Genomic DNA, 72,089 nt, shown 5'->3' with positions numbered 1-72,089 from the left:
TTAGTGGATATTTTCACAAAAAAGTGAAATTTTCAAAAATCCAAAATATTGGCTGAAAACGACTAAATATCAAGGAATCATTGGGCGAATCGCTCTGCAACTGAAATCGGAACGCTCATTGACATTTGCCCTATCTGAAAGTCTGATAAAAACAGGATAAATGACTAAGTCCAAAAAAAAAAAATTTTCAACTTTTTTCAATTTTACCCCGTGGGATATATATTCTACCCACACACATTTGTAACTCTCCTGGGGTACCCTCACACATATTATTCCCTCATTTAGTGGATATTTTCACAAAAAAGTGAAATTTTCAAAAATCCAGAAAATTGGCTGAAAACGACTAAGTATCAAGGACTCATTGGGCGAATCGCTCTGGAACTGAAATCGGAAAGCTCACTGACATTTCCCCTATCTGAATTTCTGATAAATGCCGGAAAAATGACTAAGTCCAAAAAAAAATTTTTTTCAAATTTACCCCCGTGGGATATATATTCTACCCACACACATTTGGAACTCTCCTTGGGTACCCTCGCACATATTATTCCCTCATTTAGTGGATATTTTCACAAAAAAGTGAAATTTTGAAAAATCCAGAAAATTGGCTGAAAACAACTAAATATCAAGGACTCATTGGGCAAATCGCTCTGGAACTGAAATCGGAAAGCTCACTGACATTTCCCCTATCTGAAAGTCTGATAAATGCCGGAAAAATGACTAAGTCCAAATGAAATTTTTTTTCAACTTTTTTCAATTTTACCCCCGTGGGATATATATTTTACCCACACACATTTGGAACTCTCCTGGGGTACCCTCACACATATTATTCCCTCATTTAGTGGATATTTTCACAAAAAAGTGAAATTTTCAAAAATCCAGAAAATTGGCTGAAAACGACTAAATATCAAGTACTCATTGGGCGAATCGCTCTGGAACTGAAATCGGAACGCTCACTGATATTTGCCCTATCTGAAAGTCTGATAAACGCCGGAAAAATGACTATGTCCTAAACAATTGTTTTCAAATTTACCCTCATGGGATATATATTCTACCCACACACATTTGGAACTCTCCTGGGGTACCCTCACACATATTATTCCCTCATTTAGTGGATATTTTCACAAAAAAGTGACATTTTCAAAAATCCTGAAAATTGGCTGAAAACGACTAAATAACAAGGACTCATTAGGAGAATCACTCTGGAACTGAAATCGGAACGCTCACTGACATTTCCCCTATCTGAAAGTCTGATAAACGCCGGAAAAATGACTAAGTCCCAAAAAAATTTTTTTTAAACTTTTTTCAATTTTATCCCCGTGGGATATATATTCTACCCACACACATTTGGAACTCTCCTGGGGTACCCTCACACATATTATTCCCTCATTTAGTGGATATTTTCACAAAAAAGTGAAATTTTCAAAAATCCTGAAAATTGGCTGAAAACGACTAAATATCAAGGACTCATGGGGCGAATCGCTCTGGAAATGAAATCGGAACGCTCACTCACAATTGACCTATCTTAAAGTCTGATGAACGCCAGAAAAGTGATTAAGTCCAAAAAAAAATTTTTTTAAACTTTTTTCAAATTTACCCCCGTGGGATATATATTCTACCCACACACATTTGGAACTCTCCTGGGGTACCCTCACACATATTATTCCCTCATTTAGTGGATATTTTCACAAAAAAGTGAAATTTTCAAAAATCCAAAATATTGGCTGAAAACCACTAAATATTAAGGACTCATTGGGCGATTCGCTCTGGAACTGAAATCGAAAAGCTCACTGACATTTGCCCTATCTGAAAGTCTGATAAAAGCAGGATAAATGACTAAGTCCAAAAAAAAAATTTTTTCAACTTTTTTCAATTTTACCCCGTGGGATATATATTCTACCCACACACATTTGGAACTCTCCTGGGGTACCCTCAGACATATTATTTCCTCATTTAGTGGATATTTTCACAAAAAAGTGAAATTTTGAAAAATCCAGAAAATTGGTTGTAAACGACTAAATATCAAGGACTCATTGGGCGAATCGCACTGCAACTGAAATCGGAAAGCTTACTCACATTTCCCCTATCTGAAAGTCTGATAAATGCCGGAAAATGACTAAATCCAAAAAAAAAATTTTTCAACTTTTTTCAATTTTACCCCGTGGGATATATATTCTACCCACAGACATTTGGAACTTTCCTGGGGTACCCTCAGACATATTATTTCCTCATTTAGTGGATATTTTCACAAGAAAGTGAAATTTTCAAAAATCCAGAAAATTGGTTGTAAACGACTAAATATCAAGGACTCATTGGGCGAATCGCACTGCAACTGAAATCGGAACGCTTACTCACATTTCCCCTATCTGAAAGTCTGATAAATGCCGGAAAATGACTAAGTCCAAAAAAAAAATTTTTCAACTTTTTTCAATTTTACCCCTGTGGGATATATATTCTACCCACACACATTTGTAACTCTCCTGGGGTACCCTCACACATATTATTCCCTCATTTAGTGGATATTTTCACAAAAAAGTGAAATTTTCAAAAATCCAAAATATTGGCTGAAAACGACTAAATATCAAGGAATCATTGGGCGAATCGCTCTGCAACTGAAATCGGAACGCTCATTGACATTTGCCCTATCTGAAAGTCTGATAAAAACAGGATAAATGACTAAGTCCAAAAAAAAAAAATTTTCAACTTTTTTCAATTTTACCCCGTGGGATATATATTCTACCCACACACATTTGTAACTCTCCTGGGGTACCCTCACACATATTATTCCCTCATTTAGTGGATATTTTCACAAAAAAGTGAAATTTTCAAAATTCCAGAAAATTGGCTGAAAACGACTAAGTATCAAGGACTCATTGGGCGAATCGCTCTGGAACTGAAATCGGAAAGCTCACTGACATTTCCCCTATCTGAATTTCTGATAAATGCCGGAAAAATGACTAAGTCCAAAAAAAAATTTTTTTCAAATTTACCCCCGTGGGATATATATTCTACCCACACACATTTGGAACTCTCCTTGGGTACCCTCGCACATATTATTCCCTCATTTAGTGGATATTTTCACAAAAAAGTGAAATTTTGAAAAATCCAGAAAATTGGCTGAAAACAACTAAATATCAAGGACTCATTGGGCGAATCGCTCTGGAACTGAAATCGGAAAGCTCACTGACATTTCCCCTATCTGAAAGTCTGATAAATGCCGGAAAAATGACTAAGTCCAAATGAAATTTTTTTTCAACTTTTTTCAATTTTACCCCCGTGGGATATATATTTTACCCACACACATTTGGAACTCTCCTGGGGTACCCTCACACATATTATTCCCTCATTTAGTGGATATTTTCACAAAAAAGTGAAATTTTCAAAAATCCAGAAAATTGGCTGAAAACGACTAAATATCAAGTACTCATTGGGCGAATCGCTCTGGAACTGAAATCGGAACGCTCACTGATATTTGCCCTATCTGAAAGTCTGATAAACGCCGGAAAAATGACTATGTCCTAAACAATTGTTTTCAAATTTACCCTCATGGGATATATATTCTACCCACACACATTTGGAACTCTCCTGGGGTACCCTCACACATATTATTCCCTCATTTAGTGGATATTTTCACAAAGAAGTGACATTTTCAAAAATCCAAAATATTGGCTGAAAACGACTAAATATCAAGGACTCATTGGGCGAATCGCTATGGAACTGAAATCGGAACGCTCACTGACATTTGCCCTATCTGAAAGTCTGATAAACGCCGGAAAAATGACTAAGTCCAAAAAAAAAAATTTTTTAAACTTTTTTCAAATTTACCCCCGTGGGATATATATTCTACCCACACACATTTGGAACTCTACTGGGGTACCCTCACACATATTATTCCCTCATTTAGTGGATATTTTCACAAAAAAGTGACATTTTCAAAAATCCAAAATATTGTCAGAAAACGACTAAATATCAAGGACTCATTGGGCGAATCGCTCTGGAACTGAAATCGGAACGCTCACTGACATTTGCCCTATCTGAAAGTCTGATAAACGCCGGAAAAATGACTATGTCCTAAACAATTGTTTTCAAATTTACCCTCATGGGATATATATTCTACCCACACACATTTGGAACTCTCCTGGGGTACCCTCAGACATATTATTTCCTCATTTAGTGGATATTTTCACAAAAAAGTGAAATTTTCAAAAATCCAGAAAAAAGGCTGAAAATTACTAAATATAAAGGACTCATTGGGCGAATCGCTTTGGTACTGAAATCGGAATGCTCACTGACATTTCCCCTATTTGAAAGTCTGATAAACGCGGGAAAAATGAGTAAGTCCAAAAAAAAAATGTTTTCAACTTTTTTCAATTTTACCCCCGTGGGATATATATTCTACCCACACACATTTGGAACTCTCCTGTGGAACCCTCACACATTATTCCCTAATTTAGCGGATATTTTCACAAAAAAGTGACATTTTCAAAAATCCAAAATATTGACTGAAAACGACTAAATATCAAGGACTCATTGGGCGAATCGCTCTGGAACTGAAATCGGAACGCTCACTGACATTTGCCCTATCTGAAAGTCTGATGAACGCCGGAAAAATGACTAAGTCCAAAAAAAAAATTTTTTCAACTTTTTTCAATTTTACCCTGTGGGATATATATTCTATCCACACACATTTGGAACTCTCCTGGGGTACCCTTAAACATATTATTTAGTCATTTAGTGGATATTTTCACAAAATAGTTACATTTTCAAAAATCCAGAAAATTGGCTAAAACGATGAAATATCAAGGACTCTTTCGGCGAATCGCTCTGGAACTGAAATCAGAATGCTCACTGACATTTCCCCTATTTGAAAGACTGATAAACGCCAGAAAAATGACTAAGTCAAAAAAAATTTTTTTCAAATTTACCCCCGTGGGATATATATTCTACCCACACACATTTGGAACTCTCCTTGGGTACCCTCACACATATTATTCCCTCATTTAGTGGATATTTTCACAAAAAAGTGAAATTTTCAAAAATCCAAAATATTGGCTGAAAACGACTAAATATCAAGGAATCATTGGGCGAATCGCTCTGCAACTGAAATCGGAACGCTCATTGACATTTGCCCTATCTGAAAGTCTGATAAAAACAGGATAAATGACTAAGTCCAAAAAAAAAAAATTTTCAACTTTTTTCAATTTTACCCCGTGGGATATATATTCTACCCACACACATTTGTAACTCTCCTGGGGTACCCTCACACATATTATTTCCTCATTTAGTGGATATTTTCACAAAAAAGTGAAATTTTCAAAAATCCAGAAAATTGGCTGAAAACGACTAAATATCAAGGACTCATTGGGCGAATCGCTCTGGAACTGAAATCGGAAAGCTCACTGACATTTCCCCTATCTGAATTTCTGATAAATGCCGGAAAAATGACTAAGTCCAAAAAAAAATTTTTTTCAAATTTACCCCCGTGGGATATATATTCTACCCACACACATTTGGAACTCTCCTTGGGTACCCTCGCAGATATTATTCCCTCATTTAGTGGATATTTTCACAAAAAAGTGAAATTTTGAAAAATCCAGAAAATTGGCTGAAAACAACTAAATATCAAGGACTCATTGGGCGAATCGCTCTGGAACTGAAATCGGAAAGCTCACTGACATTTCCCCTATCTGAAAGTCTGATAAATGCCGGAAAAATGACTAAGTCCAAATGAAATTTTTTTTCAACTTTTTTCAATTTTACCCCCGTGGGATATATATTTTACCCACACACATTTGGAACTCTCCTGGGGTACCCTCACACATATTATTCCCTCATTTAGTGGATATTTTCACAAAAAAGTGAAATTTTCAAAAATCCAGAAAATTGGCTGAAAACGACTAAATATCAAGTACTCATTGGGCGAATCGCTCTGGAACTGAAATCGGAACGCTCACTGATATTTGCCCTATCTGAAAGTCTGATAAACGCCGGAAAAATGACTATGTCCTAAACAATTGTTTTCAAATTTACCCTCATGGGATATATATTCTACCCACACACATTTGGAACTCTCCTGGGGTACCCTCACACATATTATTCCCTCATTTAGTGGATATTTTCACAAAGAAGTGACATTTTCAAAAATCCAAAATATTGGCTGAAAACGACTAAATATCAAGGACTCATTGGGCGAATCGCTATGGAACTGAAATCGGAACGCTCACTGACATTTGCCCTATCTGAAAGTCTGATAAACGCCGGAAAAATGACTAAGTCCAAAAAAAAAAATTTTTTAAACTTTTTTCAAATTTACCCCCGTGGGATATATATTCTACCCACACACATTTGGAACTCTACTGGGGTACCCTCACACATATTATTCCCTCATTTAGTGGATATTTTCACAAAAAAGTGACATTTTCAAAAATCCAAAATATTGTCAGATAACGACTAAATATCAAGGACTCATTGGGCGAATCGCTCTGGAACTGAAATCGGAACGCTCACTGACATTTGCCCTATCTGAAAGTCTGATAAACGCCGGAAAAATGACTAAGTCCAAAAAAAAAAATTTTTTAAACTTTTTTCAAATTTACCCCCGTGGGATATATATTCTACCCACACACATTTGGAACTCTCCTGTGGAACCCTCACACATTATTCCCTAATTTAGAGATATTTTCACAAAAAAGTGACATTTTCAAAAATCCAAAATATTGACTGAAAACGACTAAATATCAAGGACTCATTGGGCGAATCGCTCTGGAACTGAAATCGGAACGCTCACTGACATTTGCCCTATTTGAAAGACTGATAAACGCCAGAAAAATGACTAAGTCAAAAAAAATTTTTTTTTTAACTTTTTTCAATTTTACCCCCGTGGGATATATATTCTACCCACACACATTTGGAACTCTCCTGGGGTACCCTCAGACATATTATTTCCTCATTTAGTGGATATTTTCACAAAAAACTGAAATTTTCAAAAATCCAGAAAAAAGGCTGAAAATTACTAAATATCAAGGACACATTGGGCGAATCGCTTTGGAACTGAAATCGGAATGCTCACTGACATTTCCCCTATCTGAAAGACTGATAAACGCCGGAAAAATGACTAAGTCCAAAAAAAAAATTTTTTCAACTTTTTTCAATTTTACCCCCGTGGGATATATATTCTACCCACACACATTTGGAACTCTCCTGGGGTACCCTCACACATATTATTCCCTCATTTAGTGGATATTTTCACAAAAAAGTGACATTTTCAAAAATCCAAAATATTGACTGAAAACGACTAAATATCAAGGACTCATTGGGCGAATCGCTCTGGAACTGAAATCGGAACGCTCACTGACATTTCCCCTATGTGAAAGTCTGATAAACGCCGGAAAAATGACTAAGTCCAAAAAAAAATTTTTAAACTTTTTTCAAATTTACCCCGTGTGATATATATTCTACCCACACACATTTGGAACTCTCCTGGGGTACCCTCACACATATTATTCCCTCATTTAGTGGATATTTTCACAAAAAAGTGAAATTTTCAAAAATCCAGAAAATTGGCTGAAAACGACTAAATATCAAGGACTCATTGGGCGAATCGCTCTGGAACTGAAATCGGAACGCTCATTGACATTTGCCCTATCTGAAAGTCTGATAAAAACAGGATAAATGACTAAGTCCAAAAAAAAAAATTTTTCAACTTTTTTCAATTTTACCCCGTGGGATATATATTCTACCCACACACATTTGGAACTCTGCTGGGGTACCCTCAGACATATTATTTCCTCATTTAGTGGATATTTTCACAAAAAAAGTGAAATTTTCAAAAATCCTAAATATTGGCTGAAAACTACTAAATATCAACCACTCATTGGGCGAATCGCTCTGGAACTGAAATCGGAACGCTCACTGACATTTCCCCTATCTGAAAGTCTGATAAACGCCGGAAAAATGACTAAGTCCAAAAAAAAAATTTTTCAACTTTTTTAAATTTTACACCCGTGGGATATATATTCTACCCACACACATTTGGAACTCTCCTGGGGTACCCTCACACATATTATTCACTCATTTATTGGATATTTTCACAAAAAAGTGAAATTTTCAAAAATCCAAAATATTGTCTGAAAACGACTAAATATCAAGGACTCATTTAGTGAATCGCTCTGGAACTGGAATTGGAACACTCACTGACATTTGCCGTCTCTGAAAGTCTGATAAACGCCGGAAAAATGACTAAGTCCAAAAAAAAAATTTTTAAACTTTTTTCAAATTTACCCCGTGGGATATATATTCTACCCACACACATTTGGAACTCTCCTGGGGTACCCTCACACATATTATTCCCTCATTTAGTGGATATTTTCACAAAAAAGTGAAATTTTCAAAAATCCAAAATATTGGCTGAAAACGACTAAATATCAAGGACTCAATGGGCGAATCGCTCTGGAACTGAAATCGGAATGCTCACTGACATTTCCCCTATCTGAAAGTCTGATAAACACCGGAAAAATGAAGAAGTCAAAAAAAAAATTTTTTTTTAACTTTTTTCAATTTTACCCCCGTGGGATATATATTCTACCCACACACATTTGGAACTGTCCAGGGGTACCCTCACACATATTATTCCCTCATTTAGTGGATATTTTCACAAAAAAGTGACATTTTCAAAAATCCAAAATATTGGCTGAAAATGACAAAATATCAAGGACTCAATGGGCGAATCGCTCTGGAACTGAAATCGGAACGCTCACTGACATTTGCCCTATCTGAAAGTCTGATAAACGCCGGAAAAATGACTAAGTCCAAAAAAAAAATTGTTTAAACTTTTTTCAATTTTACCCTGTGGGATATATATTCTACCCACACACATTTGGAACTCTCCTGGGGTACCCTCAGACATATTATTTCCTCATTTAGTGGATATTTTCACAAAAAAGTGAAATTTTCAAAAATCCAGAAAAAAGGCTGAAAATTACTAAATATCAAGGACTCATTGGGCGAATCGCTTTGGAACTGAAATCGGAATGCTCTCTGACATTTCCCCTATTTGAAAGACTGATAAACGCCGGAAAAATGACTAAGTCCAAAAAAAAATTTTTAAACTTTTTTCAAATTTACCCCGTGGGATATATATTCTACCCACACACATTTGGAACTCTCCTGGGGTACCCTCACACATATTATTCCCTCATTTAGTGGATATTTTCACAAAAAAGTGACATTTTCAAAAATCCAAAATATTGGCTGAAAACGACTAAATATCAAGGACTCATTGGGCGAATCGCTCTGGAAATGAAATCGGAACGCTCACTGACATTTGCCCTATCTGAAAGTCTGATAAACGCCGGAAAAATGACTAAGTCCAAAAAAAAATGTTTTCAACTTTTTTCAATTTTACCCTGTGGGATATATATTCTACCCACACACATTTGGAACTCTCCTGGGATACCCTCAGACATATTATTTCCTCATTTAGTGGATATTTTCACAAAAAAGTGAAATTTTCAAAAATCCAGAAAAAAGGCTGCAAATTACTAAATATCAAGGACTCATTGGGCGAATCGCTTTGGAACTGAAATCGGAATGCTCACTGACATTTCCCCTATCTGAAAGACTGATAAACGCCGAAAAAATGACTAAGTCCAAAAAAAAAATTTTTTCAACTTTTTTCAAATTTACCCCCGTGGGATATATATTCTACCCACACACATTTGGAACTCTCCTGGGGTACCCTTAGACAAATTATTTCCTCATTTAGTGGATATTTTCACAAAAAAGTGAAATTTTCAAAAATCCAGAAAAAAGGCAGAAAATGACTAAATATCAAGGACTCATTGGGCGAATCGCTTTGGAACTGAAATCGGAATGCTCCCCTATCTAAAAGACTGCTAAATGCCGGAAAAATGACTAAGTCAAAAAAAATTTTTTTTTTAACTTTTTCAATTTTACCCCCGTGGGATACATATTACCCCCTATCTAAAAGACTGCTAAATGCCGGAAAAATGACTAAGTCAAAAAAAATTTTTTTTTTAACTTTTTCAATTTTACCCCCGTGGGATACATATTCTACCCACACACATTTGGAACTCTCCTGGGGTACCCTCAGACATATTATTTCCTCATTTAGTGGATACTTTCACAAAAAAGTGAAATTTTCAAAAATCCAGAAAAAAGGCTGAAAATGATTAAATATCAAGGACGCATTGGGCGAATCGCTTTGGAACTGAAATCGGAACGCTCACTGACATTTCCCCTATCTGAAAGTCTGATAAACGCCGGAAAAATGACTAAGTTCAAAAAAACATTTTTTCAACTTTTTTCAATTTTACCCTGTGGGATATATATTCTACCCACACACATTTGGAACTCTCCTGTGGTACCCTCACACATATTATTCCCTAATTTAGTGGATATTTTAACAAAAAAGTGAAATTTTCAAAAATCCAAAATATTGTCTGAAAACGACGAAATATCAAGGACTCATTGGGTGAATCGCTCTGGAACTGAAATTGGAACACTCACTGACATTTGGCCTATCTGAAAGGCTGATAAACGCCCGAAAAATGACTAAGTCCAAAAAAAAATTTTTTTCAACTTTTTTCAATTTTCACCCCGTCAGATATATATTCTACCCACATACATTTGGAACTCTCCTGGGGTACCCTAAAACATATTATTCCCTCATTTAGTGGATATTTTCCCACAAAAAGTGAAATATTTAAAAATAAAGAAAATTGGCTGAAAACGCCTAAATATCAAGTACTCATTTGGCGAATTGCTCTGGAACTGAAATCGGAATGCTCACTGACATTTCCCCTATCTGAAAGTATGATAAATGCCAGAAAAATGACTAAGTCCAAAAAAAACATTTTTTCAACTTTTTTCAATTTTACCCTGTGGGATATATATTCTACACACACACAATTGGAACTCTCCTGGGGTACCCTCACACATATTATTTCCTCATTTAGTGGATATTTTCACAAAAAAGTGAAATTTTCAAAAATCCAGAAAATTGGCTGAAAATGACTAAATATCAAGGACTCATTGGGCGAATCGCTCTGGAACTGAAATCGCAACGCTCACTGACATTTCCCCTATCTGAAAGTCTGATAAACGCCGGAAAAATGACTAAGTTCAAAAAAACATTTTTTCAACTTTTTTCAATTTTACCCCCGTGGGATATATATTCTACACACACACAATTGGAACTCTCCTGGGGTACCCTCACACATATTATTCCTTCATTTAGTGGATATTTTCACAAAAAAGTGACATTTTCAAAAATCCAGAAAATTGGCTGAAAACGACTAAATATCAAGGACTCTTTCGGCGAATCGCTCTGGAACTGAAATCGGAATACTCACTGACATTTCCCCTATCTGAAAGTCTGATAAACGCCGGAAAAATGACTAAGTGCAAAAAAAAATTTTTTTCAACTTTTTTCAATTTTACCCCCGTGGGATATATATTCTACACACACACATTTGGAACTCTCCTGGGGTACCCTCACACATATTATTTCCTCATTTAGTGGATATTTTCACAAAAAAGTGAAAGTTTCAAAAATCCAGAAAAAAGTCTGAAAATGACTAAATATCAAGGACTCATTGGGCGAATCGCTTTGGAACTGAAATCGGAATGCTCATTGACATTTCCCCTATCTGAAAGACTGATAAACGCCAGAAAAATGACTAAGTCGAAAAAAAATAATTTTTTTTTAACTTTTTTCAATTTTACCCCCGTGGGATATATATTCTACCCACACACATTTGGAACTCTCCTGTGGTACCCTCACACATATTATTCCCTCATTTAGTGGATATTTTCACAAAAAAGTGAAATTTTCAAAAATCCAGAAAAAAGGCTGAAAATGATTAAATATCAAGGACTCATTGGGCGAATCGCTTTGGAACTGAAATCGGAACGCTCACTGACATTTCCCCTATCTGAAAGTCTGATAAACGCCGGAAAAATGACTAAGTTCAAAAAAACATTTTTTCAACTTTTTTCAATTTTACCCTGTGGGATATATATTCTACCCACACACATTTGGAACTCTCCTGTGGTACCCTCACACATATTATTCCCTAATTTAGTGGATATTTTAACAAAAAAGTGAAATTTTCAAAAATCCAAAATATAGTCTGAAAACGACTAAATATCAAGGACTCATTTAGTGAATCGCTCTGGAACTGGAATTGGAACACTCACTGACATTTGCCGTCTCTGAAAGTCTGATAAACGCCGGAAAAATGACTAAGTCCAAAAAAAAAATTTTTAAACTTTTTTCAAATTTACCCCGTGGGATATATATTCTACCCACACACATTTGGAACTCTCCTGGGGTACCCTCACACATATTATTCCCTCATTTAGTGGATATTTTCACAAAAAAGTGAAATTTTCAAAAATCCAAAATATTGGCTGAAAACGACTAAATATCAAGGACTCAATGGGCGAATCGCTCTGGAACTGAAATCGGAATGCTCACTGACATTTCCCCTATCTGAAAGTCTGATAAACACCGGAAAAATGAAGAAGTCAAAAAAAAAATTTTTTTTTAACTTTTTTCAATTTTACCCCCGTGGGATATATATTCTACCCACACACATTTGGAACTGTCCAGGGGTACCCTCACACATATTATTCCCTCATTTAGTGGATATTTTCACAAAAAAGTGACATTTTCAAAAATCCAAAATATTGGCTGAAAATGACAAAATATCAAGGACTCAATGGGCGAATCGCTCTGGAACTGAAATCGGAACGCTCACTGACATTTGCCCTATCTGAAAGTCTGATAAACGCCGGAAAAATGACTAAGTCCAAAAAAAAAATTGTTTAAACTTTTTTCAATTTTACCCTGTGGGATATATATTCTACCCACACACATTTGGAACTCTCCTGGGGTACCCTCAGACATATTATTTCCTCATTTAGTGGATATTTTCACAAAAAAGTGAAATTTTCAAAAATCCAGAAAAAAGGCTGAAAATTACTAAATATCAAGGACTCATTGGGCGAATCGCTTTGGAACTGAAATCGGAATGCTCTCTGACATTTCCCCTATTTGAAAGACTGATAAACGCCGGAAAAATGACTAAGTCCAAAAAAAATTTTTTAAACTTTTTTCAAATTTACCCCGTGGGATATATATTCTACCCACACACATTTGGAACTCTCCTGGGGTACCCTCACACATATTATTCCCTCATTTAGTGGATATTTTCACAAAAAAGTGACATTTTCAAAAATCCAAAATATTGGCTGAAAACGACTAAATATCAAGGACTCATTGGGCGAATCGCTCTGGAAATGAAATCGGAACGCTCACTGACATTTGCCCTATCTGAAAGTCTGATAAACGCCGGAAAAATGACTAAGTCCAAAAAAAAATGTTTTCAACTTTTTTCAATTTTACCCTGTGGGATATATATTCTACCCACACACATTTGGAACTCTCCTGGGATACACTCAGACATATTATTTCCTCATTTAGTGGATATTTTCACAAAAAAGTGAAATTTTCAAAAATCCAGAAAAAAGGCTGCAAATTACTAAATATCAAGGACTCATTGGGCGAATCGCTTTGGAACTGAAATCGGAATGCTCACTGACATTTCCCCTATCTGAAAGACTGATAAACGCCGAAAAAATGACTAAGTCCAAAAAAAAAATTTTTTCAACTTTTTTCAAATTTACCCCCGTGGGATATATATTCTACCCACACACATTTGGAACTCTCCTGGGGTACCCTTAGACAAATTATTTCCTCATTTAGTGGATATTTTCACAAAAAAGTGAAATTTTCAAAAATCCAGAAAAAAGGCAGAAAATGACTAAATATCAAGGACTCATTGGGCGAATCGCTTTGGAACTGAAATCGGAATGCTCCCCTATCTAAAAGACTGCTAAATGCCGGAAAAATGACTAAGTCAAAAAAAATTTTTTTTTTAACTTTTTCAATTTTACCCCCGTGGGATACATATTACCCCCTATCTAAAAGACTGCTAAATGCCGGAAAAATGACTAAGTCAAAAAAAATTTTTTTTTTAACTTTTTCAATTTTACCCCCGTGGGATACATATTCTACCCACACACATTTGGAACTCTCCTGGGGTACCCTCAGACATATTATTTCCTCATTTAGTGGATACTTTCACAAAAAAGTGAAATTTTCAAAAATCCAGAAAAAAGGCTGAAAATGATTAAATATCAAGGACGCATTGGGCGAATCGCTTTGGAACTGAAATCGGAACGCTCACTGACATTTCCCCTATCTGAAAGTCTGATAAACGCCGGAAAAATGACTAAGTTCAAAAAAACATTTTTTCAACTTTTTTCAATTTTACCCTGTGGGATATATATTCTACCCACACACATTTGGAACTCTCCTGTGGTACCCTCACACATATTATTCCCTAATTTAGTGGATATTTTAACAAAAAAGTGAAATTTTCAAAAATCCAAAATATTGTCTGAAAACGACGAAATATCAAGGACTCATTGGGTGAATCGCTCTGGAACTGAAATTGGAACACTCACTGACATTTGGCCTATCTGAAAGGCTGATAAACGCCCGAAAAATGACTAAGTCCAAAAAAAAATTTTTTTCAACTTTTTTCAATTTTCACCCCGTCAGATATATATTCTACCCACATACATTTGGAACTCTCCTGGGGTACCCTAAAACATATTATTCCCTCATTTAGTGGATATTTTCCCACAAAAAGTGAAATATTTCAAAATAAAGAAAATTGGCTGAAAACGCCTAAATATCAAGTACTCATTTGGCGAATTGCTCTGGAACTGAAATCGGAATGCTCACTGACATTTCCCCTATCTGAAAGTATGATAAATGCCAGAAAAATGACTAAGTCCAAAAAAAACATTTTTTCAACTTTTTTCAATTTTACCCTGTGGGATATATATTCTACACACACACAATTGGAACTCTCCTGGGGTACCCTCACACATATTATTTCCTCATTTAGTGGATATTTTCACAAAAAAGTGAAATTTTCAAAAATCCAGAAAATTGGCTGAAAATGACTAAATATCAAGGACTCATTGGGCGAATCGCTCTGGAACTGAAATCGCAACGCTCACTGACATTTCCCCTATCTGAAAGTCTGATAAACGCCGGAAAAATGACTAAGTTCAAAAAAACATTTTTTCAACTTTTTTCAATTTTACCCCCGTGGGATATATATTCTACACACACACATTTGGAACTCTCCTGGGGTACCCTCACACATATTATTTCCTCATTTAGTGGATATTTTCACAAAAAAGTGAAAGTTTCAAAAATCCAGAAAAAAGTCTGAAAATGACTAAATATCAAGGACTCATTGGGCGAATCGCTTTGGAACTGAAATCGGAATGCTCATTGACATTTCCCCTATCTGAAAGACTGATAAACGCCAGAAAAATGACTAAGTCGAAAAAAAATAATTTTTTTTTAACTTTTTTCAATTTTACCCCCGTGGGATATATATTCTACCCACACACATTTGGAACTCTCCTGTGGTACCCTCACACATATTATTCCCTCATTTAGTGGATATTTTCACAAAAAAGTGAAATTTTCAAAAATCCAGAAAAAAGGCTGAAAATGATTAAATATCAAGGACTCATTGGGCGAATCGCTTTGGAACTGAAATCGGAACGCTCACTGACATTTCCCCTATCTGAAAGTCTGATAAACGCCGGAAAAATGACTAAGTTCAAAAAAACATTTTTTCAACTTTTTTCAATTTTACCCTGTGGGATATATATTCTACCCACACACATTTGGAACTCTCCTGTGGTACCCTCACACATATTATTCCCTAATTTAGTGGATATTTTAACAAAAAAGTGAAATTTTCAAAAATCCAAAATATAGTCTGAAAACGACTAAATATCAAGGACTCATTGGGTGAATCGCTCTGGAACTGAAATTGGAACACTCACTGACATTTGGCCTATCTGAAAGGCTGATAAACGCCCGAAAAATGACTAAGTCCAAAAAAAAATTTTTTTCAACTTTTTTCAATTTTAACCCCGTCAGATATATATTCTACCCACATACATTTGGAACTCTCCTGGGGTACCCTAAAACATATTATTCCCTCATTTAGTGGATATTTTCCCACAAAAAGTGAAATATTCAAAAATCCAGAAAATTGGCTGAAAACGCCTAAATATCAAGTACTCATTTGGCGAATTGCTCTGGTACTGAAATCGGAATGCTCACTGACATTTCCCCTATCTGAAAGTATGATAAGTGCCAGAAAAATGACTAAGTCCAGAAAAAACATTTTTTCAACTTTTTTCAATTTTACCCTGTGTGATATATATTCTACACACACACAATTGGAACTATCCTGGGGTACTCTCACACATATTATTTCCTCATTTAGTGGATATTTTCACAAAAAAGTGAAATTTTCAAAAATCCAGATAAAAGGCTGAAAATGACCAAATATCAAGGAGTCATTGGGCGAATCGCTCTGGAACTGAAATCGGAACACTCACTGACATTTGGCCTATCTGAAAGTCTGATAAACGCCCGAAAAATGACTAAGTCCAAAAAAAAAATTTTTTCAACTTTTTTCAATTTTACCTCCGTGGGATATATATTCTACCCACACACATTTGGAACTCTCATGGGGTACCCTCAGACATATTATTTCCTCATTTAGTGGATATTTTCACAAAAAAAGTGAAATTTTCAAAAATCCAAAATATTGGCTGAAAACGACTAAATATCAAGGGCTCATTGGGCGAATTGCTCTGGAACTGAAATCAGAACGCTCACTGACATTTCCCCTATCTGAAAGTCTGATAAACGCCGGAAAAATGACTAAGTCAAAAAAAATTTTTTTTAAATTTTTTCAGTTTTACCCCCGTCAGATATATATTACACCCACACACATTTGGAACTCTCCTAGTGTACCCTCACACATATTATTCCCTCATTTAGTGGATATTTTCACAAAAAAGTGAAATTTTCAAAAATCCAGAAAATTGGCTGAAAACGACTAAATATCAAGGACTCATTGGGCAAATCGCTCTGGAACTGAAATCGAAACGCTCACTGACATTTCCCCTATCTGAAAGTCTGATAAACGCTGGAAAAATGACTAAGTCCAAAAAAAAATTTTTTCAACTTTTTTCAAATTTACCCTCGTGGGATATATATTCTCGCCACACACATTTGGAACTCTCCTGGGGTACCCTCACACATATTATTCCCTCATTTAGTGGATATTTTTACAAAAGAGTGAAATTTTGAAAAATCCAAAATATTGTCTGAAAACGACTAAATATCAAGGACTCATTGGGCGAATTGCTCTGAAACTGAAATCAGAACGCTCACTGACATTTCCCCTATCTGAAAGTCTGATAAACGCCGGAAAAATGACTAAATCAAAAAAATTTTTTTTTAAACTTTTTTCAGTTTTACCCCCGTCAGATATATATTACACCCACACACATTTGGAACTCTCCTAGTGTACCCTCACACATATTATTCCCTCATTTAGTGGATATTTTCACAAAAAAGTGAAATTTTCAAAAATCCAGAAAATTGGCTGAAAACGACTAAATATCAAGGACTCATTGGGCAAATCGCTCTGGAACTGAAATCGAAACGCTCACTGACATTTCCCCTATCTGAAAGTCTGATAAACGCTGGAAAAATGACTAAGTCCAAAAAAAAATTTTTTAAACTTTTTTCAAATTTACCCTCGTGGGATATATATTCTAGCCACACACATTTGGAACTCTCCTGGGGTACCCTCACACATATTATTCCCTCATTTAGTGGATATTTTCACAAAAAAGTGAAATTTTGAAAAATCCAGAAAATTGGCTGAAAATGACTAAATTTCAAGGACTCATTGGGCGAATCGCTCTAGAACTTAAATCGGAACGCTCACTGACATTTCCCCTATCTGAAAGTCTGATAAACGCCGGAAAAATAACTAAGTTCAAATAAACATTTTTTCAACTTTTTTCAATTTTAACCCCGTCAAATATATATTCTACCCACATACATTTGGAACTCTCCTGGGGTACCCTAAAACATATTATTCCCTCATTTAGTGGATATTTTCCCCAAAAAAGTGAAATATTCAAAAATCCAGAAATTTGGCTGAAAACGACTAAATATCAAGTACTCATTTGGCGAATTGCTTTGGAACTGAAATCGGAATGCTCACTGACATTTCCCCTATCTGAAAGTCTGATAAACGCCCAAAAAATGACTAAGTCCAAAAAAAACATTTTTTCAACTTTTTTCAATTTTACCCTGTGGGATATATATTCTACCCACACACATTTGGAACTCTCCTGTGGTACCCTCACACATATTATTCCCTAATTTAGTGGATATTTTAACAAAAAAGTGAAATTTTCAAAAATCCAAAATATTGTCTGAAAACGACGAAATATCAAGGACTCATTGGGTGAATCGCTCTGGAACTGAAATTGGAACACTCACTGACATTTGGCCTATCTGAAAGGCTGATAAACGCCCGAAAAATGACTAAGTCCAAAAAAAAATTTTTTTCAACTTTTTTCAATTTTCACCCCGTCAGATATATATTCTACCCACATACATTTGGAACTCTCCTGGGGTACCCTAAAACATATTATTCCCTCATTTAGTGGATATTTTCCCACAAAAAGTGAAATATTTAAAAATAAAGAAAATTGGCTGAAAACGCCTAAATATCAAGTACTCATTTGGCGAATTGCTCTGGAACTGAAATCGGAATGCTCACTGACATTTCCCCTATCTGAAAGTATGATAAATGCCAGAAAAATGACTAAGTCCAAAAAAAACATTTTTTCAACTTTTTTCAATTTTACCCTGTGGGATATATATTCTACACACACACAATTGGAACTCTCCTGGGGTACCCTCACACATATTATTTCCTCATTTAGTGGATATTTTCACAAAAAAGTGAAATTTTCAAAAATCCAGAAAATTGGCTGAAAATGACTAAATATCAAGGACTCATTGGGCGAATCGCTCTGGAACTGAAATCGCAACGCTCACTGACATTTCCCCTATCTGAAAGTCTGATAAACGCCGGAAAAATGACTAAGTTCAAAAAAACATTTTTTCAACTTTTTTCAATTTTACCCCCGTGGGATATATATTCTACACACACACAATTGGAACTCTCCTGGGGTACCCTCACACATATTATTCCTTCATTTAGTGGATATTTTCACAAAAAAGTGACATTTTCAAAAATCCAGAAAATTGGCTGAAAACGACTAAATATCAAGGACTCTTTCGGCGAATCGCTCTGGAACTGAAATCGGAATACTCACTGACATTTCCCCTATCTGAAAGTCTGATAAACGCCGGAAAAATGACTAAGTCAAAAAAAATTTTTTTTAAATTTTTTCAGTTTTACCCCCGTCAGATATATATTACACCCACACACATTTGGAACTCTCCTAGTGTACCCTCACACATATTATTCCCTCATTTAGTGGATATTTTCACAAAAAAGTGAAATTTTCAAAAATCCAGAAAATTGGCTGAAAACGACTAAATATCAAGGACTCATTGGGCAAATCGCTCTGGAACTGAAATCGAAACGCTCACTGACATTTCCCCTATCTGAAAGTCTGATAAACGCTGGAAAAATGACTAAGTCGAAAAAAAATAATTTTTTTTTAACTTTTTTCAATTTTACCCCCGTGGGATATATATTCTACCCACACACATTTGGAACTCTCCTGTGGTACCCTCACACATATTATTCCCTCATTTAGTGGATATTTTCACAAAAAAGTGAAATTTTCAAAAATCCAGAAAAAAGGCTGAAAATGATTAAATATCAAGGACTCATTGGGCGAATCGCTTTGGAACTGAAATCGGAACGCTCACTGACATTTCCCCTATCTGAAAGTCTGATAAACGCCGGAAAAATGACTAAGTTCAAAAAAACATTTTTTCAACTTTTTTCAATTTTACCCTGTGGGATATATATTCTACCCACACACATTTGGAACTCTCCTGTGGTACCCTCACACATATTATTCCCTAATTTAGTGGATATTTTAACAAAAAAGTGAAATTTTCAAAAATCCAAAATATAGTCTGAAAACGACTAAATATCAAGGACTCATTGGGTGAATCGCTCTGGAACTGAAATTGGAACACTCACTGACATTTGGCCTATCTGAAAGGCTGATAAACGCCCGAAAAATGACTAAGTCCAAAAAAAAATTTTTTTCAACTTTTTTCAATTTTAACCCCGTCAGATATATATTCTACCCACATACATTTGGAACTCTCCTGGGGTACCCTAAAACATATTATTCCCTCATTTAGTGGATATTTTCCCACAAAAAGTGAAATATTCAAAAATCCAGAAAATTGGCTGAAAACGCCTAAATATCAAGTACTCATTTGGCGAATTGCTCTGGTACTGAAATCGGAATGCTCACTGACATTTCCCCTATCTGAAAGTATGATAAGTGCCAGAAAAATGACTAAGTCCAGAAAAAACATTTTTTCAACTTTTTTCAATTTTACCCTGTGTGATATATATTCTACACACACACAATTGGAACTATCCTGGGGTACTCTCACACATATTATTTCCTCATTTAGTGGATATTTTCACAAAAAAGTGAAATTTTCAAAAATCCAGATAAAAGGCTGAAAATGACCAAATATCAAGGAGTCATTGGGCGAATCGCTCTGGAACTGAAATCGGAACACTCACTGACATTTGGCCTATCTGAAAGTCTGATAAACGCCCGAAAAATGACTAAGTCCAAAAAAAAAATTTTTTCAACTTTTTTCAATTTTACCTCCGTGGGATATATATTCTACCCACACACATTTGGAACTCTCATGGGGTACCCTCAGACATATTATTTCCTCATTTAGTGGATATTTTCACAAAAAAAGTGAAATTTTCAAAAATCCAAAATATTGGCTGAAAACGACTAAATATCAAGGGCTCATTGGGCGAATTGCTCTGGAACTGAAATCAGAACGCTCACTGACATTTCCCCTATCTGAAAGTCTGATAAACGCCGGAAAAATGACTAAGTCAAAAAAAATTTTTTTTAAATTTTTTCAGTTTTACCCCCGTCAGATATATATTACACCCACACACATTTGGAACTCTCCTAGTGTACCCTCACACATATTATTCCCTCATTTAGTGGATATTTTCACAAAAAAGTGAAATTTTCAAAAATCCAGAAAATTGGCTGAAAACGACTAAATATCAAGGACTCATTGGGCAAATCGCTCTGGAACTGAAATCGAAACGCTCACTGACATTTCCCCTATCTGAAAGTCTGATAAACGCTGGAAAAATGACTAAGTCCAAAAAAAAATTTTTTCAACTTTTTTCAAATTTACCCTCGTGGGATATATATTCTCGCCACACACATTTGGAACTCTCCTGGGGTACCCTCACACATATTATTCCCTCATTTAGTGGATATTTTTACAAAAGAGTGAAATTTTGAAAAATCCAAAATATTGTCTGAAAACGACTAAATATCAAGGACTCATTGGGCGAATTGCTCTGAAACTGAAATCAGAACGCTCACTGACATTTCCCCTATCTGAAAGTCTGATAAACGCCGGAAAAATGACTAAATCAAAAAAATTTTTTTTTAAACTTTTTTCAGTTTTACCCCCGTCAGATATATATTACACCCACACACATTTGGAACTCTCCTAGTGTACCCTCACACATATTATTCCCTCATTTAGTGGATATTTTCACAAAAAAGTGAAATTTTCAAAAATCCAGAAAATTGGCTGAAAACGACTAAATATCAAGGACTCATTGGGCAAATCGCTCTGGAACTGAAATCGAAACGCTCACTGACATTTCCCCTATCTGAAAGTCTGATAAACGCTGGAAAAATGACTAAGTCCAAAAAAAAATTTTTTAAACTTTTTTCAAATTTACCCTCGTGGGATATATATTCTAGCCACACACATTTGGAACTCTCCTGGGGTACCCTCACACATATTATTCCCTCATTTAGTGGATATTTTCACAAAAAAGTGAAATTTTGAAAAATCCAGAAAATTGGCTGAAAATGACTAAATATCAAGGACTCATTGGGCGAATCGCTCTAGAACTTAAATCGGAACGCTCACTGACATTTCCCCTATCTGAAAGTCTGATAAACGCCGGAAAAATAACTAAGTTCAAATAAACATTTTTTCAACTTTTTTCAATTTTAACCCCGTCAAATATATATTCTACCCACATACATTTGGAACTCTCCTGGGGTACCCTAAAACATATTATTCCCTCATTTAGTGGATATTTTCCCCAAAAAAGTGAAATATTCAAAAATCCAGAAATTTGGCTGAAAACGACTAAATATCAAGTACTCATTTGGCGAATTGCTTTGGAACTGAAATCGGAATGCTCACTGACATTTCCCCTATCTGAAAGTCTGATAAACGCCCAAAAAATGACTAAGTCCAAAAAAAACATTTTTTCAACTTTTTTCAATTTTACCCTGTGGGATATATATTCTACCCACACACATTTGGAACTCTCCTGTGGTACCCTCACACATATTATTCCCTAATTTAGTGGATATTTTAACAAAAAAGTGAAATTTTCAAAAATCCAAAATATTGTCTGAAAACGACGAAATATCAAGGACTCATTGGGTGAATCGCTCTGGAACTGAAATTGGAACACTCACTGACATTTGGCCTATCTGAAAGGCTGATAAACGCCCGAAAAATGACTAAGTCCAAAAAAAAATTTTTTTCAACTTTTTTCAATTTTCACCCCGTCAGATATATATTCTACCCACATACATTTGGAACTCTCCTGGGGTACCCTAAAACATATTATTCCCTCATTTAGTGGATATTTTCCCACAAAAAGTGAAATATTTAAAAATAAAGAAAATTGGCTGAAAACGCCTAAATATCAAGTACTCATTTGGCGAATTGCTCTGGAACTGAAATCGGAATGCTCACTGACATTTCCCCTATCTGAAAGTATGATAAATGCCAGAAAAATGACTAAGTCCAAAAAAAACATTTTTTCAACTTTTTTCAATTTTACCCTGTGGGATATATATTCTACACACACACAATTGGAACTCTCCTGGGGTACCCTCACACATATTATTTCCTCATTTAGTGGATATTTTCACAAAAAAGTGAAATTTTCAAAAATCCAGAAAATTGGCTGAAAATGACTAAATATCAAGGACTCATTGGGCGAATCGCTCTGGAACTGAAATCGCAACGCTCACTGACATTTCCCCTATCTGAAAGTCTGATAAACGCCGGAAAAATGACTAAGTTCAAAAAAACATTTTTTCAACTTTTTTCAATTTTACCCCCGTGGGATATATATTCTACACACACACAATTGGAACTCTCCTGGGGTACCCTCACACATATTATTCCTTCATTTAGTGGATATTTTCACAAAAAAGTGACATTTTCAAAAATCCAGAAAATTGGCTGAAAACGACTAAATATCAAGGACTCTTTCGGCGAATCGCTCTGGAACTGAAATCGGAATACTCACTGACATTTCCCCTATCTGAAAGTCTGATAAACGCCGGAAAAATGACTAAGTCAAAAAAAATTTTTTTTAAATTTTTTCAGTTTTACCCCCGTCAGATATATATTACACCCAAACACATTTGGAACTCTCCTAGTGTACCCTCACACATATTATTCCCTCATTTAGTGGATATTTTCACAAAAAAGTGAAATTTTCAAAAATCCAGAAAATTGGCTGAAAACGACTAAATATCAAGGACTCATTGGGCAAATCGCTCTGGAACTGAAATCGAAACGCTCACTGACATTTCCCCTATCTGAAAGTCTGATAAACGCTGGAAAAATGACTAAGTCCAAAAAAAAATTTTTTCAACTTTTTTCAAATTTACCCTCGTGGGATATATATTCTCGCCACACACATTTGGAACTCTCCTGGGGTACCCTCACACATATTATTCCCTCATTTAGTGGATATTTTTACAAAAGAGTGAAATTTTGAAAAGTCCAAAATATTGTCTGAAAACGACTAAATATCAAGGACTCATTGGGCGAATTGCTCTGAAACTGAAATCAGAACGCTCACTGACATTTCCCCTATCTGAAAGTCTGATAAACGCCGGAAAAATGACTAAATCAAAAAAATTTTTTTTTAAACTTTTTTCAGTTTTACCCCCGTCAGATATATATTACACCCACACACATTTGGAACTCTCCTAGTGTACCCTCACACATATTATTCCCTCATTTAGTGGATATTTTCACAAAAAAGTGAAATTTTCAAAAATCCAGAAAATTGGCTGAAAACGACTAAATATCAAGGACTCATTGGGCAAATCGCTCTGGAACTGAAATCGAAACGCTCACTGACATTTCCCCTATCTGAAAGTCTGATAAACGCTGGAAAAATGACTAAGTCCAAAAAAAAATTTTTTAAACTTTTTTCAAATTTACCCTCGTGGGATATATATTCTAGCCACACACATTTGGAACTCTCCTGGGGTACCCTCACACATATTATTCCCTCATTTAGTGGATATTTTCACAAAAAAGTGAAATTTTGAAAAATCCAGAAAATTGGCTGAAAATGACTAAATATCAAGGACTCATTGGGCGAATCGCTCTAGAACTTAAATCGGAACGCTCACTGACATTTCCCCTATCTGAAAGTCTGATAAACGCCGGAAAAATAACTAAGTTCAAATAAACATTTTTTCAACTTTTTTCAATTTTAACCCCGTCAAATATATATTCTACCCACATACATTTGGAACTCTCCTGGGGTACCCTAAAACATATTATTCCCTCATTTAGTGGATATTTTCCCCAAAAAAGTGAAATATTCAAAAATCCAGAAATTTGGCTGAAAACGACTAAATATCAAGTACTCATTTGGCGAATTGCTTTGGAACTGAAATCGGAATGCTCACTGACATTTCCCCTATCTGAAAGTCTGATAAACGCCCAAAAAATGACTAAGTCCAAAAAAAACATTTTTTCAACTTTTTTCAATTTTACCCTGTGGGATATATATTCTACCCACACACATTTGGAACTCTCCTTGGGTACCCTCAGACATATTATTTCCTCATTTAGTGGATATTTTCACAAAAAAGTGAAATTTTCAAAAATCCAGAAAAAAGGATGAAAACGACTAAATATCAAGGACTCATTGGGCGAATCGCTCTGGATCTGAAATCGGAACGCTCACTGACATTTGCCCTATCTGAAAGTCTGATAAACGCCCAAAAAATGACTAAGTCCAAAAAATTTTTTTTTCAACTTTTTTCAGTTTTACCCCCGTCAGATATATATTACACCCACACACATTTGGAACTCTCCTAGGGTACCCTCACACATATTATTCCCTCATTTAGTGGATATTTTCACAAAAAAGTGAAATTTTCAAAAATCCAGAAAATTGGCTGAAAACGACTAAATATCAAGGACTCATTGGGCGAATCGCTCTGTAACTGAAATCGGATCGCTCACTGACATTTCCCCTATCTGAAAGTCTGATAAACGCTGGAAAAATGACTAAGTCCAAAAAAAAATATTTTTCAACTATTTTCATTTTTACCCGCGTGGGATATATATTCTACACACACACACAATTGGAACTCTCCTGGTGTACCCTCACACATATTATTCCCTCATTTAGTTGATATTTTCACAAAAAAGTGACATTTTCAAAAATCCAGAAAATTGACTGAAAACGACTAACTATCAAGGACTCATTGGGCAAATCGCTCTGGAACTGAAATCGCAACGCTCACTGACATTTCCCCTATCTGAAAGTCTGATAAACGTCGGAAAAATGACTAAGTCCAAAAAAAAAAATTTTTAAACTTTTTTCAATTTTACCCCCGTGGGATATATATTCTACCCACAGACAATTGGAACTCTCCTGGGGTACCCTCACACATATTATTCCCTCATTTAGTGGATATTTTCTCAAAAAAGTGAAATTTTCAAAAATCCTAAATATTGTCTGAAAACGACTAAATATCAAGGACTCATTGGGTGAATCGCTCTGGAACTGAAATCGGAATGCTCACTGACATTTGCCCTCTCTGAAAGTCTGATAAACGCCGGAAAAATTACTAAGTCCCAAAAAAAAATTTTTGAACTTTTTTCAAATTTACCCCCGTGGGATATATATTCTATCCACACACATTTGGAACTCTCCTGTGGTACCCTCACACATATTATTCCCTCATTTAGTGGATATTTTCACAAAAATGTGAAATTTTCAAAAATCCAGAAAATTGGCTGAAAACGACTAAATATCAAGAACTCATTGGGCGAATCGCTCTGGAACTGAAATCGGAATGCTCACTGACATTTCCCCTATCTGAAAGTTTGATAAACGCCGGAAAAATGACTAAGTCCAAAAAAAAAATCTTTTCAACTTTTTTCAAATTTACCCCCATGGGATATATATTCTACCCACACACATTTGGAACTCTCCTGGGGTACCCTCACACATATTATTCCCTCATTTAGTGGATATTTTCACAAAAAAAGTGAAATTTTCAAAAATCCAGAAAATTTACAGAAAACGACAAAATATCAAGTACTCATTTGGCGAATCGATCTGCAACTGAAATCGGAATGTTCACTGACATTTCCCCTATCTGAAAGTCTGATAAACGCTGGAAAAATGACTAATTTAAAAAAAAAAAATTTTTCAACTTTTTCCAAATTTACCCCCGTGGGATATATATTCTACCCACAGACAATTGGAAGTCTCCAGGGGTACCATCACACATATTATTCCCTCATTTAGTGGATATTTTCACAAAAAAGTGAAATTTTCAAAAATCCAAAATATTGTCTGAAAACGACTAAATATCAAGGACTCATTGGGCGAATCTCTCTGGAACTGAAATCGGAATGCTCACTGATATTTCCCCTATCTGAAAGTCTGATAAACGCCGGAAAAATGACAAAAGTCCAAAAAAAAAATGTTTTCAACATTTTTCAATTTTACCCCGGTCAGATATATATTCTACCCACACACATTTGGAACTCTCCTGTGGTACCCTCACACATATTATTCCCTCATTTAGTGGATATTTTCAGAAAACAGTGAAATTTTCAAAAATCCAAAATATTGGCTGAAAACGACTAAATATCAAGGACTCATTGGGCGAATCGCTCTGGAACTGAAATCGGAACGCTCACTGACATTTGCCCTATCTGAAAGTCTGATAAACGCCGGAAAAATGACTAAGTCCAAAAAAAAAATTTTTTAAACTTTTTTCAATTTTACCCCCGTCAGACATATATTCTACCCACACACATTTGGAACTCTCCTGGGGTACCCTCACACATATTATTCCCTCATTTAGTGGATATTTTCACAAAAAAGTGAAATTTTCAAAAATCCAAAATATTGGCTGAAAACGACTAAATATCAAGGACTCATTGGGCGAATCGCTCTGGAACTGAAATCAGAATGCTCACTGACATTTGCCCTATCTGAAAGTTTGATAAACGCCGGAAAAATGACTAAGTCCAAAAAAAAAAATTTTTCAACTTTTTTCAATTTTACCCCCGTCAGATATATATTCTACCCACACACATTTGGAACTCTCCTGGGGTACCCTCACACATATTATTCCCTCATTTAGTGGATATTTTCACAAAAAAGTGAAATTTTGAAAAATCCACAAAATTGGCTGAAAACGACAAGTTATCAAGGACTCATTGGGCGAATCGCTCTGGAAATGAAATCGGAACGCTCACTGACATTTCCCCTATCTGAAAGTCTGATAAACGTACGAAAAATGACTAAGTCCAAAAAAAAAAAATTTTTCAACTTTTTCCAAATTTACCCCCGTGGGATATATATTCTACCCACAGACAATTGGAACTCTCCTGGGGTACCCTCACACATATTAATCCCTCATTTAGTAGATATTTTCACAAAAAAGTGAAATTTTCAAAAATCCTAAATATTGTCTGAAAACGACTAAATATCAAGGACTCATTTGGCGAATCGATCTGGAACTGAAATCGGAATGTTCATTGACATTTCCCCTATCTGAAAGTCTGATAAACGCTGGAAAAATGAATAATTTCAAAAAAAAAATTTTTTTCAACTTTTTTCAATTTTACCCCCGTAGGATATGTATTCTACCCACACACATTTGGAACTCTCCTGGGGTACCCTCACACATATTATTCCCTCATTTAGTGGATATTTTCACAAAAAAGTGAAATTTTCAAAAATCCAAAATATTGGCTGAAAACGACAAAATATCAAGGACTCAATGGGCGAATCGCTCTGGAACTGAAATCGGAACGCTCACTGACATTTCCACTATCTGAAAGTCTGATAAACGCCCGAAAAATGACTAAGTCCAAAAAAAAAAAATTTTTCAACTTTTTCCAAATTTACCCCCGTGGGATATATATTCTACCCACAGACAATTGGAACTCTCCTGGGGTACCCTCAGACATATTATTCCCTCATTTAGTGGATATTTTCACAAAAAAGTGAAATTTTCAAAAATCCAAAATATTGTTTGAAAACGTCTAAATATCAAGGACTCATTGGGCGAATCGCTCTGGAACTGAAATCGGAACGCTCACTGACATTTCCCCTATCTGAAAGTTTGATAAACGCCGGAAAAATGACTAAGTCCAAGAAAAATATTTTTTAAACTTTTTTCAATTTTACCCCCGTCAGATATATATTCTACCCACACACATTTGGAACTCTCCTGGGGTACCCTCACACATATTATTCCCTCATTTAGTGGATATTTTCACAAAAAAGTGAAATTTTCAAAAATCCAAAATATTGGCTGAAAACGACTAAATATCAAGGACTCATTGGGTGAATCGCTCTGGAACTGAAATCGGAACGCTCACTGACATTTGCCCTATCTGAAAGTCTGATAAACGCCGGAAAAATGACTAAGTCCAAAAAAAAAATTTTTTAAACTTTTTTCAATTTTACATCCGTCAGACATATATTCTACCCACACACATTTGGAACTCTCCTGGGGTACCCTCACACATATTATTCCCTCATTTAGTGGATATTTTCACAAAAAAGTGAAATTTTCAAAAATCCAAAATATTGGCTGAAAACGACTAAATATCAAGGACTCATTGGGCGAATCGCTCTGGAACTGAAATCAGAATGCTCACTGACATTTGCCCTATCTGAAAGTTTGATAAACGCCGGAAAAATGACTAAGTCCAAAAAAAAAAATTTTTCAACTTTTTTCAATTTTACCCCCGTCAGATATATATTCTACACACACACATTTGGAACTCTCCTGGGGTACCCTCACACATATTATTCCCTCATTTAGTGGATATTTTCACAAAAAAGTGAAATTTTGAAAAATCCACAAAATTGGCTGAAAACGACAAGTTATCAAGGACTCATTGGGCGAATCGCTCTGGAAATGAAATCGGAACGCTCATTGACATTTCCCCTTTCTGAAAGTCTGATAAACGCACGAAAAATGACTAAGTCCAAAAAAAAAAAATTTTTCAACTTTTTTCAATTTTACCCCCGTGGGATATATATTCTACCCACAGACAATTGGAAGTCTCCAGGGGTACCCTCACACATATTATTCCCTCATTTAGTGGATATTTTCACAAAAAAGTGAAATTTTCAAAAATCCAAAATATTGTCTGAAAACGACTAAATATCAAGGACTTTTTGGGCGAATCGCTCTGGAACTGAAATCGGAATGCTCACTGACATTTCCCCTATCTGAAAGTCTGATAAACGCCGGAAAAATGACAAAGTCCAAAAAAAAAATGTTTTCAACTTTTTTCAATTTTACCCCGGTCAGATATATATTCTACCCACACACATTTGGAACTCTCCTGGGGTACCCTCACACATATTATTCCCTCATTTAGTGGATATTTTCACAAAAAAGTGACATTTTCAAAAATCCAAAAAATTGGCTGAAAACGACTAAATATCAAGGACTCATTGGGCGAATCGCTCTGGAACTGAAATCGGAACGCTCACTGACATTTGCCCTATCTGAAAGTCTGATAAACGCCAGAAAAAGGACTAAGTCCAAAAAAAAATTTTTTTCAACTTTTTTCAATTTTACCCCCGTGGGATATATGTTCTACCCACACACATTTGGAACTCTCCTGGGGTACCCTCACACATATTATTCCCTCATTTAGTGGATATTTTCACAAAAAAGTGACATTTTCAAAAATCCAAAAAATTGGCTGAAAACGACTAAATATCAAGGACTCATTGGGCGAATCGCTCTGGAACTGAAATCGGAACACTCACTGACATTTGCCCTATCTGAAAGTCTGATAAACGCCAGAAAAATCACTAAGTCTAAAAAAATTTTTTTTTTTTCCTTTTTTCAATTTTACCCCCGTGGGATATATATTCTATGCACACACATTTGGAACTCTCCTGGCGTACCCTCACACATATTATTCCCTCATTTAGTGGATATTTTCACAAAAAAGTGAAATTTTCAAAAATCCAGAAAATTGGCTGAAAACGACTAAATATCAAGGATTCATTGGGCGAATCGCTCTGGAACTGAAATCGGAATGCTCACTGACATTTCCCCTATCTGAAAGTCTGATAAACGCCAGAAAAATGACTAAGTCCAAAAAAAATTTTTTTTAAACTTTTTTCAATTTTACCCCCGTGGGATATATATTCTACCCACACACATTTGGAACTCTCCTGGGGTACCCTCACACATATTATTCCCTCATTTAGTGGATATTTTCACAAAAAAGTGACATTTTCAAAAATCCAAAAAATTGGCTGAAAACGACTAAATATCAAGGACTCATTGGGCGAATCGCTCTGGAACTGAAATCGGAACGCTCACTGACATTTGCCCTATCTGAAAGTCTGATAAACGCCAGAAAAAGGACTAAGTCCAAAAAAAATTTTTTTCAACTTTTTTCAATTTTACCCCCGTGGGATATATATTCTACCCACACACATTTGGAACTCTCCTGTGGTACCCTCACACATATTATTCCCTCATTTAGTGGATATTTTGACAAAAAAGTGAAATTTTCAAAAATCCAAAAAATTGGCTGAAAACGACTAAATATCAAGGACTCATTGCGTGAATCAGTTTGGAACTGAAATCGGAATGCTCACTGACATTTCCCCTATCTGAAAGTCTGATAAACGCCAGAAAAATGACTAAGTCCAAAAAAAATTTTTTTCAACTTTTTTCAATTTTTCCCCCGTGGGATATATATTCTACCCACACACATTTGGAACTCTCCTGGGGTACCCTCACACATATTATTCCCTCATTTAGTGGATATTTTCACAAAAAAGTGAAATTTTAAAAAATCCAGAAAATTGGCTGAAAACGACTAAATATCAAGGACTCATTGGGCGAATCGCTCTGGAACCGAAATCGGAATGCTCACTGACATTTCCCCTATCTGAAAGTCTGATAAACGCCAGAAAAATGACTAAGTCCAAAAAAAATTTTTTTTCAACTTTTTTCAATTTTACCCCCGTGGGATATATATTCTACCCACACACATTTGGAACTCTCCTGGGGTACCCTCACACATATTATTCCCTCATTTAGTGGATATTTTCACAAAAAAGTGACATTTTCAAAAATCCAAAAAATTGGCTGAAAACGACTAAATATCAAGGACTCATTGGGAGAATCACTCTGGAACTGAAATCGGAACGCTCACTGACATTTGCCCTATCTGAAAGTCTGATAAACACCAGAAAAATGACTAAGTTCAAAAAAAAATTTTTTTCAACTTTTTTCAATTTTACCCCAATGGGATATATATTCTACCCACACACATTTGGAACTCTGCTGGGGTACCCTCACACATATTATTCCCTCATTTAGTGGATATTTTCACAAAAAAGTGACATTTTCAAAAATCCAGAAAATTGGCTGAAAACGACTAAATAACAAGGACTCATTGGGAGAATCACTCTGGAACTGAAATCGGAACACTCACTGACATTTGCCCTATCTGAAAGTCTGATAAACGCCAGAAAAATGACTAAGTTCAAAAAAAAATTTTTTCAACTTTTTTCAATTTTACCCCAATGGGATATATATTCTACCCACACACATTTGGAACTCTCCTGGGGTACCCTCACACATATTATTCCCTCATTTAGTGGATATTTTCACAAAAAAGTGAAATTTTAAAAAATCCAGAAAATTGGCTGAAAACGACTAAATATCAAGGACTCATTGGGCGAATCGCTCTGGAACTGAAATTGGAATGCTCACTGACATTTCCCCTATCTGAAAGTCTGATAAACGGCAGAAAAAAGACTAAGTCCAAAAAAAAATTTTTTTCAACTTTTTTCAATTTTACCCCCGTGGGATATATATTTTACCCACACACATTTGGAACTCTCCTGGGGTACCCTCACACATATTATTCCCTCATTTAGTGGATATTTTGACAAAAAAGTGAAATTTTCAAAAATCCAAAAAATTGGCTGAAAACGACTAAATATCAAGGACTCATTGGGAGAATCACTCTGGAACTGAAATCGGAACGCTCACTGACATTTGCCCTATCTGAAAGTCTGATAAACGCCAGAAAAATGACTAAGTTCAAAAAAAATTTTTTTCAACTTTTTTCAATTTTACCCCAATGGGATATATATTTTACCCACACACATTTGGAACTCTCCTGGGGTACCCTCACACATATTATTCCCTCATTTAGTGGATATTTTGACAAAAAAGTGAAATTTTCAAAAATCCAAAAAATTGGCTGAAAACGACTAAATATCAAGGACTCATTGGGTGAATCAGTCTGGAACTGAAATCGGAATGCTCACTGACATTTGCCCTATCTGAAAGTCTGATAAACGGCAGAATAATGACTAAGTCCAAAAAAGAATTTTTTTCAACTTTTTTCAATTTTACCCCAATGGAATATATATTCTACCCACACACATTTGGAACTCTCCTGGGGGTACCCTCACACATATTATTCCCTCATTTAGTGGATATTTTCACAAAAAAGTGAAATTTTCAAAAATCCAAAAAATTGGCTGAAAACGACTAAATATCAAGGACTCATTGCGTGAATCAGTTTGGAACTGAAATCGGAATGCTCACTGACATTTCCACTATCTGAAAGTCTGATAAACGCCAGAAAAATGACTAAGTCCAAAAAAACTTTTTTTCAACTTTTTTCAATTTTTCCCCCGTGGGATATATATTCTACCCACACACATTTGGAACTCTCCTGGGGTACCCTCACACATATTATTCCCTCATTTAGTGGATATTTTCACAAAAAAGTGACATTTTCAAAAATCCAGAAAATTGGCTGAAAACGACTAAATAACAAGGACTCATTGGGAGAATCACTCTGGAACTGAAATCGGAACGCTCACTGACATTTGCCCTATTTCAAAGTCTGATAAACGCCAGAAAAATGACTAAGTTCAAAAAAATTTTTTTTCAACTTTTTTCAATTTTACCCCAATGGGATATATATTCTACCCACACACATTTGGAACTCTCCTGGGGTACCCTCACACATATTATTCCCTCATTTAGCGGATATTTTCACAAAAAAGTGAAATTTTCAAAAATCCAAAAAATTGGCTGAAAACGACTAAATATCAAGGACTCATTGCGTGAATCAGTTTGGAACTGAAATCGGAATGCTCACTGACATTTCCCCTATCTGAAAGTCTGATAAACGCCAGAAAAATGACTAAGTCCAAAAAAACTTTTTTTCAACTTTTTTCAATTTTTCCCCCGTGGGATATATATTCTACCCACACACATTTGGAACTCTCCTGGGGTACCCTCACACATATTATTCCCTCATTTAGTGGATATTTTCACAAAAAAGTGACATTTTCAAAAATCCAGAAAATTGGCTGAAAACGACTAAATAACAAGGACTCATTGGGAGAATCACTCTGGAACTGAAATCGGAACGCTCACTGACATTTGCCCTATCTGAAAGTCTGATAAACGCCAGAAAAATGACTAAGTTAAAAAAAAAATTTTTTCAACTTTTTTCAATTTTACCCCAATGGGATATATATTCTACCCACACACATTTGGAACTCTCCTGGGGTACCCTCACACATATTATTCCCTCATTTAGTGGATATTTTCACAAAAAAGTGAAATTTTAAAAAATCCAGAAAATTGGCTGAAAACGACTAAATATCAAGGACTCATTGGGCGAATCGCTCTGGAACCGAAATCGGAATGCTCACTGACATTTCCCCTATCTGAAAGTCTGATAAACGCCAGAAAAATGACTAAGTTCAAAAAAAAATTTTTTTCAACTTTTTTCAATTTTACCCCAATGGGATATATATTTTACCCACACACATTTGGAACTCTCCTGGGGTACCCTCACACATATTATTCCCTCATTTAGTGGATATTTTGACAAAAAAGTGAAATTTTCAAAAATCCAAAAAATTGGCTGAAAACGACTAAATATCAAGGACTCATTGGGTGAATCAGTCTGGAACTGAAATCGGAATGCTCACTGACATTTGCCCTATCTGAAAGTCTGATAAACGGCAGAATAATGACTAAGTCCAAAAAAGAATTTTTTTCAACTTTTTTCAATTTTACCCCAATGGGATATATATTCTACCCACACACATTTGGAACTCTCCTGGGGGTACCCTCACACATATTATTCCCTCATTTAGTGGATATTTTCACAAAAAAGTGAAATTTTCAAAAATCCAAAAAATTGGCTGAAAACGACTAAATATCAAGGATTCATTGCGTGAATCAGTTTGGAACTGAAATCGGAATGCTCACTGACATTTCCCCTATCTGAAAGTCTGATAAACGCCAGAAAAATGACTAAGTCCAAAAAAACTTTTTTTCAACTTTTTTCAATTTTTCCCCCGTGGGATATATATTCTACCCACACACATTTGGAACTCTCCTGGGGTACCCTCACACATATTATTCCCTCATTTTGTGGATATTTTCACAAAAAAGTGAAATTTTCAAAAATCCAGAAAATTGGCTGAAAACGACTAAATATCAAGGACTCATTGGGAGAATCACTCTGGAACTGAAATCGGAACGCTCACTGACATTTGCCCTATCTGAAAGTCTGATAAACACCAGAAAAATGACTAAGTTCAAAAAAAATTTTTTTTCAACTTTTTTCAATTTTACCCCAATGGGATATATATTCTACCCACACACATTTGGAACTCTGCTGGGGTACCCTCACACATATTATTCCCTCATTTAGTGGATATTTTCACAAAAAAGTGACATTTTCAAAAATCCAGAAAATTGGCTGAAAACGACTAAATAACAAGGACTCATTGGGAGAATCACTCTGGAACTGAAATCGGAACGCTCACTGACATTTGCCCTATCTGAAAGTCTGATAAACGCCAGAAAAATGACTAAGTTCAAAAAAAAATTTTTTCAACTTTTTTCAATTTTACCCCAATGGGATATATATTCTACCCACACACAGTTGGAACTCTCCTGGGGTACCCTCACACATATTATTCCCTCATTTAGTGGATATTTTCACAAAAAAGTGAAATTTTAAAAAATCCAGAAAATTGGCTGAAAACGACTAAATATTAAGGACTCATTGGGCGAATCGCTCTGGAACTGAAATTGGAATGCTCACTGACATTTCCCCTATCTGAAAGTCTAATAAACGGCAGAAAAATGACTAAGTCCAAAAAAAAATTTTTTTCAACTTTTTTCAATTTTACCCCCGTGGGATATATATTCTACCCACACACATTTGGAACTCTCCTGGGGTACCCTCACACATATTATTCCCTCATTTAGTGGATATTTTCACAAAAAAGTGACATTTTCAAAAATCCAAAAAATTGGCTGAAAACAACTAAATATCAAGGACTCATTGGGCGAATCGCTCTGGAACTGAAATCGGAACGCTCACTGACATTTCCCCTATCTGAAAGTCTGATAAACGGCAGAATAATGACTAAGTCCAAAAAAGAATTTTTTTCAACTTTTTTCAATTTTACCCCAATGGGATATATATTCTACCCACACACATTTGGAACTCTCCTGGGGGTACCCTCACACATATTATTCCCTCATTTAGTGGATATTTTCACAAAAAAGTGACATTTTCAAAAATCCAGAAAATTGGCTGAAAACGACTAAATAACAAGGACTCATTGGGAGAATCACTCTGGAACTGAAATCGGAACGCTCACTGACATTTGCCCTATCTGAAAGTCTGATAAACGCCCGAAAAATGACTAAGTTCAAAAAAAAATTTTTTCAACTTTTTTCAATTTTACCCCAATGGGATATATATTCTACCCACACACATTTGGAACTCTCCTGGGGTACCCTCACACATATTATTCCCTCATTTAGTGGATATTTTCACAAAAAAGTGAAATTTTCAAAAATCCAAAAAATTGGCTGAAAACGACTAAATATCAAGGATTCATTGCGTGAATCAGTTTGGAACTGAAATCGGAATGCTCACTGACATTTCCCCTATCTGAAAGTCTGATAAACGCCAGAAAAATGACTAAGTCCAAAAAAATTTTTTTCAACTTTTTTCAATTTTTCCCCCGTGGGATATATATTCTACCCACACACATTTGGAACTCTCCTGGGGTACCCTCACACATATTATTCCCTCATTTAGTGGATATTTTCACAAAAAAGTGACATTTTCAAAAATCCAAAAAATTGGCTGAAAACAACTAAATATCAAGGACTCATTGGGCGAATCGCTCTGGAACTGAAATCGGAACGCTCACTGACATTTCCCCTATCTGAAAGTCTGATAAACGGCAGAATAATGACTAAGTCCAAAAAAGAATTTTTTTCAACTTTTTTCAATTTTACCCCAATGGGATATATATTCTACCCACACACATTTGGAACTCTCCTGGGGGTACCCTCACACATAATATTCCCTCATTTAGTGGATATTTTCACAAAAAAGTGACATTTTCAAAAATCCAGAAAATTGGCTGAAAACGACTAAATAACAAGGACTCATTGGGAGAATCACTCTGGAACTGAAATCGGAACGCTCACTGACATTTGCCCTATCTGAAAGTCTGATAAACGCCAGAAAAATGACTAAGTTCAAAAAAAAATTTTTTCAACTTTTTTCAATTTTACCCCAATGGGATATATATTCTACCCACACACATTTGGAACTCTCCTGGGGTACCCTCACACATATTATTCCCTCATTTAGTGGATATTTTCACAAAAAAGTGAAATTTTCAAAAATCCAAAAAATTGGCTGAAAACGACTAAATATCAAGGATTCATTGCGTGAATCAGTTTGGAACTGAAATCGGAATGCTCACTGACATTTCCCCTATCTGAAAGTCTGATAAACGCCAGAAAAATGACTAAGTCCAAAAAAACTTTTTTTCAACTTTTTTCAATTTTACCCCAATGGGATATATATTCTACCCACACACATTTGGAACTCTGCTGGGGTACCCTCACACATATTATTCTCTCATTTAGTGGATATTTTCATAAAAAAGTGACATTTTCAAAAATCCAGAAAATTGGCTGAAAACGACTAAATAACAAGGACTCATTGGGAGAATCACTCTGGAACTGAAATCGGAACGCTCACTGACATTTGCCCTATCTGAAAGTCTGATAAACGCCAGAAAAATGACTAAGTTCAAAAAAAAATTTTTTCAACTTTTTTCAATTTTACCCCAATGGGATATATATTCTACCCACACACAGTTGGAACTCTCCTGGGGTACCCTCACACATATTATTCCCTCATTTAGTGGATATTTTCACAAAAAAGTGAAATTTTAAAAAATCCAGAAAATTGGCTGAAAACGACTAAATATTAAGGACTCATTGGGCGAATCGCTCTGGAACTGAAATTGGAATGCTCACTGACATTTCCCCTATCTGAAAGTCTAATAAACGGCAGAAAAATGACTAAGTCCAAAAAAAAATTTTTTTCAACTTTTTTCAATTTTACCCCCGTGGGATATATATTCTACCCAAACACATTTGGAACTCTCCTGGGGTACCCTCACACATATTATTCCCTCATTTAGTGGATATTTTCACAAAAAAGTGACATTTTCAAAAATCCAAAAAATTGGCTGAAAACAACTAAATATAAAGGACTCATTGGGCGAATCGCTCTGGAACTGAAATCGGAACGCTCACTGACATTTCCCCTATCTGAAAGTCTGATAAACGGCAGAATAATGACTAAGTCCAAAAAAGAATTTTTTTCAACTTTTTTCAATTTTACCCCAATGGGATATATATTCTACCCACACACATTTGGAACTCTCCTGGGGGTACCCTCACACATATTATTCCCTCATTTAGTGGATATTTTCACAAGAAAGTGACATTTTCAAAAATCCAGAAAATTGGCTGAAAACGACTAAATAACAAGGACTCATTGGGAGAATCACTCTGGAACTGAAATCGGAACGCTCACTGACATTTGCCCTATCTGAAAGTCTGATAAACGCCAGAAAAATGACTAAGTTCAAAAAAAAATTTTTTCAACTTTTTTCAATTTTACCCCAATGGGATATATATTCTACCCACACACATTTGGAACTCTCCTGGGGTACCCTCACACATATTATTCCCTCATTTAGTGGATATTTTCACAAAAAAGTGAAATTTTAAAAAATCCAGAAAATTGGCTGAAAACGACTAAATATCAAGGACTCATTGGGCGAATCGCTCTGGAACCGAAATCGGAATGCTCACTGACATTTCCCCTATCTGAAAGTCTGATAAACGGCAGAATAATGACTAAGTCCAAAAAAGAATTTTTTTCAACTTTTTTCAATTTTACCCCAATGGGATATATATTCTACCCACACACATTTGGAACTCTCCTGGGGGTACCCTCACACATATTATTCCCTCATTTAGTGGATATTTTCACAAGAAAGTGACATTTTCAAAAATCCAGAAAATTGGCTGAAAACGACTAAATAACAAGGACTCATTGGGAGAATCACTCTGGAAATGAAATCGGAACGCTCACTGACATTTGCCCTATCTGAAAGTCTGATAAACGCCAGAAAAATGACTAAGTTCAAAAAAAAATTTTTTCAACTTTTTTCAATTTTACCCCAATGGGATATATATTCTACCCACACACATTTGGAACTCTCCTGGGGTACCCTCACACATATTATTCCCTCATTTAGTGGATATTTTCACAAAAAAGTGAAATTTTAAAAAATCCAGAAAATTGGCTGAAAACGACTAAATATCAAGGACTCATTGGGCGAATCGCTCTGGAACCGAAATCGGAATGCTCACTGACATTTCCCCTATCTGAAAGTCTGATAAACGCCAGAAAAATGACTAAGTCCAAAAAAAATTTTTTTTCAACTTTTTTCAATTTTACCCCCGTGGGATATATATTCTACCCACACACATTTGGAACTCTCCTGGGGTACCCTCACACATATTATTCCCTCATTTAGTGGATATTTTCACAAAAAAGTGAAATTTTCAAAAATCCAGAAAACTGGCTGAAAACGACTAAATATCAAGGACTCATTGGGAGAATCACTCTGGAACTGAAATCGGAACGCTCACTGACATTTGCCCTATCTGAAAGTCTGATAAACACCAGAAAAATGACTAAGTTCAAAAAAAAATTTTTTTCAACTTTTTTCAATTTTACCCCAATGGGATATATATTTTACCCACACACATTTGGAACTCTCCTGGGGTACCCTCACACATATTATTCCCTCATTTAGTGGATATTTTGACAAAAAAGTGAAATTTTCAAAAATCCAAAAAATTGGCTGAAAACGACTAAATATCAAGGACTCATTGGGTGAATCAGTCTGGAACTGAAATCGGAATGCTCACTGACATTTGCCCTATCTGAAAGTCTGATAAACGGCAGAATAATGACTAAGTCCAAAAAAGAATTTTTTTCAACTTTTTTCAATTTTACCCCAATGGGATATATATTCTACCCACACACAGTTGGAACTCTCCTGGGGTACCCTCACACATATTATTCCCTCATTTAGTGGATATTTTCACAAAAAAGTGAAATTTTAAAAAATCCAGAAAATTGGCTGAAAACGACTAAATATTAAGGACTCATTGGGCGAATCGCTCTGGAACTGAAATTGGAATGCTCACTGACATTTCCCCTATCTGAAAGTCTAATAAACGGCAGAAAAATGACTAAGTCCAAAAAAAAATTTTTTTCAACTTTTTTCAATTTTACCCCCGTGGGATATATATTCTACCCACACACATTTGGAACTCTCCTGGGGTACCCTCACACATATTATTCCCTCATTTAGTGGATATTTTCACAAAAAAGTGACATTTTCAAAAATCCAAAAAATTGGCTGAAAACAACTAAATATAAAGGACTCATTGGGCGAATCGCTCTGGAACTGAAATCGGAACGCTCACTGACATTTCCCCTATCTGAAAGTCTGATAAACGGCAGAATAATGACTAAGTCCAAAAAAGAATTTTTTTCAACTTTTTTCAATTTTACCCCAATGGGATATATATTCTACCCACACACATTTGGAACTCTCCTGGGGGTACCCTCACACATATTATTCCCTCATTTAGTGGATATTTTCACAAGAAAGTGACATTTTCAAAAATCCAGAAAATTGGCTGAAAACGACTAAATAACAAGGACTCATTGGGAGAATCACTCTGGAACTGAAATCGGAACGCTCACTGACATTTGCCCTATCTGAAAGTCTGATAAACGCCAGAAAAATGACTAAGTTGAAAAAAAAATTTTTTCAACTTTTTTCAATTTTACCCCAATGGGATATATATTCTACCCACACACATTTGGAACTCTCCTGGGGTACCCTCACACATATTATTCCCTCATTTAGTGGATATTTTCACAAAAAAGTGAAATTTTAAAAAATCCAGAAAATTGGCTGAAAACGACTAAATATCAAGGACTCATTGGGCGAATCGCTCTGGAACCGAAATCGGAATGCTCACTGACATTTCCCCTATCTGAAAGTCTGATAAACGGCAGAATAATGACTAAGTCCAAAAAAGAATTTTTTTCAACTTTTTTCAATTTTACCCCAATGGGATATATATTCTACCCACACACATTTGGAACTCTCCTGGGGGTACCCTCACACATATTATTCCCTCATTTAGTGGATATTTTCACAAGAAAGTGACATTTTCAAAAATCCAGAAAATTGGCTGAAAACGACTAAATAACAAGGACTCATTGGGAGAATCACTCTGGAACTGAAATCGGAACGCTCACTGACATTTGCCCTATCTGAAAGTCTGATAAACGCCAGAAAAATGACTAAGTTCAAAAAAAAATTTTTTCAACTTTTTTCAATTTTACCCCAATGGGATATATATTCTACCCACACACATTTGGAACTCTCCTGGGGTACCCTCACACATATTATTCCCTCATTTAGTGGATATTTTCACAAAAAAGTGAAATTTTAAAAAATCCAGAAAATTGGCTGAAAACGACTAAATATCAAGGACTCATTGGGCGAATCGCTCTGGAACCGAAATCGGAATGCTCACTGACATTTCCCCTATCTGAAAGTCTGATAAACGCCAGAAAAATGACTAAGTCCAAAAAAAATTTTTTTTCAACTTTTTTCAATTTTACCCCCGTGGGATATATATTCTACCCACACACATTTGGAACTCTCCTGGGGTACCCTCACACATATTATTCCCTCATTTAGTGGATATTTTCACAAAAAAGTGAAATTTTCAAAAATCCAGAAAATTGGCTGAAAACGACTACATATCAAGGACTCATTGGGAGAATCACTCTGGAACTGAAATCGGAACGCTCACTGACATTTGCCCTATCTGAAAGTCTGATAAACACCAGAAAAATGACTAAGTTCAAAAAAAAATTTTTTTCAACTTTTTTCAATTTTACCCCAATGGGATATATATTCTACCCACACACATTTGGAACTCTCCTGGGGTACCCTCACACATATTATTCCCTCATTTAGTGGATATTTTCACAAAAAAGTGAAATTTTCAAAAATCCAGAAAACTGGCTGAAAACGACTAAATATCAAGGACTCATTGGGAGAATCACTCTGGAACTGAAATCGGAACGCTCACTGACATTTGCCCTATCTGAAAGTCTGATAAACACCAGAAAAATGACTAAGTTCAAAAAAAAATTTTTTTCAACTTTTTTCAATTTTACCCCAATGGGATATATATTTTACCCACACACATTTGGAACTCTCCTGGGGTACCCTCACACATATTATTCCCTCATTTAGTGGATATTTTGACAAAAAAGTGAAATTTTCAAAAATCCAAAAAATTGGCTGAAAACGACTAAATATCAAGGACTCATTGGGTGAATCAGTCTGGAACTGAAATCGGAATGCTCACTGACATTTGCCCTATCTGAAAGTCTGATAAACGGCAGAATAATGACTAAGTCCAAAAAAGAATTTTTTTCAACTTTTTTCAATTTTACCCCAATGGGATATATATTCTACCCACACACATTTGGAACTCTCCTGGGGGTACCCTCACACATATTATTCTCTCATTTAGTGGATATTTTCACAAAAAAGTGACATTTTCAAAAATCCAGAAAATTGGCTGAAAACGACTAAATAACAAGGACTCATTGGGAGAATCACTCTGGAACTGAAATCGGAACGCTCACTGACATTTGCCCTATCTGAAAGTCTGATAAACGCCAGAAAAATGACTAAGTTCAAAAAAAAATTTTTTCAACTTTTTTCAATTTTACCCCAATGGGATATATATTCTACCCACACACAGTTGGAACTCTCCTGGGGTACCCTCACACATATTATTCCCTCATTTAGTGGATATTTTCACAAAAAAGTGAAATTTTAAAAAATCCAGAAAATTGGCTGAAAACGACTAAATATTAAGGACTCATTGGGCGAATCGCTCTGGAACTGAAATTGGAATGCTCACTGACATTTCCCCTATCTGAAAGTCTAATAAACGGCAGAAAAATGACTAAGTCCAAAAAAAAATTTTTTTCAACTTTTTTCAATTTTACCCCCGTGGGATATATATTCTACCCACACACATTTGGAACTCTCCTGGGGTACCCTCACACATATTATTCCCTCATTTAGTGGATATTTTCACAAAAAAGTGAAATTTTAAAAAATCCAGAAAATTGGCTGAAAACGACTAAATATCAAGGACTCATTGGGCGAATCGCTCTGGAACCGAAATCGGAATGCTCACTGACATTTCCCCTATCTGAAAGTCTGATAAACGGCAGAATAATGACTAAGTCCAAAAAAGAATTTTTTTCAACTTTTTTCAATTTTACCCCAATGGGATATATATTCTACCCACACACATTTGGAACTCTCCTGGGGGTACCCTCACACATATTATTCCCTCATTTAGTGGATATTTTCACAAGAAAGTGACATTTTCAAAAATCCAGAAAATTGGCTGAAAACGACTAAATAACAAGGACTCATTGGGAGAATCACTCTGGAACTGAAATCGGAACGCTCACTGACATTTGCCCTATCTGAAAGTCTGATAAACGCCAGAAAAATGACTAAGTTCAAAAAAAAATTTTTTCAACTTTTTTCAATTTTACCCCAATGGGATATATATTCTACCCACACACATTTGGAACTCTCCTGGGGTACCCTCACACATATTATTCCCTCATTTAGTGGATATTTTCACAAAAAAGTGAAATTTTAAAAAATCCAGAAAATTGGCTGAAAACGACTAAATATCAAGGACTCATTGGGCGAATCGCTCTGGAACCGAAATCGGAATGCTCACTGACATTTCCCCTATCTGAAAGTCTGATAAACGGCAGAATAATGACTAAGTCCAAAAAAGAATTTTTTTCAACTTTTTTCAATTTTACCCCAATGGGATATATATTCTACCCACACACATTTGGAACTCTCCTGGGGGTACCCTCACACATATTATTCCCTCATTTAGTGGATATTTTCACAAGAAAGTGACATTTTCAAAAATCCAGAAAATTGGCTGAAAACGACTAAATAACAAGGACTCATTGGGAGAATCACTCTGGAACTGAAATCGGAACGCTCACTGACATTTGCCCTATCTGAAAGTCTGATAAACGCCAGAAAAATGACTAAGTTCAAAAAAAAATTTTTTCAACTTTTTTCAATTTTACCCCAATGGGATATATATTCTACCCACACACATTTGGAACTCTCCTGGGGTACCCTCACACATATTATTCCCTCATTTAGTGGATATTTTCACAAAAAAGTGAAATTTTAAAAAATCCAGAAAATTGGCTGAAAACGACTAAATATCAAGGACTCATTGGGCGAATCGCTCTGGAACCGAAATCGGAATGCTCACTGACATTTCCCCTATCTGAAAGTCTGATAAACGCCAGAAAAATGACTAAGTCCAAAAAAAATTTTTTTTCAACTTTTTTCAATTTTACCCCCGTGGGATATATATTCTACCCACACACATTTGGAACTCTCCTGGGGTACCCTCACACATATTATTCCCTCATTTAGTGGATATTTTCACAAAAAAGTGAAATTTTCAAAAATCCAGAAAATTGGCTGAAAACGACTACATATCAAGGACTCATTGGGAGAATCACTCTGGAACTGAAATCGGAACGCTCACTGACATTTGCCCTATCTGAAAGTCTGATAAACACCAGAAAAATGACTAAGTTCAAAAAAAAATTTTTTTCAACTTTTTTCAATTTTACCCCAATGGGATATATATTCTACCCACACACATTTGGAACTCTCCTGGGGTACCCTCACACATATTATTCCCTCATTTAGTGGATATTTTCACAAAAAAGTGAAATTTTAAAAAATCCAGAAAATTGGCTGAAAACGACTAAATATCAAGGACTCATTGGGCGAATCGCTCTGGAACCGAAATCGGAATGCTCACTGACATTTCCCCTATCTGAAAGTCTGATAAACGCCAGAAAAATGACTAAGTCCAAAAAAAATTTTTTTTCAACTTTTTTCAATTTTACCCCCGTGGGATATATATTCTACCCAAACACATTTGGAACTCTCCTGGGGTACCCTCACACATATTATTCCCTCATTTAGTGGATATTTTGACAAAAAAGTGAAATTTTAAAAAATCCAGAAAATTGGCTGAAAACGACTAAATATCAAGGACTCATTGGGCGAATCGCTCTGGAACTGAAATCGGAATGCTCACTGACATTTGCCCTATCTGAAAGTCTGATAAACGGCAGAATAATGACTAAGTCCAAAAAAGAATTTTTTTCAACTTTTTTCAATTTTACCCCAATGGGATATATATTCTACCCACACACATTTGGAACTCTCCTGGGGGTACCCTCACACATATTATTCCCTCATTTAGTGGATATTTTCACAAAAAAGTGAAATTTTCAAAAATCCAGAAAATTGGCTGAAAACGACTAAATATCAAGGACTCATTGGGCGAATCGCTCTGGAACCGAAATTGGAATGCTCACTGACATTTCCCCTATCTGAAAGTCTGATAAACGCCAGAAAAATGACTAAGTCCAAAAAAAATTTTTTTTCAACTTTTTTCAATTTTACCCCCGTGGGATATATATTCTACCCACACACATTTGGAACTCTCCTGGGGTACCCTCACACATATTATTCCCTCATTTAGTGGATATTTTCACAAAAAAGTGAAATTTTCAAAAATCCAGAAAATTGGCTGAAAACGACTACATATCAAGGACTCATTGGGAGAATCACTCTGGAACTGAAATCGGAACGCTCACTGACATTTGCCCTATCTGAAAGTCTGATAAACACCAGAAAAATGACTAAGTTCAAAAAAAAATTTTTTTCAACTTTTTTCAATTTTACCCCAATGGGATATATATTCTACCCACACACATTTGGAACTCTCCTGGGGTACCCTCACACATATTATTCCCTCATTTAGTGGATATTTTCACAAAAAAGTGAAATTTTTAAAAATCCAGAAAATTGGCTGAAAACGACTAAATATCAAGGACTCATTGGGCGAATCGCTCTGGAACTGAAATTGGAATGCTCACTGACATTTCCCCTATCTGAAAGTCTGATAAACGGCAGAAAAATGACTAAGTCCAAAAAAAAATTTTTTTCAACTTTTTTCAATTTTACCCCCGTGGGATATATATTCTACCCACACACATTTGGAACTCTCCTGGGGTACCCTCACACATATTATTCCCTCATTTAGTGGATATTTTCACAAAAAAGTGAAATTTTCAAAAATCCAGAAAATTGGCTGAAAACGACTACATATCAAGGACTCATTGGGAGAATCACTCTGGAACTGAAATCGGAACGCTCACTGACATTTGCCCTATCTGAAAGTCTGATAAACACCAGAAAAATGACTAAGTTCAAAAAAAAATTTTTTTCAACTTTTTTCAATTTTACCCCAATGGGATATATATTCTACCCACACACATTTGGAACTCTCCTGGGGTACCCTCACACATATTATTCCCTCATTTAGTGGATATTTTCACAAAAAAGTGAAATTTTAAAAAATCCAGAAAATTGGCTGAAAACGACTAAATATCAAGGACTCATTGGGCGAATCGCTCTGGAACTGAAATTGGAATGCTCACTGACATTTCCCCTATCTGAAAGTCTGATAAACGGCAGAAAAATGACTAAGTCCAAAAAAAAATTTTTTTCAACTTTTTTCAATTTTACCCCCGTGGGATATATATTCTACCCACACACATTTGGAACTCTCCTGGGGTACCCTCACACATATTATTCCCTCATTTAGTGGATATTTTCACAAAAAAGTGACATTTTCAAAAATCCAAAAAATTGGCTGAAAACGACTAAATATCAAGGACTCATTGGGCGAATCGCTCTGGAACTGAAATCGGAACGCTCACTGACATTTGCCCTATCTGAAAGTCTGATAAACGCCAGAAAAATGACTAAGTCCAAAAAAAAATTTTTTTCAACTTTTTTCAATTTTACCCCCGTGGGATATATATTTTACCCACACACATTTGGAACTCTCCTGGGGGTTCCCTCACACATATTATTCCCTCATTTAGTGGATATTTTGACAAAAAAGTGAAATTTTCAAAAATCCAAAAAATTGGCTGAAAACGACTAAATATCAAGGACTCATTGGGTGAATCAGTCTGGAACTGAAATCGGAATGCTCACTGACATTTCCCCTATCTGAAAGTCTGATAAACGCCAGAAAAATGACTAAGTCCAAAAAAACTTTTTTTCAACTTTTTTCAATTTTTCCCCCGTGGGATATATATTCTACCCACACACATTTGGAACTCTCCTGGGGTACCCTCACACATATTATTCCCTCATTTAGTGGATATTTTCACAAAAAAGTGACATTTTCAAAAATCCAAAAAATTGGCTGAAAACGACTAAATATCAAGGACTCATTGGGCGAATCGCTCTGGAACTGAAATCGGAACGCTCACTGACATTTGCCCTATCTGAAAGTCTGATAAACACCAGAAAAATGACTAAGTTCAAAAAAAAATGTTTTTCAACTTTTTTCAATTTTACCCCAATGGGATATATATTTTACCCACACACATTTGGAACTCTCCTGGGGTACCCTCACACATATTATTCCCTCATTTAGTGGATATTTTGACAAAAAAGTGAAATTTTCAAAAATCCAAAAAATTGGCTGAAAACGACTAAATATCAAGAACTCATTGGGTGAATCAGTCTGGAACTGAAATTGGAATGCTCACTGACATTTCCCCTATCTGAAAGTCTGATAAACGCCAAAAAAATGACTAAGTCCAAAAAAAATTTTTTTTCAACTTTTTTCAATTTTACCCCCGTGGGATATATATTCTACCCACACACATTTGGAACTCTCCTGGGGTACCCTCACACATATTATTCCCTCATTTAGTGGATATTTTCACAAAAAAGTGAAATTTTCAAAAATCCAGAAAATTGGCTGAAAACGACTACATATCAAGGACTCATTGGGAGAATCACTCTGGAACTGAAATCGGAACGCTCACTGACATTTGCCCTATCTGAAAGTCTGATAAACACCAGAAAAATGACTAAGTTCAAAAAAAAATTTTTTTCAACTTTTTTCAATTTTACCCCAATGGGATATATATTCTACCCACACACATTTGGAACTCTCCTGGGGTACCCTCACACATATTATTCCCTCATTTAGTGGATATTTTCACAAAAAAGTGAAATTTTAAAAAATCCAGAAAATTGGCTGAAAACGACTAAATATCAAGGACTCATTGGGCGAATCGCTCTGGAACCGAAATTGGAATGCTCACTGACATTTCCCCTATCTGAAAGTCTGATAAACGCCAGAAAAATGACTAAGTCCAAAAAAAATTTTTTTTCAACTTTTTTCAATTTTACCCCCGTGGGATATATATTCTACCCACACACATTTGGAACTCTCCTGGGGTACCCTCACACATATTATTCCCTCATTTAGTGGATATTTTCACAAAAAAGTGAAATTTTCAAAAATCCAGAAAATTGGCTGAAAACGACTAAATATCAAGGACTCATTGGGAGAATCACTCTGGAACTGAAATCGGAACGCTCACTGACATTTGCCCTATCTGAAAGTCTGATAAACACCAGAAAAATGACTAAGTTCAAAAAAAATTTTTTTTCAACTTTTTTCAATTTTACCCCAATGGGATATATATTCTACCCACACACATTTGGAACTCTGCTGGGGTACCCTCACACATATTATTCCCTCATTTAGTGGATATTTTCACAAAAAAGTGACATTTTCAAAAATCCAGAAAATTGGCTGAAAACGACTAAATAACAAGGACTCATTGGGAGAATCACTCTGGAACTGAAATCGGAACGCTCACTGACATTTGCCCTATCTGAAAGTCTGATAAACGCCAGAAAAATGACTAAGTTCAAAAAAAAATTTTTTTAACTTTTTTCAATTTTACCCCAATGGGATATATATTCTACCCACACACATTTGGAACTCTCCTGGGGTACCCTCACACATATTATTCCCTCATTTAGTGGATATTTTCACAAAAAAGTGAAATTTTCAAAAATCCAAAAAATTGGCTGAAAACGACTAAATATCAAGGACTCATTGGGTGAATCAGTCTGGAACTGAAATCGGAATGCTCACTGACAATTCCCCTATCTGAAAGTCTGATAAACGGCAGAATAATGACTAAGTCCAAAAAAGAATTTTTTTCAACTTTTTTCAATTTTACCCCAATGGGATATATATTCTACCCACACACATTTGGAACTCTCCTGGGGGTACCCTCACACATAATATTCCCTCATTTAGTGGATATTTTCACAAAAAAGTGACATTTTCAAAAATCCAAAAAATTGGCTGAAAACGACTAAATATCAAGGACTCATTGGGCGAATCGCTCTGGAACTGAAATCAGAACGCTCACTGACATTTGCCCTATCTGAAAGTCTGATAAACGCCAGAAAAATGACTAAGTCCAAAAAAGAATTTTTTTCAACTTTTTTCAATTTTACCCCAATGGGATATATATTCTACCCACACACATTTGGAACTCTCCTGGGGGTACCCTCACACATAATATTCCCTCATTTAGTGGATATTTTCACAAAAAAGTGACATTTTCAAAAATCCAAAAAATTGGCTGAAAACGACTAAATATCAAGGACTCATTGGGCGAATCGCTCTGGAACTGAAATCAGAACGCTCACTGACATTTGCCCTATCTGAAAGTCTGATAAACGCCAGAAAAATGACTAAGTCCAAAAAAGAATTTTTTTCAACTTTTTTCAATTTTACCCCAATGGGATATATATTCTACCCACACACATTTGGAACTCTCCTGGGGTACCCTCACACATATTATTCCCTCATTTAGTGGATATTTTCACAAAAAAGTGAAATTTTCAAAAATCCAGAAAATTGGCTGAAAACGACTAAATAACAATGTCTCATTGGGCGAATCGCTCTGGAACTGAAATCGGATCACTCACTGACATTTCCCCTATCTGAAAGTCTGATAAATGCCGGAAAAATGACTAAGTCCAAAAAAGAATTTTTTTCAACTTTTTTCAATTTTACCCCAATGGGATATATATTCTACCCACACACATTTGGAACTTTCTCCTGGGGGTACCCTCACACATATTATTCCCTCATATAGTGGATATTTTCACAAAAAAGTAAAATTTTCAAAAATCCAAAAAATTAGCTGAAAACGACTAAATATCAAGGACTGAATCAAGGGTGAATCAGTCTGGAACTGAAATTGGAATGCTCACTGACTTTTCCCCTATCTGAAAGTCTGATAAACGCCAGAAAAAGGACTAAGTCCAAAAAAAAAATTTTTTCAACTTTTTTCAATTTTACCCCCGTGGGATATATATTCTACCCACACACATTTGGAACTCTACTGGGGTACCCTCACACATATTATTCCCTCATTTAATGGATATTTTGACAAAAAAGTGAAATTTTCAAAAATCCAAAAAATTGGCTGAAAACGACTAAATATCAAGGACTCATTGGGTGAATCAGTCTGGAACTGAAATCGGAATGCTCACTGACATTTCCCCTATCTGAAAGTCTGATAAACGCCAGAAAAATGACTAAGTCCAAAAAAACTTTTTTTCAACTTTTTTCAATTTTTCCCCCGTGGGATATATATTCTACCCACACACATTTGGAACTCTCCTGGGGTACCCTCACACATATTATTCCCTCATTTAGTGGATATTTTGACAAAAAAGTGAAATTTTCAAAAATCCAAAAAATTGGCTGAAAATGACTAAATATCAAGGACTCATTGGGTGAATCACTCTGGAACTGAAATAGGAATGCTCACTGACATTTGCCTATCTGAAAGTCTGATAAACACCAGAAAAATGACTAAGTTCAAAAAAAAATTTTTTTCAACTTTTTTCAATTTTACCCCAATGGGATATATATTCTTCCCACACACATTTGGAACTCTCCTGGGGTACCCTCACACATATTATTCCCTCATTTAGTGGATATTTTCACAAAAAAGTGAAATTTTCAAAAATCCAGAAAATTGGCTGAAAACGACTAAATAACAAGGACTCATTGGGAGAATCACTCTGGAACTGAAATCGGAACTCTCACTGACATTTGCCCTATCTGAAAGTCTGATAAACAAAAGAAAAATGACTAAGTTCAAAAAAATATTTTTTTCAACTTTTTTCAATTTTACCCCAATGGGATATATATTCTACCCACACACATTTGGAACTCTCCTGGGGTACCCTCACACATATTATTCCCTCATTTAGTGGATATTTTCACAAAAAAGTGACATTTTAAAAAATCCAGAAAATTGGCTGAAAACGACTAAATATCAAGGACTCATTGGTTGAATCGCTCTGGAACTGAAATCGGAATGCTCACTGACATTTCCCCTATCTGAAAGTCTGATAAACGCCAGAAAAATGACTAAGTCCAAAAAAAAAATTTTTTTAACTTTTTTCAATTTTACCCCCGTGGGATATATATTCTACCCACACACATTTGGAACTCTCCCGGGGTACCCTCACACATAATATTCCCTCATTTAGTGGATATTTTCACAAAAAAGTGACATTTTCAAAAATCCAAAAAATTGGCTGAAAACGACTAAATATCAAGGACTCATTGGGTGAATCAGTCTGGAACTGAAATCGGAATGCTCACTGACATTTCCCCTATCTGAAAGTCTGATAAACGGCAGAATAATGACTAAGTCCAAAAAAGAATTTTTTTCAACTTTTTTCAATTTAACCCCAATGGGATATATATTCTACCCACACACATTTGGAACTCTCCTGGGGTACCCTCACACATATTATTCCCTCATTTAATGGATATTTTGACAAAAAAGTGAAATTTTCAAAAATCCAAAAAATTGGCTGAAAACGACTAAATATCAAGGACTCATTGGGTGAATCAGTCTGGAACTGAAATCGGAATGCTCTCTGACATTTCCCCTATCTGAAAGTCTGATAAACGCCAGAAAAAGGACTAAGTCCAAAAAAAAAATTTTTTCAACTTTTTTCAATTTTACCCCCGTGGGATATATATTCTACCCACACACATTTGGAACTCTCCTGGGGTACCCTCACACATATTATTCCCTCATTTAATGGATATTTTGACAAAAAAGTGAAATTTTCAAAAATCCAAAAAATTGGCTGAAAACGACTAAATATCAAGGACTCATTGGGTGAATCAGTCTGGAACTGAAATCGGAATGCTCACTGACATTTCCCCTATCTGAAAGTCTGATAAACGCCAGAAAAATGACTAAGTCCAAAAAAACTTTTTTTCAACTTTTTTCAATTTTTCCCCCGTGGGATATATATTCTACCCACACACATTTGGAACTCTCCTGGGGTACCCTCACACATATTATTCCCTCATTTAGTGGATATTTTCACAAAAAAGTGAAATTTTCAAAAATCCAGAAAATTGGCTGAAAGCGACTAAATAACAAGGACTCATTGGGAGAATCACTCTGGAACTGAAATCGGAACTCTCACTGACATTTGCCCTATCTGAAAGTCTGATAAACGCCAGAAAAAGGACTAAGTCCAAAAAAAAATTTTTTTCAACTTTTTTCAATTTTACCCCCGTGGGATATATATTTTACCCACACACATTTGGAACTCTCCTGGGGTACCCTCACACATATTATTCCCTCATTTAGTGGATATTTTGCCAAAAAAGTGAAATTTTCAAAAATCCAAAAAATTGGCTGAAAACGACTAAATATCAAGGACTCATTGGGTGAATCAGTCTGGAACTGAAATCGGAATGCTCACTGACATTTCCCCTATCTGAAAGTCTGATAAACGGCAGAATAATGACTAAGTTCAAAAAAAAATTTTTTCAACTTTTTTCAATTTTACCCCAATGGGATATATATTCTACCCACACACATTTGGAACTCTCCTGGGGTACCCTCACACATATTATTCCCTCATTTAGTGGATATTTTCACAAAAAAGTGAAATTTTAAAAAATCCAGAAAATTGGCTGAAAAAAACTAAATTTCAAGGACTCATTGGGCGAATCGCTCTGGAACCGAAATTGGAATGCTCACTGACATTTCCCCTATCTGAAAGTCTGATAAACGCCAGAAAAATGACTAAGTCCAAAAAAAATTTTTTTTCAACTTTTTTCAATTTTACCCCCGTGGGATATATATTCTACCCACACACATTTGGAACTCTCCTGGGGTACCCTCACACATATTATTCCCTCATTTAGTGGATATTTTCACAAAAAAGTGAAATTTTCAAAAATCCAGAAAATTGGCTGAAAACGACTAAATATCAAGGACTCATTGGGAGAATCACTCTGGAACTGAAATCGGAACGCTCACTGACATTTGCCCTATCTGAAAGTCTGATAAATGCCGGAAAAATGACTAAGTCCTAAAAAGAATTTTTTTCAACTTTTTTCAATTTTACCCCAATGGGATATATATTCTACCCACACACATTTGGACCTTTCTCCTGGGGGTACCCTCACACATATTATTCCCTCATATAGTGGATATTTTCACAAAAAAGTAAAATTTTCAAAAATCCAAAAAATTAGCTGAAAACGACTAAATATCAAGGACTGAATCAAGGGTGAATCAGTCTGGAACTGAAATTGGAATGCTCACTGACTTTTCCCCTATCTGAAAGTCTGATAAACGCCAGAAAAAGGACTAAGTCCAAAAAAAAAATTTTTTCAACTTTTTTCAATTTTACCCCCGTGGGATATATATTCTACCCACACACATTTGGAACTCTACTGGGGTACCCTCACACATATTATTCCCTCATTTAATGGATATTTTGACAAAAAAGTGAAATTTTCAAAAATCCAAAAAATTGGCTGAAAACGACTAAATATCAAGGACTCATTGGGTGAATCAGTCTGGAACTGAAATCGGAATGCTCACTGACATTTCCCCTATCTGAAAGTCTGATAAACGCCAGAAAAATGACTAAGTCCAAAAAAACTTTTTTTCAACTTTTTTCAATTTTTCCCCCGTGGGATATATATTCTACCCACACACATTTGGAACTCTCCTGGGGTACCCTCACACATATTATTCCCTCATTTAGTGGATATTTTGACAAAAAAGTGAAATTTTCAAAAATCCAAAAAATTGGCTGAAAACGACTAAATATCAAGGACTCATTGGGTGAATCACTCTGGAACTGAAATAGGAATGCTCACTGACATTTGCCCTATCTGAAAGTCTGATAAACACCAGAAAAATGACTAAGTTCAAAAAAAAATTTTTTTCAACTTTTTTCAATTTTACCCCAATGGGATATATATTCTTCCCACACACATTTGGAACTCTCCTGGGGTACCCTCACACATATTATTCCCTCATTTAGTGGATATTTTCACAAAAAAGTGAAATTTTCAAAAATCCAGAAAATTGGCTGAAAACGACTAAATAACAAGGACTCATTGGGAGAATCACTCTGGAACTGAAATCGGAACTCTCACTGACATTTGCCCTATCTGAAAGTCTGATAAACAAAAGAAAAATGACTAAGTTCAAAAAAATATTTTTTTCAACTTTTTTCAATTTTACCCCAATGGGATATATATTCTACCCACACACATTTGGAACTCTCCTGGGGTACCCTCACACATATTATTCCCTCATTTAGTGGATATTTTCACAAAAAAGTGACATTTTAAAAAATCCAGAAAATTGGCTGAAAACGACTAAATATCAAGGACTCATTGGTTGAATCGCTCTGGAACTGAAATCGGAATGCTCACTGACATTTCCCCTATCTGAAAGTCTGATAAACGCCAGAAAAATGACTAAGTCCAAAAAAAAAATTTTTTTAACTTTTTTCAATTTTACCCCCGTGGGATATATATTCTACCCACACACATTTGGAACTCTCCCGGGGTACCCTCACACATAATATTCCCTCATTTAGTGGATATTTTCACAAAAAAGTGACATTTTCAAAAATCCAAAAAATTGGCTGAAAACGACTAAATATCAAGGACTCATTGGGTGAATCAGTCTGGAACTGAAATCGGAATGCTCACTGACATTTCCCCTATCTGAAAGTCTGATAAACGGCAGAATAATGACTAAGTCCAAAAAAGAATTTTTTTCAACTTTTTTCAATTTAACCCCAATGGGATATATATTCTACCCACACACATTTGGAACTCTCCTGGGGTACCCTCACACATATTATTCCCTCATTTAATGGATATTTTGACAAAAAAGTGAAATTTTCAAAAATCCAAAAAATTGGCTGAAAACGACTAAATATCAAGGACTCATTGGGTGAATCAGTCTGGAACTGAAATCGGAATGCTCTCTGACATTTCCCCTATCTGAAAGTCTGATAAACGCCAGAAAAAGGACTAAGTCCAAAAAAAAAATTTTTTCAACTTTTTTCAATTTTACCCCCGTGGGATATATATTCTACCCACACACATTTGGAACTCTCCTGGGGTACCCTCACACATATTATTCCCTCATTTAATGGATATTTTGACAAAAAAGTGAAATTTTCAAAAATCCAAAAAATTGGCTGAAAACGACTAAATATCAAGGACTCATTGGGTGAATCAGTCTGGAACTGAAATCGGAATGCTCACTGACATTTCCCCTATCTGAAAGTCTGATAAACGCCAGAAAAATGACTAAGTCCAAAAAAACTTTTTTCAACTTTTTTCAATTTTTCCCCCGTGGGATATATATTCTACCCACACACATTTGGAACTCTCCTGGGGTACCCTCACACATATTATTCCCTCATTTAGTGGATATTTTCACAAAAAAGTGAAATTTTCAAAAATCCAGAAAATTGGCTGAAAACGACTAAATAACAAGGACTCATTGGGAGAATCACTCTGGAACTGAAATCGGAACTCTCACTGACATTTGCCCTATCTGAAAGTCTGATAAACGCCAGAAAAAGGACTAAGTCCAAAAAAAAATTTTTTTCAACTTTTTTCAATTTTACCCCCGTGGGATATATATTTTACCCACACACATTTGGAACTCTCCTGGGGTACCCTCACACATATTATTCCCTCATTTAGTGGATATTTTGCCAAAAAAGTGAAATTTTCAAAAATCCAAAAAATTGGCTGAAAACGACTAAATATCAAGGACTCATTGGGCGAATCGCTCTGGAACCGAAATTGGAATGCTCACTGACATTTCCCCTATCTGAAAGTCTGATAAACGCCAGAAAAATGACTAAGTCCAAAAAAAATTTTTTTTCAACTTTTTTCAATTTTACCCCCGTGGGATATATATTCTACCCACACACATTTGGAACTCTCCTGGGGTACCCTCACACATATTATTCCCTCATTTAGTGGATATTTTCACAAAAAAGTGAAATTTTCAAAAATCCAGAAAATTGGCTGAAAACGACTAAATATCAAGGACTCATTGGGAGAATCACTCTGGAACTGAAATCGGAACGCTCACTGACATTTGCCCTATCTGAAAGTCTGATAAATGCCGGAAAAATGACTAAGTCCAAAAAAGAATTTTTTTCAACTTTTTTCAATTTTACCCCAATGGGATATATATTCTACCCACACACATTTGGACCTTTCTCCTGGGGGTACCCTCACACATATTATTCCCTCATATAGTGGATATTTTCACAAAAAAGTAAAATTTTCAAAAATCCAAAAAATTGGCTGAAAACGACTAAATATCAAGGACTGAATCAAGGGTGAATCAGTCTGGAACTGAAATTGGAATGCTCACTGACTTTTCCCCTATCTGAAAGTCTGATAAACGCCAGAAAAAGGACTAAGTCCAAAAAAAAAATTTTTTCAACTTTTTTCAATTTTACCCCCGTGGGATATATATTCTACCCACACACATTTGGAACTCTCCTGGGGTACCCTCACACATATTATTCCCTCATTTAATGGATATTTTGACAAAAAAGTGAAATTTTCAAAAATCCAAAAAATTGGCTGAAAACGACTAAATATCAAGGACTCATTGGGTGAATCAGTCTGGAACTGAAATCGGAATGCTCACTGACATTTCCCCTATCTGAAAGTCTGATAAACGGCAGAATAATGACTAAGTTCAAAAAAAAATTTTTTCAACTTTTTTCAATTTTACCCCAATGGGATATATATTCTACCCACACACATTTGGAACTCTCCTGGGGTACCCTCACACATATTATTCCCTCATTTAGTGGATATTTTCACAAAAAAGTGAAATTTTAAAAAATCCAGAAAATTGGCTGAAAACGACTAAATTTCAAGGACTCATTGGGCGAATCGCTCTGGAACCGAAATTGGAATGCTCACTGACATTTCCCCTATCTGAAAGTCTGATAAACGCCAGAAAAATGACTAAGTCCAAAAAAAATTTTTTTTCAACTTTTTTCAATTTTACCCCCGTGGGATATATATTCTACCCACACACATTTGGAACTCTCCTGGGGTACCCTCACACATATTATTCCCTCATTTAGTGGATATTTTCACAAAAAAGCGAAATTTTCAAAAATCCAAAAAATTGGCTGAAAACGACTAAATATCAAGGACTCATTGGGTGAATCAGTCTGGAACTGAAATCGGAATGCTCACTGACATTTCCCCTATCTGAAAGTCTGATAAACGGCAGAATAATGACTAAGTCCAAAAAAGAATTTTTTTTCAACTTTTTTCAATTTTACCCCAATGGGATATATATTCTACCCACACACATTTGGAACTCTCCTGGGGGTACCCTCACACATATTATTCCCTCATTTAGTGGATATTTTGACAAAAAAGTGAAATTTTCAAAAATCCAAAAAATTGGCTGAAAACGACTAAATATCAAGGACTCATTGGGTGAATCACTCTGGAACTGAAATAGGAATGCTCACTGACATTTGCCCTATCTGAAAGTCTGATAAACACCAGAAAAATGACTAAGTTCAAAAAAAAATTTTTTTCAACTTTTTTCAATTTTACCCCAATGGGATATATATTCTTCCCACACACATTTGGAACTCTCCTGGGGTACCCTCACACATATTATTCCCTCATTTAGTGGATATTTTCACAAAAAAGTGAAATTTTCAAAAATCCAGAAAATTGGCTGAAAACGACTAAATAACAAGGACTCATTGGGAGAATCACTCTGGAACTGAAATCGGAACTCTCACTGACATTTGCCCTATCTGAAAGTCTGATAAACAAAAGAAAAATGACTAAGTTCAAAAAAATATTTTTTTCAACTTTTTTCAATTTTACCCCAATGGGATATATATTCTACCCACACACATTTGGAACTCTCCTGGGGGTACCCTCACACATATTATTCCCTCATTTAGTGGATATTTTGACAAAAAAGTGAAATTTTCAAAAATCCAAAAAATTGGCTGAAAACGACTAAATATCAAGGACTCATTGGGTGAATCACTCTGGAACTGAAATAGGAATGCTCACTGACATTTGCCCTATCTGAAAGTCTGATAAACACCAGAAAAATGACTAAGTTCAAAAAAAAATTTTTTTCAACTTTTTTCAATTTTACCCCAATGGGATATATATTCTTCCCACACACATTTGGAACTCTCCTGGGGTACCCTCACACATATTATTCCCTCATTTAGTGGATATTTTCACAAAAAAGTGAAATTTTCAAAAATCCAGAAAATTGGCTGAAAACGACTAAATAACAAGGACTCATTGGGAGAATCACTCTGGAACTGAAATCGGAACTCTCACTGACATTTGCCCTATCTGAAAGTCTGATAAACAAAAGAAAAATGACTAAGTTCAAAAAAATATTTTTTTCAACTTTTTTCAATTTTACCCCAATGGGATATATATTCTACCCACACACATTTGGAACTCTCCTGGGGTACCCTCACACATATTATTCCCTCATTTAGTGGATATTTTCACAAAAAATTGACATTTTAAAAAATCCAGAAAATTGGCTGAAAACGACTAAATATCAAGGACTCATTGGTTGAATCGCTCTGGAACTGAAATCGGAATGCTCACTGACATTTCCCCTATCTGAAAGTCTGATAAACGCCAGAAAAATGACTAAGTCCAAAAAAAAAATTTTTTTAACTTTTTTCAATTTTACCCCCGTGGGATATATATTCTACCCACACACATTTGGAACTCTCCTGGGGTACCCTCACACATATTATTCCCTCATTTAGTGGATATTTTCACAAAAAAGTGAAATTTTCAAAAATCCAGAAAATTGGCTGAAAACGACTAAATAACAATGTCTCATTGGGCGAATCGCTCTGGAACTGAAATCGGAACACTCACTGACATTTCCCCTATCTGAAAGTCTGATAAATGCCGGAAAAATGACTAAGTCCAAAAAAGAATTTTTTTCAACTTTTTTCAATTTTACCCCAATGGGATATATATTCTACCCACACACATTTGGAACTTTCTCCTGGGGGTACCCTCACACATATTATTCCCTCATATAGTGGATATTTTCACAAAAAAGTAAAATTTTCAAAAATCCAAAAAATTGGCTGAAAACGACTAAATATCAAGGACTGAATCAAGGGTGAATCAGTCTGGAACTGAAATTGGAATGCTCACTGACTTTTCCCCTATCTGAAAGTCTGATAAACGCCAGAAAAAGGACTAAGTCCAAAAAAAAAATTTTTTCAACTTTTTTCAATTTTACCCCCGTGGGATATATATTCTACCCACACACATTTGGAACTCTCCTGGGGTACCCTCACACATATTATTCCCTCATTTAATGGATATTTTGACAAAAAAGTGAAATTTTCAAAAATCCAAAAAATTGGCTGAAAACGACTAAATATCAAGGACTCATTGGGTGAATCAGTCTGGAACTGAAATCGGAATGCTCACTGACATTTCCCCTATCTGAAAGTCTGATAAACGCCAGAAAAATGACTAAGTCCAAAAAAACTTTTTTTCAACTTTTTTCAATTTTTCCCCCGTGGGATATATATTCTACCCACACACATTTGGAACTCTCCTGGGGTACCCTCACACATATTATTCCCTCATTTAGTGGATATTTTCACAAAAAAGTGAAATTTTCAAAAATCCAGAAAATTGGCTGAAAACGACTAAATAACAAGGACTCATTGGGAGAATCACTCTGGAACTGAAATCGGAACTCTCACTGACATTTGCCCTATCTGAAAGTCTGATAAACAAAAGAAAAATGACTAAGTTCAAAAAAATATTTTTTTCAACTTTTTTCAATTTTACCCCAATGGGATATATATTCTACCCACACACATTTGGAACTCTCCTGGGGTACCCTCACACATATTATTCCCTCATTTAATGGATATTTTGACAAAAAAGTGAAATTTTCAAAAATCCAAAAAATTGGCTGAAAACGACTAAATATCAAGGACTCATTGGGTGAATCAGTCTGGAACTGAAATCGGAATGCTCACTGACATTTCCCCTATCTGAAAGTCTGATAAACGCCAGAAAAATGACTAAGTCCAAAAAAACTTTTTTTCAACTTTTTTCAATTTTTCCCCCGTGGGATATATATTCTACCCACACACATTTGGAACTCTCCTGGGGTACCCTCACACATATTATTCCCTCATTTAGTGGATATTTTCACAAAAAAGTGAAATTTTCAAAAATCCAGAAAATTGGCTGAAAACGACTAAATAACAAGGACTCATTGGGAGAATCACTCTGGAACTGAAATCGGAACTCTCACTGACATTTGCCCTATCTGAAAGTCTGATAAACAAAAGAAAAATGACTAAGTTCAAAAAAATATTTTTTTCAACTTTTTTCAATTTTACCCCAATGGGATATATATTCTACCCACACACATTTGGAACTCTCCTGGGGTACCCTCACACATATTATTCCCTCATTTAGTGGATATTTTCACAAAAAAGTGAAATTTTCAAAAATCCAGAAAATTGGCTGAAAACGACTAAATATCAAGGACTCATTGGGAGAATCACTCTGGAACTGAAATCGGAACGCTCACTGACATTTGCCCTATCTGAAAGTCTGATAAACGGCAGAATAATGACTAAGTCCAAAAAAGAATTTTTTTCAACTTTTTTCAATTTTACCCCAATGGGATATATATTCTACCCACACACATTTGGAACTCTCCTGGGGGTACCCTCACACATATTATTCCCTCATTTAGTGGATATTTTGACAAAAAAGTGAAATTTTCAAAAATCCAAAAAATTGGCTGAAAACGACTAAATATCAAGGACTCATTGGGTGAATCACTCTGGAACTGAAATAGGAATGCTCACTGACATTTGCCCTATCTGAAAGTCTGATAAACACCAGGAAAATGACTAAGTTCAAAAAAAAAATTTTTTCAACTTTTTTCAATTTTACCCCAATGGGATATATATTCTTCCCACACACATTTGGAACTCTCCTGGGGTACCCTCACACATATTATTCCCTCATTTAGTGGATATTTTCACAAAAAAGTGAAATTTTCAAAAATCCAGAAAATTGGCTGAAAACGACTAAATAACAAGGACTCATTGGGAGAATCACTCTGGAACTGAAATCGGAACTCTCACTGACATTTGCCCTATCTGAAAGTCTGATAAAGAAAAGAAAAATGACTAAGTTCAAAAAAATATTTTTTTCAACTTTTTTCAATTTTATACCAATGGGATATATATTCTACCCACACACATTTGGAACTTTCTCCTGGGGGTACCCTCACACATATTATTCCCTCATATAGTGGATATTTTCACAAAAAAGTAAAATTTTCAAAAATCCAAAAAATTGGCTGAAAACGACTAAATATCAAGGACTGAATGAAGGGTGAATCAGTCTGGAACTGAAATCGGAATGCTCACTGACTTTTCCCCTATCTGAAAGTCTGATAAACGCCAGAAAAAGGACTAAGTCCAAAAAAAAAATTTTTTCAACTTTTTTCAATTTTACCCCCGTGGGATATATATTCTACCCACACACATTTGGAACTCTCCTGGGGTACCCTCACACATATTATTCCCTCATTTAATGGATATTTTGACAAAAAAGTGAAATTTTCAAAAATCCAAAAAATTGGCTGAAAACGACTAAATATCAAGGACTCATTGGGCGAATCGCTCTGGAACTGAAATCGGAACGCTCACTGACATTTGCCCTATCTGAAAGTCTGATAAACGCCAGAAAAATGACTAAGTCCAAAAAAGAATTTTTTTCAACTTTTTTCAATTTTACCCCAATGGGATATATATTCTACCCACACACATTTGGAACTCTCCTGGGGTACCCTCACACATATTATTCCCTCATTTAGTGGATATTTTCACAAAAAAGTGAAATTTTCAAAAATCCAGAAAATTGGCTGAAAACGACTAAATAACAATGTCTCATTGGGCGAATCGCTCTGGAACTGAAATCGGAACACTCACTGAAATTTCCCCTATCTGAAAGTCTGATAAACGCCAGAATAATGACTAAGTCCAAAAAAACTTTTTTCAACTTTTTTCAATTTTTCCCGTGTGGGATATATATTCTACCCACACACATTTTGAACTCTCCTGGGGTACCCTCACACATATTATTCCCTCATTTAGTGGATATTTTCACAAAAAAGTGAAATTTTCAAAAATCCAGAAAATTGTCTGAAAACGACTAAATATCAAGGACTCATTGGGAGAATCACTCTGGAACTGAAATAGGAATGCTCACTGACATTTGCCCTATCTGAAAGTCTGATAAACGCCAGAAAAATGACTAAGTCCAAAAAAGAATTTTTTTCAAATTTACCCCAATGGGATATATATTCTACCCACACACATTTGGAACTCTCCTGGGGGTACCCTCACACATATTATTCCCTCATTTAGTGGATATTTTCACAAAAAAGTAAAATTTTCAAAAATCCAAAAAATTGGCTGAAAACGACTAAATATCAAGGACTGAATCAAGGGTGAATCAGTCTGGAACTGAAATCGGAATGCTCACTGACATTTCCCTTATCTGAAAGTCTGATAAACGCCAGAAAAAGGACTAAGTAAAAAAAAAAAATTTTTTCAACTTTTTTCAATTTTACCCCCGTGGGATATATATTCTACCCACACACATTTGGAACTCTCCTGGGGTACCCTCACACATATTATTCCCTCATTTAGTGGATATTTTGACAAAAAAGTGAAATTTTCAAAAATCCAAAAAATTGGCTGAAAACGACTAAATATCAAGGACTCATTGGGAGAATCACTCTGGAACTGAAATAGGAATGCTCACTGACATTTGCCCTATCTGAAAGTCTGATAAACACCAGAAAAATGACTAAGTTCAAAAAAAAATTTTTTTCAACTTTTTTCAATTTTACCCCAATGGGATATATATTCTTCCCACACACATTTGGAACTCTCCTGGGGTACCCTCACACATATTATTCCCTCATTTAGTGGATATTTTCACAAAAAAGTGAAATTTTCAAAAATCCAGAAAATTGGCTGAAAACGACTAAATAACAAGGACTCATTGGGAGAATCACTCTGGAACTGAAATCGGAACGCTCACTGACATTTGCCCTATCTGAAAGTCTGATAAACGCCAGAAAAATGACTAAGTCCAAAAAAGAATTTTTTTCAACTTTTTTCAATTTTACCCCAATGGGATATATATTCTACCCACACACATTTGGAACTCTCCTGGGGTACCCTCACACATATTATTCCCTCATTTAGTGGATATTTTCACAAAAAAGTGAAATTTTCAAAAATCCAGAAAATTGGCTGAAAACGACTAAATAACAATGTCTCATTGGGCGAATCGCTCTGGAACTGAAATCGGAACACTCACTGAAATTTCCCCTATCTGAAAGTCTGATAAACGCCAGAATAATGACTAAGTCCAAAAAAACTTTTTTCAACTTTTTTCAATTTTTCCCGTGTGGGATATATATTCTACCCACACACATTTTGAACTCTCCTGGGGTACCCTCACACATATTATTCCCTCATTTAGTGGATATTTTCACAAAAAAGTGAAATTTTCAAAAATCCAGAAAATTGTCTGAAAACGACTAAATATCAAGGACTCATTGGGAGAATCACTCTGGAACTGAAATAGGAATGCTCACTGACATTTGCCCTATCTGAAAGTCTGATAAACGCCAGAAAAATGACTAAGTCCAAAAAAGAATTTTTTTCAAATTTACCCCAATGGGATATATATTCTACCCACACACATTTGGAACTCTCCTGGGGGTACCCTCACACATATTATTCCCTCATTTAGTGGATATTTTCACAAAAAAGTAAAATTTTCAAAAATCCAAAAAATTGGCTGAAAACGACTAAATATCAAGGACTGAATCAAGGGTGAATCAGTCTGGAACTGAAATCGGAATGCTCACTGACATTTCCCTTATCTGAAAGTCTGATAAACGCCAGAAAAAGGACTAAGTAAAAAAAAAAAATTTTTTCAACTTTTTTCAATTTTACCCCCGTGGGATATATATTCTACCCACACACATTTGGAACTCTCCTGGGGTACCCTCACACATATTATTCCCTCATTTAGTGGATATTTTGACAAAAAAGTGAAATTTTCAAAAATCCAAAAAATTGGCTGAAAACGACTAAATATCAAGGACTCATTGGGAGAATCACTCTGGAACTGAAATAGGAATGCTCACTGACATTTGCCCTATCTGAAAGTCTGATAAACACCAGAAAAATGACTAAGTTCAAAAAAAAATTTTTTTCAACTTTTTTCAATTTTACCCCAATGGGATATATATTCTTCCCACACACATTTGGAACTCTCCTGGGGTACCCTCACACATATTATTCCCTCATTTAGTGGATATTTTCACAAAAAAGTGAAATTTTCAAAAATCCAGAAAATTGGCTGAAAACGACTAAATAACAAGGACTCATTGGGAGAATCACTCTGGAACTGAAATCGGAACTCTCACTGACATTTGCCCTATCTGAAAGTCTGATAAACAAAAGAAAAATGACTAAGTTCAAAAAAAAATTTTTTTCAACTTTTTTCAATTTTACCCCAATGGGATATATATTCTTCCCACACACATTTGGAACTCTCCTGGGGTACCCTCACACATATTATTCCCTCATTTAGTGGATATTTTCACAAAAAAGTGAAATTTTCAAAAATCCAGAAAATTGGCTGAAAACGACTAAATAACAAGGACTCATTGGGAGAATCACTCTGGAACTGAAATCGGAACTCTCACTGACATTTGCCCTATCTGAAAGTCTGATAAACAAAAGAAAAATGACTAAGTTCAAAAAAATATTTTTTTCAACTTTTTTCAATTTTACCCCAATGGGATATATATTCTACCCACACACATTTGGAACTCTCCTGGGGTACCCTCACACATATTATTCCCTCATTTAGTGGATATTTTCACAAAAAATTGACATTTTAAAAAATCCAGAAAATTGGCTGAAAACGACTAAATATCAAGGACTCATTGGTTGAATCGCTCTGGAACTGAAATCGGAATGCTCACTGACATTTCCCCTATCTGAAAGTCTGATAAACGCCAGAAAAATGACTAAGTCCAAAAAAAAAATTTTTTTAACTTTTTTCAATTTTACCCCCGTGGGATATATATTCTACCCACACACATTTGGAACTCTCCTGGGGTACCCTCACACATATTATTCCCTCATTTAGTGGATATTTTCACAAAAAAGTGAAATTTTCAAAAATCCAGAAAATTGGCTGAAAACGACTAAATAACAATGTCTCATTGGGCGAATCGCTCTGGAACTGAAATCGGAACACTCACTGACATTTCCCCTATCTGAAAGTCTGATAAATGCCGGAAAAATGACTAAGTCCAAAAAAGAATTTTTTTCAACTTTTTTCAATTTTACCCCAATGGGATATATATTCTACCCACACACATTTGGAACTTTCTCCTGGGGGTACCCTCACACATATTATTCCCTCATATAGTGGATATTTTCACAAAAAAGTAAAATTTTCAAAAATCCAAAAAATTGGCTGAAAACGACTAAATATCAAGGACTGAATCAAGGGTGAATCAGTCTGGAACTGAAATTGGAATGCTCACTGACTTTTCCCCTATCTGAAAGTCTGATAAACGCCAGAAAAAGGACTAAGTCCAAAAAAAAAATTTTTTCAACTTTTTTCAATTTTACCCCCGTGGGATATATATTCTACCCACACACATTTGGAACTCTCCTGGGGTACCCTCACACATATTATTCCCTCATTTAATGGATATTTTGACAAAAAAGTGAAATTTTCAAAAATCCAAAAAATTGGCTGAAAACGACTAAATATCAAAGACTCATTGGGTGAATCAGTCTGGAACTGAAATCGGAATGCTCACTGACATTTCCCCTATCTGAAAGTCTGATAAACGCCAGAAAAATGACTAAGTCCAAAAAAACTTTTTTTCAACTTTTTTCAATTTTTCCCCCGTGGGATATATATTCTACCCACACACATTTGGAACTCTCCTGGGGTACCCTCACACATATTATTCCCTCATTTAGTGGATATTTTCACAAAAAAGTGAAATTTTCAAAAATCCAGAAAATTGGCTGAAAACGACTAAATAACAAGGACTCATTGGGAGAATCACTCTGGAACTGAAATCGGAACTCTCACTGACATTTGCCCTATCTGAAAGTCTGATAAACAAAAGAAAAATGACTAAGTTCAAAAAAATATTTTTTTCAACTTTTTTCAATTTTACCCCAATGGGATATATATTCTACCCACACACATTTGGAACTCTCCTGGGGTACCCTCACACATATTATTCCCTCATTTAGTGGATATTTTCACAAAAAAGTGAAATTTTCAAAAATCCAGAAAATTGGCTGAAAACGACTAAATATCAAGGACTCATTGGGAGAATCACTCTGGAACTGAAATCGGAACGCTCACTGACATTTGCCCTATCTGAAAGTCTGATAAACGGCAGAATAATGACTAAGTCCAAAAAAGAATTTTTTTCAACTTTTTTCAATTTTACCCCAATGGGATATATATTCTACCCACACACATTTGGAACTCTCCTGGGGGTACCCTCACACATATTATTCCCTCATTTAGTGGATATTTTGACAAAAAAGTGAAATTTTCAAAAATCCAAAAAATTGGCTGAAAACGACTAAATATCAAGGACTCATTGGGTGAATCACTCTGGAACTGAAATAGGAATGCTCACTGACATTTGCCCTATCTGAAAGTCTGATAAACACCAGGAAAATGACTAAGTTCAAAAAAAAATTTTTTTCAACTTTTTTCAATTTTACCCCAATGGGATATATATTCTTCCCACACACATTTGGAACTCTCCTGGGGTACCCTCACACATATTATTCCCTCATTTAGTGGATATTTTCACAAAAAAGTGAAATTTTCAAAAATCCAGAAAATTGGCTGAAAACGACTAAATAACAAGGACTCATTGGGAGAATCACTCTGGAACTGAAATCGGAACTCTCACTGACATTTGCCCTATCTGAAAGTCTGATAAACAAAAGAAAAATGACTAAGTTCAAAAAAATATTTTTTTCAACTTTTTTCAATTTTATACCAATGGGATATATATTCTACCCACACACATTTGGAACTTTCTCCTGGGGGTACCCTCACACATATTATTCCCTCATATAGTGGATATTTTCACAAAAAAGTAAAATTTTCAAAAATCCAAAAAATTGGCTGAAAACGACTAAATATCAAGGACTGAATGAAGGGTGAATCAGTCTGGAACTGAAATCGGAATGCTCACTGACTTTTCCCCTATCTGAAAGTCTGATAAACGCCAGAAAAAGGACTAAGTCCAAAAAAAAAATTTTTTCAACTTTTTTCAATTTTACCCCCGTGGGATATATATTCTACCCACACACATTTGGAACTCTCCTGGGGTACCCTCACACATATTATTCCCTCATTTAATGGATATTTTGACAAAAAAGTGAAATTTTCAAAAATCCAAAAAATTGGCTGAAAACGACTAAATATCAAGGACTCATTGGGCGAATCGCTCTGGAACTGAAATCGGAACGCTCACTGACATTTGCCCTATCTGAAAGTCTGATAAACGCCAGAAAAATGACTAAGTCCAAAAAAGAATTTTTTTCAACTTTTTTCAATTTTACCCCAATGGGATATATATTCTACCCACACACATTTGGAACTCTCCTGGGGTACCCTCACACATATTATTCCCTCATTTAGTGGATATTTTCAGAAAAAAGTGAAATTTTCAAAAATCCAGAAAATTGGCTGAAAACGACTAAATAACAATGTCTCATTGGGCGAATCGCTCTGGAACTGAAATCGGAACACTCACTGAAATTTCCCCTATCTGAAAGTCTGATAAATGCCGGAAAAATGACTAAGTCCAAAAAAGAATTTTTTTCAACTTTTTTCAATTTTACCCCAATGGGATATATATTCTACCCACACACATTTGGAACTTTCTCCTGGGGGTACCCTCACACATATTATTCCCTCATATAGTGGATATTTTCACAAAAAAGTAAAATTTTCAAAAATCCAAAAAATTGGCTGAAAACGACTAAATATCAAGGACTGAATCAAGGGTGAATCAGTCTGGAACTGAAATCGGAATGCTCACTGACTTTTCCCCTATCTGAAAGTCTGATAAACGCCAGAAAAAGGACTAAGTCCAAAAAAAAAATTTTTTCAACTTTTTTCAATTTTACCCCCGTGGGATATATATTCTACCCACACACATTTGGAACTCTCCTGGGGTACCCTCACACATATTATTCCCTCATTTAATGGATATTTTGACAAAAAAGTGAAATTTTCAAAAATCCAAAAAATTGGCTGAAAACGACTAAATATCAAGGACTCATTGGGTGAATCAGTCTGGAACTGAAATCGGAATGCTCACTGACATTTCCCCTATCTGAAAGTCTGATAAACGCCAGAAAAATGACTAAGTCCAAAAAAACTTTTTTTCAACTTTTTTCAATTTTTCCCCCGTGGGATATATATTCTACCCACACACATTTGGAACTCTCCTGGGGTACCCTCACACATATTATTCCCTCATTTAGTGGATATTTTCACAAAAAAGTGAAATTCTCAAAAATCCAGAAAATTGGCTGAAAACGACTAAATATCAAGGACTCATTGGGAGAATCACTCTGGAACTGAAATAAGAATGCTCACTGACATTTGCCCTATCTGAAAGTCTGATAAACACCAGAAAAATGACTAAGTTCAAAAAAAAAAATTTTTCAACTTTTTTCAATTTTACCCCAATGGGATATATATTCTTCCCACACACATTTGGAACTCTCCTGGGGTACCCTCACACATATTATTCCCTCATTTAGTGGATATTTTCACAAAAAAGTGAAATTTTCAAAAATCCAGAAAATTGGCTGAAAACGACTAAATATCAAGGACTCATTGGGTGAATCAGTCTGGAACTGAAATCGGAATGCTCACTGACATTTCCCCTATCTGAAAGTCTGATAAACGCCAGAATAATGACTAAGTCCAAAAAAACTTTTTTCAACTTTTTTCAATTTTTCCCGTGTGGGATATATATTCTACCCACACACATTTTGAACTCTCCTGGGGTACCCTCACACATATTATTCCCTCATTTAGTGGATATTTTCACAAAAAAGTGAAATTTTCAAAAATCCAGAAAATTGTCTGAAAACGACTAAATATCAAGGACTCATTGGGAGAATCACTCTGGAACTGAAATAGGAATGCTCACTGACATTTGCCCTATCTGAAAGTCTGATAAACGCCAGAAAAATGACTAAGTCCAAAAAAGAATTTTTTTCAAATTTACCCCAATGGGATATATATTCTACCCACACACATTTGGAACTCTCCTGGGGGTACCCTCACACATATTATTCCCTCATTTAGTGGATATTTTCACAAAAAAGTAAAATTTTCAAAAATCCAAAAAATTGGCTGAAAACGACTAAATATCAAGGACTGAATCAAGGGTGAATCAGTCTGGAACTGAAATCGGAATGCTCACTGACATTTCCCTTATCTGAAAGTCTGATAAACGCCAGAAAAAGGACTAAGTAAAAAAAAAAAATTTTTTCAACTTTTTTCAATTTTACCCCCGTGGGATATATATTCTACCCACACACATTTGGAACTCTCCTGGGGTACCCTCACACATATTATTCCCTCATTTAGTGGATATTTTGACAAAAAAGTGAAATTTTCAAAAATCCAAAAAATTGGCTGAAAACGACTAAATATCAAGGACTCATTGGGAGAATCACTCTGGAACTGAAATAGGAATGCTCACTGACATTTGCCCTATCTGAAAGTCTGATAAACACCAGAAAAATGACTAAGTTCAAAAAAAAATTTTTTTCAACTTTTTTCAATTTTACCCCAATGGGATATATATTCTTCCCACACACATTTGGAACTCTCCTGGGGTACCCTCACACATATTATTCCCTCAATTAGTGGATATTTTCACAAAAAAGTGAAATTTTCAAAAATCCAGAAAATTGGCTGAAAACGACTAAATAACAAGGACTCATTGGGAGAATCACTCTGGAACTGAAATCGGAACTCTCACTGACATTTGCCCTATCTGAAAGTCTGATAAACAAAAGAAAAATGACTAAGTTCAAAAAAAAATTTTTTTCAACTTTTTTCAATTTTACCCCAATGGGATATATATTCTTCCCACACACATTTGGAACTCTCCTGGGGTACCCTCACACATATTATTCCCTCATTTAGTGGATATTTTCACAAAAAAGTGAAATTTTCAAAAATCCAGAAAATTGGCTGAAAACGACTAAATAACAAGGACTCATTGGGAGAATCACTCTGGAACTGAAATCGGAACTCTCACTGACATTTGCCCTATCTGAAAGTCTGATAAACAAAAGAAAAATGACTAAGTTCAAAAAAATATTTTTTTCAACTTTTTTCAATTTTACCCCAATGGGATATATATTCTACCCACACACATTTGGAACTCTCCTGGGGTACCCTCACACATATTATTCCCTCATTTAGTGGATATTTTCACAAAAAAGTGAAATTTTAAAAAATCCAGAAAATTGGCTGAAAAAGACTAAATATCAAGGACTCATTGGGCGAATCGCTCTGGAACTGAAATCGGAATGCTTACTGACATTTCCACTATCTGAAAGTCTGATAAACGCCAGAAAAATGACTAAGTCCAAAAAAAAATTTTTTTCAACTTTTTTCAATTTTACCCCCGTGGGATATATATTCTACCCACAAACATTTGGAACTCTCCTGGGGTACCCTCACACATATTATTCCCTCATTTAGTGGATATTTTCACAAAAAAGTGACATTTTCAAAAATCCAAAAAATTGGCTGAAAACGACTAAATATCAAGGACTCATTGGGTGAATCAGTCTGGAACTGAAATAGGAATGCTCACTGACATTTGCCCTATCTGAAAGTCTGATAAACACCAGAAAAATGACTAAGTTCAAAAAAAAATTTTTTTCAACTTTTTTCAATTTTACCCCAATGGGATATATATTCTTCCCACACACATTTGGAACTCTCCTGGGGTACCCTCACACATATTATTCCCTCATTTAGTGGATATTTTCACAAAGAAGTGAAATTTTCAAAAATCCAGAAAATTGGCTGAAAACGACTAAATAACAAGGACTCATTGGGTGAATCAGTCTGGAACTGAAATCGAAATGCTCACTGACATTTCCCCTATCTGAAAGTCTGATGAACGCCAGAAAAAGGACTAAGTCCAAAAAAAAATTTTTTTCAACTTTTTTCAATTTTACCCCCGTGGGATATATATTTTACCCACACACATTTGGAACTCTACTGGGGTACCCTCACACATATTATTCCCTCATTTAGTGGATATTTTGACAAAAAAGTGAAATTTTCAAAAATCCAAAAAATTGGCTGAAAACGACTAAATATCAAGGACTCATTGGGTGAATCAGTCTGGAACTGAAATCAGAATGCTCACTGACATTTCCCCTATC

This window comes from Phyllobates terribilis, unplaced genomic scaffold (genome assembly GCF_046119375.1).
Source record: "Phyllobates terribilis strain yellow unplaced genomic scaffold, ASM4611937v1 Scaffold_2__4_contigs__length_985480577, whole genome shotgun sequence".
Taxonomy (NCBI): domain Eukaryota; kingdom Metazoa; phylum Chordata; class Amphibia; order Anura; family Dendrobatidae; genus Phyllobates; species Phyllobates terribilis.
This window is presented reverse-complemented; position numbering follows the sequence as displayed.